This window comes from Lathyrus oleraceus, chromosome 4, assembly GCF_024323335.1.
Source record: "Lathyrus oleraceus cultivar Zhongwan6 chromosome 4, CAAS_Psat_ZW6_1.0, whole genome shotgun sequence".
In the NCBI taxonomy this organism is placed as follows: domain Eukaryota; kingdom Viridiplantae; phylum Streptophyta; class Magnoliopsida; order Fabales; family Fabaceae; genus Lathyrus; species Lathyrus oleraceus.
The window spans coordinates 137915908-137987996 of record NC_066582.1 but is presented as its reverse complement, the minus strand read 5'-3'; the positions used below and the strand labels follow the sequence as shown (position 1 = coordinate 137987996).

At 41.3% G+C, this 72089-nt stretch overlaps 1 pseudogene; it reads right to left on the bottom strand.

The window, feature by feature from the left end:
* Positions 1 to 20160: 20160 nt before the first annotated feature.
* LOC127136408 (uncharacterized) lies at positions 20161 to 71326 on the bottom strand (annotated as a pseudogene).
* Positions 71327 to 72089: the final 763 nt, after the last annotated feature.

Genomic DNA, 72089 nt, shown 5'->3' with positions numbered 1-72089 from the left:
GCTTGCTTCTTTCATGCAGTACTGGATTCTTGGCAAGACTTATAGAAGATTTGTAGTCAATCATCAGCTTCACAGGTTTGTTCACTTTGATCTTCAAATCCTGCAACAAATTCATGAGCCAAATAGCTTGACATGTAGACAAAGCACCTGCATTGTACTCAGCTTCACAGACTGATAACTCCACCACTGGTTGCTTCTTGGAGCACCAAGAGATAGGACATCCCAGATACGTGAAGAAATATCCAGAAGTACTTCTTTTGTCAACTCTGTCTCCACACCAATTAGAATCTAAATAGAAAATCATTTCTAATTCATACTTAACACTAGAAGGGAACAACATTCCATACTCCAGAGTCCCTTTAATGTACCTCAGAATCCTGACAGCGGCTTGGTAATGTGACCATTTTGGTTTGTTTATAAACCTACTCACCATTCCAACTGCATAACAGGTGTCAGATCTGGTGTTACAGAGATACCTCAATGAGCCAACCAACTATTTAAAAGTTGTAGCATCTACATCATCATCGTCAGTATCAGAATCCAACTTGTGACTTGTTTTAACATGTGTGATTGCAGTCTTTAATTTGTCATCTCGAATCCCTTCATAAGTTTAAGTTCATACTGTAGTTGATGCAAAATTATACCATTCTTAGAGTACAAAATCTCCATCCCTAGAAAATATACCATATTTTCCAGATTAGTCATCTCAAACTCATTCATCAGCACCTTCTTGAACTTCATTATCTCATTGAACAACATCTTGTCAACAATATGTCATCAACATAGAGACACACCAGAATCATATTTCCTTCAGAAGTGTGTTGAACATAAACACCATACTCCATCTAACACTTTCTGAATCCTTGGAGCTTGAAAAATGAATCCATTTTCAGATTCCAAGCTCTAGGAGCTTGTTTCACTCTATAAAATGTTTTATGTAACCTGTACACCATCCATTCCTGATTCTTTTTCATAAATCCCAAAGGTTGTGACACGTGTACCTCTTCTTACAATGGACCATTCAAAAATTCATATTTTACATCCAGATGCGTCATAGGCCAATTTCTATTTGCAGCTATAGAAATTACCAGTATGATTATTTCATGTCTAGTTACATGCACAAACACTTTAAAGTAATCTAATCCAGGTTTCTGTAGAAATCCTCTTGATACTAACCTTGCTTTGTGTTTGCCAATTGATCCATATGGCTTTAGTTTTCACCTTGAAAACCCATCTGACGCTGATGGCATTCTTCTTCTTTGAAAGCTCAGTCAACTCCCAAGTCTTGTCTCTTTCTATAACCTCAAGTTCTTCTTTCATGGCCTTTAGCCACATTTTCTTCTTGAGTGTTTTGTCAACAATAAATGGTTCATAGTCTACTAACATGGAACACTGAATGAATTCTCCCTCAGAGTCTACTTCAATATCTTGTAACATGTCAAACTCTGTAAATTTCCTTGGTATTTGTCTGATTCTTTGTGGCCTCTGAACTTGTTCAGAATATGATTCAAATGCTGGAAGATTTTTAAATGCTTGACCACCTCCAGAAGTTGGACCTTCAGAAGCTCCACCTTCATAAGTTTGACCTCCTCCAAAGTCTTGACCACTAGAGTCTGGATCATCATCATAATCTGGATAAGAGTCAGATTCACCTTCAGAGTCAGAATCGTCTTCACAGTCCCCTTCATAATCATCTTCTAATTCTGACTCATCTTTAAAACCTTCAGATTCTGAAGTATTTTCAGAAGTTAACTCAGGTGTTGGCACTACACCAGAGTTGGATTAAGACTTACTCCAATCCCTTGCTTCTGATTCCTTCACAATTCGGCTGACTCCAACCTTATTAGTTACTGGATAATAAAGCTTATATGAACCTGTATTGTGGTACCCACTTAACAACCTTACTTTGCTTCTATCATCCAGCTTCTTTCTAGTAGCACCTGGAACATTTTTGTAACAAACTGAACCAAATACCATGAAATGACTCACACATTACTTATCACCATTCCACTTATCAAAAGGAACAATTTCATTCATCTTCATTATTGGACACATGTTGATCATATATGCTGTAGTGGAAATAGCTTCTTCCCACGAAATGTGAGGCAGCTTCTTCTTCTTCAGCATGTTCCTTGTCATATCAAGCAAAACTCGATTTCTTCTTTCAATAACACCATTGTGTTGAGGAGTTTATGGAGCAGTCACCTGTAGGATCAAGCGCTTACCACTGCGCTAAAAGCAATTGCTGTTAGTGAGGGTGCAACTTTATTTCCTTATAGTATGAGCCCTCAGGGGCTGCACCTAAAGCGAGGTTTGTAAGCTCCCTCTAAGCGCCATGGGTTGGGATGTTAAGCCCATTCGAATCCCTAAGGGTGACGCTGGATTTATTTATCCAACAATCTCCCCCCCAGTGTCAGTCGGGGGGATTCGAACCCATGACCAAGCTCTGATACCACTTGTAGGATCAAGCGTTTACCACTGCGCTAAAAGCAATTGCTGTTAGTGAGGGTGCAACTTTATTTCCTTATAGTATGAGCCCTCAGGGGCTGCACCTAAAACGAGGTTTGTAAGCTCCCTCTAAGCGCCATGGGTTGGGATGTTAAGCCCATTCGAATCCCTAAGGGTGACGCTGGATTTATTTATCCAACATCACCTCATGCTCAATTCCATTCTCCACATAAAAATTTCTGAACTCTGTAGATTTATACTCACCTCCACCATCAGTTCTGAGAATTTTCAGCTTCTGACCACTCTATTTTTATGCCTTCACCTTGAACTTCTGATACTCAGCATGCACCTCATGCTTAAACTTGATGAGTGATACCCATGTAATTATTGTGAACTCATCCATAAACTACACAAAGTACTTTTTTTTCTCCAAGTGAAGGTACTTCAAATGGTCCACAAAAATCAAAATGTACTACTCCTATAACATGCTTTGCTCTTGGGGATACTTCTGATGCAAATGGAAATCTAGGTTGCTTTCCTTTCATGCATATCTCACATGACTTCTCAGACTTCACAATCTTGGGAATGCCATATACCAGCTTCTTAGAATTCAGATGTCATAAGCTTCTAAAATTAATATGCCGCAATCTCTTGTGCCACAACTCACTCTCACCTTCAATGCCTTCTGAACTAAGACATTTAGTTTCAGTTGTCTCCATATTCACCTTGAATTTTTTGTTGCTTCCCTGCTCAGATTACATAATCAACTTCTGATCAGAATCATACAACTTCAATAGATTTCTTCATAGTAACAGAGAAAGCTTTCTCAATAAGCTGACCTACACTCATCAGATTTCTCTAAATGCCATGAACATACCAAACATCCTTGATCGAAACAGTTTTACCATTCCTCACCTTGACTTTGTTGTTTCCCATACCTTCAATGTTGAGGTATTTATCATCAGCACATTAATCTTTGTCCTCTTTCTAGTGTCACAATCAACCAACCATTATTTGTTTCCAGTTATGTGATTTGTGCAGTCGGTGTCTATATACCCCCAGTCTACCAAATATGCATAATCAGATGCATAAGCCATCAATAGTATAGGTTCATCATCAGAATCTCCTTTGGCTATGTTTGCTTCTTCTAATTTACTTTCCTTGTTTGACCAATAGTCAGGAGCAAAGTGACCAAACTTCTTATAATAGTAGCATTGAAACTTCTTCTTGTCAAACTTCTCCTTTCCTTTCTGATGTTTCTTCTCATAAGAATCGGAGGTTTCTGACTTCTGAAAACCACCACCATGTTTCTTGTTTACTTCTGACCAAGACTACTTCTAACTCTTCTTCCTAGAAGACATCTTCAGAGCCTGCTTTACCTCTCTTTCAGAGGTTCTCTCAGTCATACATAACTCTTGTGCCTTTAGACTACTCTACATATCTTCAATCCTCATGGTGATGAGGTTTTTAGAATGTTCAATTGATATAACAATGTAATCAAATTAAGGAGTAAGAAATTTCAATACCTTCTCAATGATTACTTGTTCTGACAAAGTTTCTCCACAGGATTTCATCTCATTGGTCGTCAGAGTCACTCTAGAAATGTAATATGGTACCTTCTCATAGTCCTTCATGTTAAGATTCTCATACTGCTTACATAGAGACTGAAGCTCCATCTTATTTACTGATGCATCACCGTTGTAGCACCATACCAGTGGGTCCCATGCAACCTTCATCTTCGTCGAATCAACGATTTTCTCAAACCCGTTCGCATCTGTAAGACCCCAATTTTAACCCTAAGATTCCTCAGGCTATCTCATCATTTGCACTGGCTTTAGGATCACACCTTGGCATCCTCCTTACCCCTCATTCATTGAGTTTGCATTAGGGGAGATCACTAAGCACATTTGATTGTATCATACTTTATTTTTCTTTTATTTACTAACCAAAATACGAAAAATATGTCTATGTATAGCTTTGTTTCTTTTATAGGTAGTGTGTGCATCCCCCAATGCCTTATCAAGCTCACAACTAGGGTTTGAGACCCACAATGCAAGGATATTAATCAAGAGATCATTCACATTGGTTCTAGACATCATATATAAATCCCCATGATCTTCATTTATTATTTTTATCAAGAATTCATCAAGAGTTTGAAGTTTGTTTGTCTTAGAAACCCTAATTCATCTGGGTATCTCGTGTGACTTCCTCAGCAAGTTTCTTTAATATTTGATCAAATATTTCAAGGTATACTTCATATTACATGATCTTATACATATATTATCCTTCATGAGTCCCAAAGATCAAGAGAACTTCAAGTTTGCAAGTTGGTTCATGGTGGTTGACCAGAGAAAGTCAACTGGTCAAAACTGGGGTTCCTTAGACCCTATCGCCTACAATATTTTTCATATGAAAACTATTCCAAGATGAAAGTTACTCCTATGACACTCCAAACAACTTTCATGTTGAGTTCAAGAGCTAGTTTTTATTGGAAAGTCATTTTTTATGGTGAAAGATTATAGGTCATTTTGTCTGAATGCTAGTTAAGAGGTCAACTTCCAAGGACCATAACTTGCTCAATTTTTATGCGGTGAAGGACTTTAAAGTTTCATGATAAACTTAAAGAGGTCCTCTAAAACCTTTATTCTTTGAGGAACTTCAAAATCAACTTGCAAAGGCATGTTCCAAGAGGAAACATTATAGGTCATTTTGGGCCATTACCATTGAACAAGAGATTTTCCTTAACTTCTAAAATGCATAACTCCTTCATGCCAAATCCAAATGAGGTCAAATTTGTTACCAAATAGAATAGGTTTGAAAGAGATACAAATTTGGTGAAGGAACGTTATCCATTTGAAGCACATAGCAAAAGTTATTCAAGGTGGAAGAAGTGAACATTTGACTTGGGACTTAGAAAAATTCTAATTATGTTTGATTTCCCAAACTTCCACCTCAAACTTTATCATGATCCAAGATTCAAATTGAAAAGTGTTCAACATGAACGTTGTTCCCCTTGATCTCACCTTTCCAAAAAGTCCAAGATCACCTCATTTGGCCAAGAATTGAGGGACTTGCGCATGAGTTCTTCACAAGGTTCCATTTGGTAAGATTTATGTTCAACATTCATTTCCTTTATGCATGGCTATGTGATATCATTTCAGGTTGGATAACACTGGATTGTGGATAATTTGGAATCATTTGATGGGACTATCACACGCCCATGCATCCATGCAAGTGAGATTTCTATTTTTGGCATTTTGAATGAAGTGTGTGGAAAGCAAATGCATAGCCTATAAATAAGACCCCTCATGCTCAGAATTGGGGACACCTTGCCCAAGCTTTGAACCTGCAATCCTAACCCTCACCATTAGAGGATAAACTTGAAGGTTTTCAATTGAAAATCGAGTTTCAATTTCACTTCAGTTTTGAAGTTGAAACTCCAAGAATCCAAGCTCTTCCTTGATCCATTTCACTTCCTGCAAGCATCTGAAGTTAAGCCAAGGCCAATTGGAAGCAAGATTCAAGCTCCCTCGAAGGTGATTTTTCAAAAACTTCATCTCTTCGATTCTCTCTCAATCCTTCACCATTCTCTTTGATTTTTGGTTGGCTGAAGTCCTACCAATGTAGGCAACAAGATTGAGTTGCTTTGAGGTGAAATCGAAGCAATTCAGTTCATGATCCTCAAAATTCAAATCCCAGTATCTTTTTATATACTTGGAATTGAAGAAAATTGAGGCCAGATTCGAGCTCCTGAGAATTTTACATTTAAATCCATGTCCTTGTTTTTCATTTTGGTGGTGGTTAATGGTGGACCAGTCCGGTGAGATCCACCGGAGAAGAAGACCGGAGCCCTAGCTTTGGTGGTGTGTTGGCCGCTGCACATCCATCTGATCCTGGTCCAATGATCTAATCCTGACCTTTGGTTTGAATTACCACTCGCACATCACTTTGACTTGTGTCCATCATGGATAGCGCGCGTGTGGCCATCAGATCTGCCACCTCAATTAATGAGGGAGATCTGATGACCCTAGTTTTTTCTAATTTCTTATTATTTTCTGAATTTTCATTTAATCCTTTTATTTTGTTTAATTCATATTAATTTCATTTTTAATCCAAAAAATACGGGACTTTCACCAAAATTCTTTAAATATGTTTATCTTCCATATTCTGAATTAAAATTATTTTTTGGATTAATTTTGATATTTTTCATGAATTAAATGTTTTGTGCATATTTTTAATTGTTTAAAAATACTTCTGAATTTTGAAAAATAGTGAATTTTATTGGCTAAGGTCCTTTGACCTTGTCTGGCCTAGGATAAATCCTTGGCCCTATATTTCGTGTTTTGAAGGGATTTTAGGTTTTGACCAAATTAAAATGTATTTTAATTCACTTTTATTTGGATTTTTAATTGAATAAATGCTTAAAAAAATTTGTTGAGCCATTTTTATGGTCTTGTGATGTTTGACTTCCTGTTTGGGCCTTGGTCAAGGTTTATTTGACTTTTGTTGAATCAAAACCATTGCATTTAGGGGATTGATGAAATGTACATTCCATCTCCCAAAATGAATGAATGGTTTTGATTTGATGAAAGTCCCCCCTTGGTCAATTTGTGTTTCTATCTTCCCCTCCCTCTTCATCTTCATCCTTATTCTTTCCCATTCCCTCATTTGACCAATGAAATCTCTAATGTCTTAAGGCTAATTGGTTCATCAATGACCTTGTGTCAGATGAACCAATACAAGTATGACTGAGATAGGTCTCTCCCTCTAGATATTTTTCTTTTAGTGTGTGATATGTTTTAGGAGTTTGGTTCTTCATACCAAATCTCTAACATGCATTAACACCTAAATTCTTATTTCCCGACCTCAGATATATGTGACTTCTACATAAGTCCAATTATGATTCCTTAACATAGAGCTAAATTTGACCCTCAACGCATAACATTCTGAAGGAGAAGAGCGATCTAAAACGCAGCGGTGTAGCGGGGTATTCGTTACCTTTAGATTTATTGACTAAATCAAAAGTAAATCATACAATTCGAGTCGCCACTGCACTTCTATTTATCCAAAGGAAAGGTTAGAAAGCGAACAAAAACCGAGAAGTTTTATCAAATCAAAAACTAATAAAAATGTCAGAGATCTGGGTAAGGGGGTTGGTTATGCAATGGGAAGGTTTTAAGCACCCAAAACATCCTTAGTACTCTAAGGGAGCCCTTTTCACCAATGTTGTAAGGTAGGTTGGTATTTTCGAAAAATATTTGTGCAAGCATGATTGGGGAGATGAGAAAAAAAATACAAGTTATTTATAATTTTTGTGTTTGAATGGATGAACCCAATGCCTACGTACCATCTTAAAAAAGATTAGGATCAAAACCTCGTAGTTTGGGGTAAAAATCTCAAAAGAAGTTGGTGAATTGATTGGTCAAAAGCCTTAAGGTCTTTTGTTATCAAAGGGAGAAAACTCAACCTAAAACCACAAATCCACCATGTGAGGAGAGCTTCAACATGCTAGTGAGGGATCCACCCTATAATAAGCATGGAAGTCTTATAGTCCATTGATCGGGAAAATAGCAAGTGTACTATTTTGCCTTTTGTCGTAATAATGGGGAAATTTCCCGAATGTCGATCTCAAGGACTGCACGTTAGTATTGAGTTTAAATTATCATTCAATTAAACAAAAAATATTAATTTGGTTTTTGAGTGTAAAAAGAAAATAATAAAGAAATATGAAAATAAGGGTTTATAGAGAAAAAAGAACAATGCCAGGGAAGGTGTATGATTTATCCCTGTAACAACTCTGAGTTACTATTGCATCAACAAATATCAATTATTACCAGTTCTCAAGGGTATTTTCTCCCAAGTCCTTGGTGAGAAAACCTTTAATCAATCTACCCTAATTCCTATGTCCATAGCCAATTAGGGTGAAGTTAAGCTGTATAATATCAAGAATGCTCTGGTTCATACAGGGTATCCCTAGTCCTAGGTGATATCTACTGCAGAGTAACCTGATGAAAACCTTATCACTGGAGGTCCAGCCTAAGTGATAACCATAAATCAATCTCAATTGGTCCGAAAGAGAAAGCAATAAACACATCAAAAGGTTACCGTAAACAAAATATTATAAATGCAAATGTAAACTCAAATTCATTACAATTCGAAATCAGGGACACCCCCTAGCATTGGGGGGTTTAGCTACTCATATTGTTTAAAACAAATTCAAGATAAAAATTACACATTACAAGTACTTGGATGACTTTGATCTTCAATCGCTCCCGCTCATGAATCTCTTCAGCTCTCCAAATGCCTTGATCTCTGTAATACTTGATCGCTTCACAATACTGTGGTTTGCTGTATTCCAAGATGATTTTTCCTTTGGCAGAAGACGTATTTTTATAATGAAAGTTCCCAGTAGCAGTTGGACAGGTCCAGAGATGTCTCCACAAAGCCCGAAGAATGAAAAGCCCAAGAAAATTGGAAATATTGGGCTTGGGCTGACACGGCTGACACAGGTGGCCATGTCAGCCTACTGTTTCTCTTGACACGCCCATGGCAAGCCTAACACGGGGGATTTCTACATGACACGACCCGTGTCAGCTGACACGTGTGGCCGTGCCAGGCTACCGTTTTCCTTCTTCTGTTTCCCTTGCCCTGACACGGCCCGTGTCAGGTGACAGGGGTGGCCGTGTCAGGCCTCCTGTACCGGGGTTTTCTACTCTTTTGCGTGCCAGACTCTCGCATTGTCGTGTTCTGAGTTCTCTGGTTCTTCTGCCTGGATCTGTCGGACAAAAACACAGCTATCCCACGCATAAAATCAATATAAACAAAGTAAAACATAACAAAGATTAAAAATGCGTAAATAAAATAACGGAAGTAAAACTACTCGAATTGTACCTTAAATGCTTGCATAGTGTATCAAATGTCTCTATTTTGCGTCGGATCAGTAATGAAAACTTACTATAAATGGTGACTGATCACAACCCCAAACTTAGCTCATTGCTTGTCCCAAATAATGTTTCATTATCACTCCCCAGAATTCTTTATGCTTTCCACCACTGCTGAGATGATTCGCGAACGTCTTTCCTTTTCCTTCCACAAGTCCTACCGATCCTCGTAAGTTATCATTCACACTTCCACTTTAAATCACCGTTTCACCTGTCAGCTTATTTCACATTCTCACCAATTCTCTCGGGATTAGCTGTTTACACTCATAATTCGAAGTATGCAATATCACTCACAAGTTTGAATAGTCTCTCTTTTCTCATCACCTACACACAACACACACACTTTTTGAGGTCTTTCGGGTTGTAGCTTGGCTTGGGTTAGGGTATGGATTCAAAAAGGAAAACAAGGGGCTTTTGGTTCAGAGTCGATGTTATATCCTATGTTTGTTTCTTTTATTTCCTCGGTTTTCTTTTCTTGAATTTTTACCGACTGCCCTTTTTCGTGCTTTTTCTTTTGAATCATTGATTATTTATTTTTTATTTTTATTTATTTTTCTCGATTCATCAATTTCTCTTTTTCTTTCTTTTTGCACTTTCTAGGGCTTTGAGAGCTGTTGGGGTTTTTACCCCAAACTTAGCTTTTCAACACAGTTGGAATGTATTCTCATGACTCTGAACAGGGTGAGGAAGAGTTTTTGGCCAATGGTTACATTCATGGTGTTTTAAACAAAAAATGGATATAGGCTCAAAGGGGGTTACGAGGGATATAATGATTCGGGATGGCTAGAAAGGCTCGGGGTTAATTACAAACAACGTGCCTCAGTGTGTGTATCATGCAGTGACAGTCCCAGAGAGTCTGCGCAAATTTAGAGTGATAAAGACAAACCTGAATGACGCTCATGATGATTAATGTGTTTGGATTTCTCTGACTCACTTGGTTTGGTTCAGCTTTGACAGGATCCACAGTGCTCCTTAATTTGGTGCAATTGCTTTCTTACTTCGGAGTGTGCAGGATACTCGTGTCGGTTAAGCTGTGTACGTTGCACCCGATCTTTACTTTCAGCAGTGTCACTTTCTGGGGAGATCCTTCACAATAAGCCATGGTTTATGGTGTGATCTTTCATCCACTCTCAATTGTGATCATTACTTTTCCAACCTGTCAACACAGACTTGACACACACACTTGCAGCATAATGTATATTTAACAGACAAATTCAATCTAGAATACAAAATTAAAAAGTAAAAATAACACAAAATAACTTACAAATAAAAGACAAAATCTCCCCCACACCTGAACTCAACATTGTCCACAATGTTTGTGAACAAGCGCGGAGGAGGGAACTCACAGGGTCCTACTGAGGAGGTGGGTGCAGGAAATGCAACATGAACTGTCGCATCATGCTGCTCATCTCATCCAACATTGCTCCCTGACGGGCTTGCTCGATGTCCTGCCTTTGCTATTCAGTCCTCAAGTCACTTATCTCTGTTTGTACCCAACTCCATTGGTCAGTAGACCAAGATGATGAACCCGCCGCCTGCTGGGTGGGTTTCTGATGCTGTGGAATAAATTGCTCAAGAGGTGCTTGAGGATATTCTTCTTCTCTTCCTTCTTCCTGGTCATCTACAAAGTGCTCACCTGCATTAAAGTGGTCAGTTTCGTGGCCTTCATCCACATCGGGATCGGCACTCACATATAACCAATTCGCACAGTCAGTGATAGCCACTATGTCCGGATCCGGCAGAGCGATGATAAACCTTTTATGAATGAGGACGGAATAATAGGTAGGGGCAACCGCAATCATACCTTGGGAAATCAGAGCAGCCATGTCAATTTTTGTATTACTTGAAATTGGCGTGTCCTCGAGTAAAACAGCCTGATACCCGAAATGCAATGTAATTTGGGTGATCATACCTCCCACGGATATGCCTCTGGAGTTCGCTCGACCGACTCTCCCCAAGTAATCTGCTGCAAAGGAAGCTACATTGATGGTCTTGGTTTGAGCCATCGAGTACATGAAAAATAGCTCTCTCTGAGTAGCTACTCCAATGATGTCGCCTCTACCGAACAGGGTATAGGCTAAACCTTTTTGGGTGTACCTGAAACAGGGATTCTGGATGCCCGAGGCTTTTGCACCTTTTGAGGAGTAATCCGTCCTCCCAGTTATGGCGATCCAGAAATCCTTCGGAGAGAACCCGTCTGGGACCGCTCTGGGTCCGTTCAGAGGGAGTCGGAGTATTGCAGCTAACTCCTCAACAGATAATTCATGATAATTGTTAAACAACCGAAAACGTAAGGTACCGAAATAATACCTGGTTGTGTTAATCCACCGCTTTTCCAACTGGAACTCTAAGGTACTGAGGAACTCGAGAGTGATGCGCTCGTAGGTCTGCGCCTCCAAACTCATAAACTCGAGCATTCCCAAAATATGGAACATTCGGTCTACCTCAATTTTCAGCCCTAGAGAGGTCAGAGTATTTTCACACATATACCTGGTCGGCGTGAGCTTGCGCTTCCGGTGAATTTGGTAACGTCGCTCTTGCTCCGGAACTTCGCCATCTTTGCACGTTGTTGCTTTCCGGTAAGGATTCTGTTCGAGGACATTTTGGACCTACAAAAATAGCAAAATTCTGAACTTTTGAGTTAGAAAAATCTAAAACCGTGGTTGCGACCGAGACAGCGAGGTGAGAAATATTTGTGAAGGGTGTTTGGGCTATAGGTGAGTGGAACTTGGTTGCATGTAGGGTTTTGTGTGGTGAGGTGAGTGCGTTTTAATGGAGTTTGTGAGAGAGTGAGAGAAGAAGATGAAAAGGTATGAGAGAGAGTGATGATAAGTTTTGTAAAAATCTGATAATGATGAGTGATAAGGGAAAAAAGAGTGGTTAAGAATGGTTTAAGTGGGTGAGCCCCACAAAAATTTAAAATTTTCAAAAAAAATTCAAAAAATCCGCACGCCTGACACGGGTGGCCGTGTCAGGCTACTCTTTTACCATTTTCCACAACTTCTTTTACAGTGTTCCTGACACGGGCCGTGTCAGCTGACACGGCCGACCGTGTCAGCTGACACGGCCGACCGTGTCAGGCCACTGTTTTATCATCCTCAAAACCATCTTTATTATAGTGCCCTTGACACGGCCAGTGTCAGCTGACACGGGTGGCCGTGTCAGGCAACTGTTTTCAAGCATCCTTCCTATATTTTCCCTCTTCTGACACGACCCGTGTCAGCTGACACGGGTGGCCGTGTCAGGCTGTCCTTTTGGCCGTTTTTTTGTTTTCTTGTCAGGTCAACCGCTGGTTCCTCTGCCTCCTCCTTGTGGAACTCCTATATACCTACAGACAAACACAAATGCTTAGAAATAAAAAGCGTGGGTTGCCTCCCACGAAGCGCTTCATTTAACGTCGCATGGCTCGACTGTTCATACCCCTTATTATGGGGGGTATTTCAGGTTCAAAACCTTGTTGCACCTTTTGTCCACAACTAGGACGTTGTCTATTTTCTCAGTGTGGGCTCCTTTGTGCCACGATTCCTTTTTAACCTTCCTCTTGGTGTTTGGAATAGAGATGGGCATCTTTCCGTTTAGGGTGGCTACTGGCTGTGGTGAGATAGCATTCAATGTCCTGATTATGCCTACTTGATACTGAGATTCTGTATCTTCCTCCAGCTCCTGGTCTTCAATGGCATTCAATATTATTTCCTTGTCGTGAACTTTCAAGGTTAACGTGCACTGATCCATGTCAAGCTTGCATCGACTCGTCTGCATGAAAGGTCGGCCCAGAGTGATGGGTGCCTCATTATCTTCAGGTATGTCTAGGATTACAAAATCAACTGGAAAATTCAAGCCCGCTATTGTTACCAGCACATCTTCAGCTATACCATATGCATCTTTTCTTGAGTGATCCGTAAACTTCAGATTGGTCTTTATATCACTGATATTTTTAATACCCAACATGAGATAGATCGACAATGGTATTAGATTCACACTAGCTCTAGAATCTATTAGTGCCTTTTTGAAGGTTCTTTCTTTGATTGTGCATGGTACTGTGACAGTTCCTGGATCCTTTTGTTTGTTAGGAATGTTCTGCCCCAGTGAGTTTGCATCATACTGTTCCTTCTTGGATACCTGTTCTTCAGTGGTTGGTTTCTTTTCAGCCATTACCTCTTCCATGAATTTCTTGTATATGGGCATCTTTTCAAGTGCTTCAAACAAAGCCATATGACCTTCAATCCTTTTAGACATTGTCATGAATTTCTTCAAGTCTGACTCACTAGGTTTCTTCTTTGTCATTCTCTGAGGGTAGGGCAACTTAATCACTAGTTTAGTTCCTTTTGTAGTTTCTTCTTTAGTCGGCTCTCTCGGTGATATAATTTTTTTATTTTTAGCAGCCTTTTTCTCTGTCGTCGTGACAATATTAACATTCTTCTGACCTCTCAGATTTTGAATTGTTTGACTTGGTAGGGAACCTGGTGTTCGAGAACTTGCCAGGTGCTGTGCTATCTGCCCCAGCTGAACTTCGAGATTCTTTAGGGAGGCGGTGGTGTTTTTCTGATTGTTTCTAGTCTCTTCTTCAAATCGCCTATTTTGGGCTGCCAGGTTTTCAATGGCAATCTCCCAGTCAGCCTTTTTAGGTGCCTGTTGTTGCTGTTGTTGCTGTTGTTGATACTGAGTCTGATATTGCCCTGTACCTTGTTGTGGAACATTCCCTCTCTGATCTTTCCAGGAGAAGTTTGGATGATTCTTCCAACCCGGTGTAACACCTCAAAATTTGCCCTCCTCTCTTGGGACTAGCTTAGCATATTGCATTGCATTTTTAGGTCATTAGGCATTGCATCTCTGCATATCATATGGCAACATTGGGCAAGTCATCCTCCTAGGTCTTGATCAGAAGATAAAGAGGTTAAGATGCGAGCTGAGGGTTTCATTGGATTGATCACTAGCCATCTGAGGGTTGTGCATCAATTAGGGTTTCATGGTTCCTCAAAGAGGTTGAGCTTCATCTTGGTTGAGATGGTACATCATCATCATCATGGTTTTATCATCACCAAGAGATTCAGTATGCTTGATCAGATTCCTTGAGATTAGGGTTTTGACCTCTGGTCAACCATAATCATCTGAATTGTGCCAATCAGGGCTTGTCAAAGGGATGAGGTCTTCATTGAGATGGGGGATCATCACATGGTTGTATTGAGCTTATGGAAGCTAGGGTTTCACTTTGGAGCCATTTCATCAGGAGTTTGAAGCTCAAGTTCATCAGTGCATAGCCAATTCATCTATCAGTCAACAAAAGTCAACCACAAGTCAACTGATGGATTTGAAGGTGGGAGAGGGTTAGAGACACTTCATTCATGTCCAAACAAGTTTAATTTGACATTTCAAACATCAACAATGAAGAAAATAAAGTCAGATGAAAACTTTCCAAAAATAGAAAGTGACTTGTAATTCAAAATTGCCAAAAATGGAAAGGTTTTCTCCTCATAATTACATGTCCAAAAATGCTTCAAATGAAATTTTGTCCAACATGAAAGTTGTAGATCTTGCTCTCACCTTTCCAAAAAGTCCAAGAACATGAATTTCTCATGTGTGGTTGGCAAGTTATGATCAAATCATTGTCCAAAAAAGTTGAATTTCAAAAGTGCATAACTTTTGATTCAAATGGCCAAATGGAGTGAGACTTTTTGGAGAAATTTTCTTTTGATGTCCTCTATCCAAAACAAGCATTACATGTCATGAAAACTCATCACATAAAGAGTGCATTTTTCACTTGACTTAATTTGAATTTTGGAGGGAAAAAAGGCATTTTGAGAAATATGCATTGTTTTCACATGATTCCACTTGCCTTGGCTTGAAAACAACATTCCTGAAGTGAATTGAAACAGAACTTACACTGTTACATTGGATTCATGCATGTGCAAGGCCATTTGCTAATGTGCACCAAAATTTGCATTTTCACTAATCATGTGCATTTTGGCTAATTGGGATTAGCAACATCATTAACATCACATATATAAACTTAATTCTAACTGTTTTTGTGATTAACACTTCATAATTCAGAAATCTAGATCTAGATCTCAAGAACTCTTCATTTTTTCTCTCAACTTTTCTTCATTTTTCTTCACAAGCCGTGCCAAGATCTTCATCAATCCATGATCCATGAGCATGATTGAAGACTTTGGAAGCTAGATCCATGAACTGTTGAGCTGATTTTGGAACTGTAGCAAGAAGCATCCTCCCATGGCAGTTGAAGATTTCCACATTATCCAACACAATTGAGCTTCGATTCTCCATTCATTCACTCACATAGACCTTGGAGAGCATCTGTTTCCATGTTACAAAGCCAGAAAACAACAAATCCATCACTATGCTTCAATTAAGGTTAGTTTTCGAATGTGATGATTCATGAAATTGATGCATGCTTTAGATAGATCTTTGGATGTGGAGTAATATGCGCTTTGTTCCATTGAATTTCGTTGAGAAACAAGAAAGTTATGTGGATTTTAAGATTGATGCACAAATATGTTTTAGATCGAATCTTTTGATTTAGGAAGAATTAGCTAAATTGATTTGAGTTTCATGATGTACATTAGAAGACCTTTCCAATGATGTGCGGTTTGTTGATTTTGGTGATGGTTTGTTCTTGAGCCATGAATTTGTGAAGAACATGTTAGAACCCTTGAATTTTTCCAGAAAACGCGTGTGGATCTTTCTTTTCGCTCGCTGCATGGCTTTTGTTGTTATAAGCTCATGTACTGGACCACGTGTCCAGGTACATGCTCAAGCGCGCGCTGGTTTCAAAAGCGCTCTCCCTTCGATCCTTGGCGAAGGCAATTCCACTTTTGCCTTTTCCATTTTTTCTTCATATATGCTATACATATTTCACCATGCCATTTCATTTTTTTATTTTTTTCTTCCATTCAAAATTCCATAACTCCTAAACCATTAATCCAATTGACATGAGATTTTTTGTTCCATGATCCTTGTAATCTCTACTATTTTTTGATTATTTTTGCAAAAATTGTGCACGTGTGGTTTTTAACATGGCCTAGGGTTTGTTCACATGTGTTCTTTCATGCACCTTGCTTGATGTTTTGATCACGAAATGATGATGCTTAATCCAAAATTCTTGAAATTTTACATGTGTAATCGAGACACTTTGATGAACATTTTGGTATAGAGTTTGTGATTTTTGCTTTCCTGGTTGATGAGATATGAGCTGTTGAATCTAGGTGTGACAATTTGTGTCACACCATTTCTTGTCTAACTTCCAGATTTTTTTGCCATGCCATATGAACTTGAAATGAGCTGAATTTTTGCATAATGATGCTTAGGGATGTTAAGTTCACTTGTGAATTTTTATGGAATTTTTGGATGCATTTCCAATTTGTTTGAGAATTTCCTTTCTGTTGGACCAATTGTGGACTTTGTGTGAGTCATGATCTTAAATGATTTATGAAATTCTTAATATGTATTGGATGGACTTAAAATTTTGTGGAGTGATGCTAGACACTTTAAAGTTTGACATGGCTTTGGTTTGGTGCATTTATCATGTTCCTACTCTGTTTTATGCTTGCTTGAAGTTGATGCATATTTTTGTGCCTTGTATGAGCTTGTTTGAACATGCTTTGACTGAGAGATTTTATTTGACATGCTTTCACTTGCCTAAATGACTTGAAATTTGGTGTGATGATCATGTTATGAATTCTGTTTAGCCATGATTTTTCTTGGGATTTATTGAGTTATTTTGGATTCGATTTGGATTGATTCATTCTGTTTGGGCCAATGAGCTTTGAAATTGCATGCTTTGCACTAAATGCTTCATGAAATGATCTTGGTGAGTGATATGAATGTGAGACCGCTTGGATTTGTTTCTAAATTGATTGAACTTGATTTTTGATAATTTTCATGTTCTGTTTTGGATTGTTGCTCCCTCTTTGACCCTAGGCTTTGTCCTAGGGGTTTGCTTCTCATGTTTGAGTTGTGTTTTCAGGACAAAGAGCACATGGCATTGAGGGAATTGGTTCACACTTGGCTTGAGTTGCTTATTTGATTGATGTTGATTAACATTAAGTTTGTTTTGTAGGTGGCTTCTAATTCATTTGTGTTGAGCATTGGCTTGTGCTTTGCTTGATGCATTGCTTGTGTACAGTTAATGTCATACCCCGATTTTGTCCCTGAAATTTTTTTCCCATCGATCAGTCATTTGCATTTCTCCTCATGACCATTTCACGTTTAAACTCTTCACTTCATATTGAAAGATCTTTCATTAATTCATGTTACAATCATTTCATTCATGCATGATTAAAATAAATTCCACATGTTCCTCTACACACATTCATATCCTCCATTCCATGTTCATATTTACTATTTCATATCTTTACACTTTTCACATTTTAAAATTTACATTCATATTTTCTTCATTTCACATTGAGATTTTCCATCCATTCATGTTTAAAGATTCGCCATAATCTTTCATATTCCAATCATTCATTCATGACCAAGGGCCTTCTCACACTGCTTCTATCTGACATTGAAGTAGTGCTTTCTAATGGTTTTTGTCCTTATTTAAGTAAGTCATGCAACTTTCTTGCATTGCTTCACTCAGTGGAAAGTCAAGAATATTCCCTCAATGTTTGGAAAAGATCATTAATTACTCTTACGTGGATTGAAATATTCCGCAATGCTTCAAGGTGCCAGGGCATAAGCCATAGTTTACAAGAATATCCAGTTCCTTACCAAGGACTCCTCTTCGTAAGGCACCTTGCTTGGAACTGAATCCAACTGCTACCAGCATTTGGCGGAGTATGTTTTCCGTGTAATAAGGGTGTCTCCTTTCAGGTATTATTGTGATATGATTTTTGAAGTCATGAGAAACGAGCAACCTTATGACAGCATCCCAAATTTTAGTGCAACAGATGCTTTAAGACTTGCAGGAATTGGGAGAAATGAATTTATTGATATAATGAACAAGTGCAGATCTAAGAAAATCATGTGGAAACTGAACAAATCAATTACAAAAGAATTCTTGCCTACACAACAGCTGTATGACAAACCGTAACACCCGCAGATTCCCTAATCATCCCTACCCGTTCCCGAAACAACATTTCAACAGAAACCTGTAACAGTAAAATAAAACAAAGTTGCCACCGTCCAATTCAACAAGCCATGCCAATTCTGCATTTCTTCTAACCGCTGCAGCAAATAAGCCGCCTTCTCATCCCACTTTCGCTGAGATGATAACTGAAGCAATCACAAACCTGAAAGAAAGAACCAGTTCATCCTTCAATAAAGCCAATTACAAGTCTTGCATGATTGTGAACCTGCAGAATAATAATTGACGGCATTAAAGAACTATGACAGATGCAAAAGCAGCAAAAGCAATTCTGTTACCGCAAGGAACATCTTCAATAGTCCAGCCAGTTATACAAAATGCTATGGACATATTCACATCATCCGGAACAGCTCAGGCAAGTTTTAATGTGATTCATCAAACAAGTTTTGGTGTGATTCATTAAACATATTTTGGTAATGGATGGTATTGGAAGAGAAGAGCTACTCTCATGTCATACACGCTTCATCAACATACATGAAAATCCAAAATGGTTTATGATAACAATGGTATTCTAAACGGTAATTAACTGATCAATCAAAGAATTCAGAGCCGGCTTTTCTTGCCAAGAGATTAGTACAATGCAATGCAAACAAAGTAAAGTCATACAAAATGCTGGGTGTTGCTGGACATGCTTGGCATTATTTTGTACTTGGAGGAGATTTTTCTGTTGTAGGGAAAGTGAAATTTGATATCGTTGTTGTGTCTCTGCTGCTTCCGCTTGAATAACCTGCAAAAATTAAACTACACATCAACACTTTCATTCATATTGCTATCTAACAACACTTACTGCCTTGTCTTGTATTGTGTCCCTCCTAACCGGCTCTCACCAAATTAACCTGAACCACCACCTGCACCTGCTGCCGGTACTCCTTCATCAACATGCTTGCAATCTCGTCCCCAACCTGCGATCCTTGTACAATAGCTTCACTTCTTCTCCTGGATTTCAAGTCAATTAAGCCAATTGGAATCACTCAAATTACCATAAGTGAATGTCGGCATTGTCATTACAGCAAACATAACCATAACCTGCAAGAAACACACCAAACCATAACCGTCAATTTAGAACCTTCTGGTTACAACTTGACGGCATCAAAGATTGTTTCCTTCATCCCACAGTTATGATGTTTCCCATGTGATCCATACTAGCTATCTGTTGATTGATACATCTGAAGTTGATTTTGAAGACAAAATCCAAATTATGCTGCTGACAAGATGAAGACCAAGAAAATATTAGCAGAGTGACAAAATCCAATAGCTTCATTTTCTAAATTGATTTGGCAGAGTGAAAATACTTCTCCACAGAAATCGCCAAAGAAATCAGCGGTGAAACCTCAGCCATTTGCTCGAGCTTCACCCCTGACATGTATAAAGGATCATCCTAGGAAAGGTGAAAAGCTTACCTCATCACCAAGTGGTACATTGGCTGCTATAACCGGTTCACTCGGTCGCATTTTGCTGCTAGATACTCAAGCACTTGTGGTGGTGCACCTTTGGAAGGGATATAGGGATGTCAGCTGTTTATTCATGGAGATGTTGCCATGACACTTGCTGTAGTTGCTCTATCACCAAGCCTCGTTTGAGCCAAAACCTGCAGTGGAAACGTGTTACAAAAGTATAACCAACCATACAACCAGTTTCACAGAAGAGCATAAAATTTTTTCAACATGTATTCAATTTCCTAAGCCTTTAGAGATGCTTTTGCCATTGCTAGAGCACCGTCATAACTTTGATTTCCTCCAATAAAACCACTCATGTGCACAAAAGTACAACCTGGGATTCCAGCAACCTCAGATAGCCTGTCATTTTCCAAACCCCTCCAAAGATATGGTAGTGGGTTTTCTGCTCTCAAATCTTGCCGGTGAAATTGCCACTGCCTGTAGTCTCCATTTCTCACTCCTATCATCCTGGTAAGGAACATATTTGATGGAAGGGTTGATTTTCATTTCCTCCTGGAGCTCATGTATGTGAAATTTCCAAGGACAAGATCGATTTAGCTTTATAATCTCCCCACTAGAGTCAACAGTTTCTCTTGCTGCAAGACACTCCATAACAATAGACCGCGCCGGCAACCATGATTTTGCATAATAATTCACATTCTCCAAAAATTCACCACCAGCCAGAGCCATTGCCCTATGAAAAGCCTCATTTTCTGCATCAGATGACTGCTGGATATAACTGGTGTACATGAGGATGATCTTCATCAAGACGAAGCACATTTGCAATTATTTCCAATCCAAAATGCTTATATACAAGTCCGGCGCTACTGAGCTTCGGAACCCCAGGTTGAGCAGACGAAGGCGTTAGAACCTAGAGACAAGGAAGAAGAACTAGTTTCATCATCGTCGATTTGCTTGGCTGAACCAAAGTCCCTCGTGTTTTCACCGGATTCACTGCAGTAAAAGCAATAAACAAGGCAGTCAAATTTCAAGAAAATCCCAATTGAGCATAAGGACAAAAGCGAAGAAGAAAGCTAAGTTCAGATTACCGTTTCCGGATTGTAGCATCAAAAAGGATAACTCGGTTCTGAACGCCAAAAAACACTTCTAGAAATTTTCTCTTTTGAGCTCCATATGCCATCATGAAAACCCTAATCTGTGAGGATAAAAGGAAGAGAGCGATTCAGAGAGAAAAAAAAGAAAAAAGACGGAAAAATTGAGAGAGGGAGGCGGCCAAACAGAAAACCCTAAATCAAAAAATCAATCAAAAACAAACCTTTTGAAGAGGCGAAGGGGAGAGGTTTGAATCTTCATCGTCTCCGTAGTTCTCTCCAAAGGTGAGCCTTTCTTCTTCTTGTTTCTCCTTAAACCTTGGACCCTTGCGTTATAGGGTGAGAGAAGGAGTGAGCGGCGATGAGTGAGAGAGGAGTGAGCGGCGATGAGTGAGAGAGGAGTGAGCGGCGATGAGTGAGCGGCGATGAGTGAGGTTAAACGATCGTGAGATTGAGAGAGACAGGTGAGAAAAATCGTGAGATGGTGAGAGCGACGGAGAGGACGAGATTGAGAGCTTTGAGAGAGGAAGAGTTCTGTCCAACTCGTTTCATTTTCTCTTTTTATTTATTATTCACTTTAAGTCTGGTTAAAAAAACCTTTTAATCCCATTTAGTGACTTTTGGTTGTAGATATTAATATCGGTAATTAACTATGATTCTTTTTTACCATTTCCAATTTATTCCTCATTGTAAACCCAACAGCCATGCGGCTGGGTTTAATTACTAGTAGACCAACAGTTTTTTTTATTTATTAGTTTTAATTCTTTTTCTAATTTATCTTAGTTTATATATTTAAGTTAGTATTAAGATAACAACTAATTATAAGTAGCCTAGTTGGGAGAGGGTAATTTTATAGTCTTTAGTGGAGTGGGTTCAATACTCATATGTAGCGTTTTTTAGTATTTTAGCATTTTATTTTCTTTTAGCATTTTGTTTCTTTTAATATTTTTTATGTCCATGTTTTTTTTAATAAATTCATCATGCATTCAAAACCATTTTTAAACTATAAAAATCATATTTTTCTCGATTTAATATCGAGCCCATTTCCACACCCTTGTAAGTCGATTGCTTTTAAGCATCGCCGTCAACCTCACGTAGCTTACTCTTGGGCTTTCTTACAATGAGCCGGTTCTCTTGCACTTACACTCATGCATTATTTGTTGTTTGGGCCCGATTTAATTATTTCATGATTTTTTAATCCCCATTTAACAAGATGTACCCCACTCCCCCGATGTGTAATAATTTGGTACTGTTCTTATTTCTTTATTACTTGACTGTTTAGTTAGATACTAACACAAGAGTAAAATCAACAATTTCAAAAAATACAAAAAAATATGACTCGATCCAACGTCGAGTATTTTCTCAATAAACAAATCAATTCATTTCTCCCTCCTATTCTATTCCATTTCTCTCAAACTTCATCAAATGCTTGATCCAACGTCAAGCCATTTTTTTTCTAATAAAAACTCAAAAAAAATATTAATTAATAGTTAAGACCTTTTCAATAAGATGGAAGTGGAACATGGTGTATACCATGCACTCCTGAGACTAGGATTCGAGATGTATATCTCGCCAATCCTAGTTCTCGCCATCATCCAATTTACCCACTTTGTTCTCTCAAACACTTATCCAAATTTCTCTTAAAACGTCCATCAATACTTGATCTAGGTCAAGTCATTTTCACAACAAAACTCAAAATACCTAATTCTTATTTAACACTTTCTCAATAAAGGTGGAAATGGAACATGGTGTATACCATGCACTCCTGAGGTTAAGATTCGAGACGTATGCCTCGCCAATCTTAACTCTCGCCATCGTCTAAAATTGTCAATGTGGTCTCGTCAAACCCTTTCTCAATCAAATCTAAGCTACCTAAATATTATTTAACACTTTTTCAATAAAGGTGGAAATGGAACATGGTGTATACCATGCACTCCTGAGGTTAAGATTCGAGACGTATGCCTCGCCAATCTTAACTCTCGCCATCGTCTAAAATTGTCAACGCGGTTTCTTCAAACCCTTTCTCAATCAAATTCCAAAAATACTTAATTCATATCTTAACTTTTTTTTAATAAAGATGGAAATGGAACATGGTGTATACCATGCACTCCCGAGGCTAGGATTCGAGATGTATATCTCGCTCATCCAAGTTCTCGCCATCCCTCAAAATACATTCAACCAATCAAATTTTTTCTCGCCGCCGTGCGATTAGCCAAAAACCTTTTTCATAAACGAATGGTATCTTGTCTTAAGTGATACAAAACAATGTTTCGGCCACGATTGTTGAGTAGAGATAATGACGCTTTTCCGAATGTAGATTTATAAATCCGTTCGATGTGTGGTATGCGTCCACTCCTCATCTGTTTTGGGTAAAACAATGTTTTCGTCGACTAATACAATATAGCTTTCGCTAAAATCGACCAACAAACAAACATTTTTCTACCCAGAACTACGTAAGCCTTGATTTCTCTTTTGAGATACGTAGGAGCAGGATTTATAAATCTTGTCAGGCCCATTAATAAAAAACTTAGGTTTAGTCCTTCGTCAAAAATCCAAAAACATTTCTTCTCTCTTATATTCATTCTTTCCCACCTAATAAACTGAAAAGCCTATCATTTCAAACTAACATTAACGCACACAACTGACCTAATGGTTCCCGTTGAGTACAACGGACGTGAGGGGTGCTAATACCTTCCCCTTGCGTAATCGACTCCCGAACCCTGATATTGGTTGCGATGACCATATCTTATCCTTTCTTTTGTCTTGGGTTTTATCGATATTTCCCCTTTCCTTTTTAGGAATAAATAAAGTTCGGTGGCGACTCTGTTCAGTCCATCATTGCGAGCGTGCGATCGCGCTTCGCTTTGAAGTCGTATCCCCACATTTTTCGAGGTGCGACAGTTAACTGTTGACTTTTAGCTTGTCTGTTTGACTGTTTGAGCTGTGTACTGATTATGTTAGATTGATTTCAGGTACATTAGTTGCTATAGTTCTTTTGAACTTGCTTTTGCTGTTGCTTGGTTGCTTAACCAATTGAGGTAGAACTCACTAACTCCATGTAGTCTGGAAGACCTGGCCTGTTACTTGGCCAGGCACCTGTCTGAAGTCCTCCTTAAGAGGCAATGCTTGTGCTTGTTTATCTTTGTCCCCAAGCAGGAAAAGACCTTGAATAAGGCAATTGGCAGACACAAGAGATGTGCAATCCATCTCCTGCTATTCAGTTGAGTCATCCCTTTGCTCACACAACTGGTGTTGATGCATTGTGGGTATTAACCCAAGATCCTTGTACATTTGTACAGTTGAGTCAGTGTCATAAGTGTAGAAGGGTTCCCACTTTCTGAACCCACACTTCTTTTGTCTAAAAGCTCTCCCTGGCCAGGGATAAGAGCTGTGAGGCACACCCCTCACTTCCTACTTCATCTACTTCACCCTAACTCTCAATGTTAGGGTTAAGAGCTAACATCACCCCGATACAGTTGGCTTGCTTTTGCAGCCTAACCCTTGTGTGAGCCCACTTTGTCTGTATATAGTGTGTGCTAATTGTGTATGTTTGCTTTGTTTTGATTGTGCTTGCATGCTTTGCTTTGCCTGTTTAGGATTAGCTTGCAGCCTGTGCAAGTAGATAGAAAACTCAACCTAGGACCATTGTGGAATACATGATAACTATTAGGCTCGAGTCAGTCTCCCTTCTAGTTGGTCATTTCCCAGTCTCTGGTTAGGAGAAAATTTCTCCCCTATTAAGGGGAACTACGTTGCCCTGATCCTCATACCAGATGAGGTACGTAGGCAGGAGGTCGCACGAGATCTCTCCGGGCACCCTTTTTTTTCTTTTTTGTGTGTGTTTGCTTGACAGTTTCTAGGCTCGAGTTCCCGACTCCTTAGTAACTTGTTGCTTGTTTCTTCTTGTGTGTGTTAGGAGATGGACATAAGCCCAACGATTGGCAGTCCGTATCCTATTGTTCTGTGCTTGGAGTCTGACGTAAGTCCAGCGATTGGCAGTCGGTTTCCAGTGTGGGTTTGTTTGGTTCGGAAGCTGATGTAAGTCCAGCGATTGGCGTTCGGGTTCCATGTTTGCCTTTTTGTGTTTTGTCTTGTTTCGGCGTGCGTGAGCCGAACTACGGTAGCTCTGATTCTCGTTCTAGACGAGATACGTAGGCATAGGATGCGATATCCTAACGAGCCCTCTCCCCTCTTCCTCCACCTGTGTTGTCTTCAGTGTGTGTGGTGTTTGTTTTAGCAACCTTTTTCTATCGTTTGAGCGTGGATCCCGTCGAGTACGACGGACGTGAGGGGTGCTAATACCTTCCCCTTGCGTAACCGACTCCCGATCCCATTCTCTTTGGTCGCGAGACCATGCTTTTCCCAGGTTTACTTCGAGCATTTCCTTTCCCTCTTTTCGGATAAATAACGCACGGTGGCGGCTCTGTGTTGTTTTGTTTCAGCCCGCCAGTTGTTTTTCGCGGATGCGACAGCTGGCGACTCCACTGGGGACATATAGAAGTTGACCTATTGTTGGTCCATCTTCCCTAAGCGAGTCTCTCCTAGCGTCCTAGGATAGTTTAGGTTGCTTGTGCTGCTATTTATTGCATTTATTATTCTGTTGTGTATATATTTGCATATATGTCTGCATGCATCATACTATCATTGTGCTGTCTTCTGTACAGGTGGTTTCTCTGTTTTGGGGTGGGTGTTCTGAGTGGGGCTAAAACCCAGGCCCGAGTACACACCTAGGATTAGTGTGGTCTCATGTTGCCTCCTTCATGTTAGGTCAACATGTGTTTGGCAACGTGATGTACCACAAGCCGGACGAGGTTCATTTGATAGTGCCCTTCCTTTGTGGAGTATCCACTTTGGTTATGTCACTTCATCTGAACTATTGACTTCGGTGACCGATCTTTCCCGGATCTTTGGTTTAGACGATCTCAGGAGAGCTACAATGGCACACCTGAAAGGGCAAACCCATTGAGTATCTTTGCCCGATTGTCGAGACTATTATCCGCCTTAGGATGACCTGATTAGAATTTACCTGTGAGGGGAGGGTGATTCTTACAGATGCATGTTCAGATGGTGACTCAGATGGTGACTATTGGTTCCGTTGATCAGAGTCATATTTATAAGTCGGATTTATGGACATTTATTGCCGAGACGTCGGAGTGCTGTCCGTGTTATTTATCAGTGGGGATCCGTTTATTTCGGGATTCCCCGGGCCGATTCAGAGATTGTTGTGGTTATCTGCTCAGAGATTGTCTGATGATGATGGTGAGGTATCTTCCAGTTCCGTTTATTTCGGAACCCTTGAGTGGGCTTTGTGGTTACATTTTCTTTCAGATGGTTGTGATCAGTTCAGAGGCCGTAACTCAGGGCAGTAAATGTTCAGATGACTTGGAGGATGGCACAGTGCATTGCATTCACGCATCAACATCATCCACATTTTGCATTCGTTGGCATCTAACTCATGTCTATCCATGCTCAGGGTACATTCTCGATTAAGATTCTGGTTGAGAGACATCCTGATGTCAGAATGTTATTGTTGAGTTTTTTATCTGTCTCGATGAAACCAGGGCCGAAAGACAGAAGCTTCCTCGTATGGATAGACGTTGCATTCATGCATATTAACTTGTTTGCTGTTTTACAGGTGTCGGGTTTTAACGTGCTTGATTGTTTCAGGAATCATTGCTCGAGCGCGCAGAGTTATACCCTTGCACACAACACGTCCTCACAGATACTTCACTAGGCAAAACACTCCAAGACTGATGGATCTACCAAGTGCAGACGTTCTCGAGCTAAAAGATAAAATGAACGAGCTGATCAACATCATGCAAGGTTTTGCAGTTGGTCAGAAAGCGTTGGCTGATAAAGTTGAGAAGCTCGAGCGGGCTTCAGCTGCTAACAGCGGTGTCAACCTGGATGGTGTCTCCAACCAGGGGCTTGGTGGTTCTAGGGAAGGCGGAAAAAGGACGACTGTGGGTGTGGTAAACAATGCTGGAGGTTTTGGTGCTGCTACAGGTGGTCAACCTGGCCCGATGGGCCATAATCTGAAGGATAGTCTGTTCCCTCCATTCTTTGGGGTTGATGATGACAGAGAGGAAGACCGAGAAGCTGATCAATGCTCCATGCATAATGAGCCGTTTGGTCAATACGGTGCCCAGCCGACGAACAAAGAGATTCAGTTGCTGGCAGAGAAAATCAGGGCTCTGGAAAGCCATGCCGCTCCCGGGGTTGTAAATATGTCAAACATGGGACTGGTAGAGGGGATTGTGATCCCTCAAAAGTTCAAAGCGCCTGCGTTTGATAAATATAATGGGAGTTCTTGTCCGGAAACTCATCTCCAGGCCTTTGTCCGGAAAATTTCTGCCTATACAACAGATCAGAAGCTCTGGATGTACTTCTTCCAAGACAGTCTGTCTGGGGGGTCTCTTGAATGGTATACCAAGTTGAAGTCTTCGGATATCAAAAGCTGGCAGGATCTCGGAGATGCATTATTTAAACAATACCAATTCAATGCTGACATGGCTCCTAGCCGTACCCAGCTGCAGGGTATGTCTCAGAAGCCGAGTGAAGGATTTAAAGAATACGCCCAGAGATGGAGGGAGTTGGCTGCCAGAGTTCAACCTCCGCTGGTGGATCGGGAGATGTCTGATCTGTTCATGGGTACCTTGCAGGGGGTTTTTGCTGAAAGGATGGTGGGTTGTCCCGTCACTGGCTTTGCAGACATAGTAGTGGCTGGTGAGAGAATTGAAAGCTGGCTGAGAATGGGGAAAATACAGGGAAATGCTCCGTCATCTGGAGTAAAGAAGCCATTTGGGAACGGTCAGCGCAAAAATGAGGGTGAATCGAGTGTTGTGTATGCCCAGAGAGGACACGGTAGGGATCGTTACTACCAGCACACTGCTGCGGTAACCACCCCTGCTGGTAGTCAGTCAGTACGACAACAACATCAGCCACCACAACAGAGAGCACCGAGAGCCGGGTACCAAGTGAGGGGAAAAGGGATTGATCGTCAGTTCGATAAGCCGCCCGTGACATATGCTGTGCTGTTCAAGAAGTTGATGGATCTTGGGTTGGTTCAGCCAAGGACGATGGTTCCGTTAAGATCAGATCAGAGGCCTCCTAACTATGATGAGAACGCCCAGTGTGAATTCCATTCTGGTACACCAGGGCATAACATTGAGGGTTGTAGAGCTTTTAAGCATGTTGTCCAGGATCTGGTAGACTCCAAGGCCATCAATTTTGCACCATCACCGAACGTTAATGCTAATCCCATGCCGGCGCATGGTCGGGCGATGGTGGGTGCAATTGCTGAAAATTCGGATCACGCCTTTGCGGTAGGTGAAGAGACTGACAGTGACTGCGAGTTTGATGGTTGGATAAAACCGTGTGCACCAGGGATGGAGATCCAGAACTGGAAGGCCTGAAAAGATCATCACGGTCACTCTGCTCGAAGAGTAATATTTTCCTGCTTTCAATTCTGTTTGCATGAAAGCCATACGTTTGCCCGAAACGTAATGGTCCATTGTAAGGGCCACCTCATGTTTAATTTTGCAACATTTTGCATCATTAATAAATGGATGTTTTTTAATTAAAAGCGGTGTTCCCTGTTTTTCATTTATTTTTGCAGTTTAAAATAAATAAAAATGGCAATGTTTGTTTTCATTTTCTTTCCTTTTGATTTGTCTCGTTCCGACTCCGAAAAATAATTCGCCGGATCTCATTGATAACAATTTGGTTACACCTCATATGACTTCGACAATCCGATCTATCATGCCGAAGAAGAAGGCGAAGAAGATTGTGATCTGCTGGAATTAGCCAGGTTGTTGAAACAAGAGGAGAAGGTGATTCAGCCGCATGAGGGGCGATTGAGATTGTGAATCTGGGTAATGCCGAGGTCAGAAAGGAAATGAAAGTTGGGGCCGCTTCAGAGGCGAGTCGAGAGCAGAATGGTAGCCCTGTTGAAAGGGCATGTGGATACCTTCGCCTGGTCGTGTCAGGGTATGCCAGGTCGAGTACCAATGTCGTTGTGCGCAAGCTACCATGGAGAGAAAACCGTCCTCTAGAGAAGCGGAACGCCGATGCCACGTATCAGAGTGACTTTGTTTCATGATATGATTCATCCTGAAATTGAATGCTATGTTAATGACATGATAGCAAAGTCCCAAACAGAAGAGGGGGCATCTGGTAGATCCGGCCAAGCTGAGTGGACCAGTTAAGACAATTCAAACTGAGGTTGAATTCATATAAGTGCACTTTCAGAGTGCGGTCCGGTAAGATGTGGGGGTTTATTGTAAGTAAGAGAGGAATCGAGGTTGATCCTGTTTTTTTTTTAAAAAAATAAATAAATAAATAAAGAAAACAAGAAGTGCCTGAACCGAGAACAGAGAAAAAGGTTCGTGGTCTATTAGGTAGATTGAACTACATGTCATGGTTCACATCTCCTCTAACAGCCACGTGGGAACCCATTCGAGAAAAGAGATCACACGGTCAGGTGAAATATTGATTGCCAAGGGGCATTGAAAAATAAAAGAATAAGTTGCAGGAACCTCTGATTCTGATGCCTCCCATGGAAGGAACAACTGTTGATCTGATACTTGACGGCCCTCGAGGGATCTATGGGGTGCGTACTGGGGCAGCATGACGAGTCTTGTCGAAAAGAGCATTCAATTTACCTTAGCAAAAAGTTTACCGACTGTGAAACAATACATTCACTGTTCGAGAAAACTTGATGTACTTTGGCATTGGCTGCTCGCCGACTGAGACAGTATATGCTGGTTCATACCACTTTGTAGATTCCAAGATGGATCCGATCAATTATGTATTTGGGAAGCCAATATTGAAAAGCCAGCAATGACCGGACGGGTTGCAAGAGGGCAAATGATTTTGATTGAATACGATATTCAGTATACCTCCCAGGAAGCAATCGAGGGGAGTGTATTGTCTGATTACCTCGCCCAGCAACCTATTGAGGATTATCAACTGAGGAAGTTTGAGTTCCCTGATGAGGACATTTCGAGGTGCTCAAATCGAAAGATTGTGAGGAACCGATCCCGGAGGAGGGGCCTGACCCTAAATCCGAATGAATTCTGATGTCTGATGGGGCCATTAACATGAATGGAAACGGAGTTGGTGCTGTTTTGGTTATGCCAAAGAGATCCCCACATTTCTTATGCTGCCTGACTAGAATTTGAATGCGCCGACAATGCGGCAAGTATGAAGCTTGTATCCTGGGTATTGTACCTCGGTGCATCTACTGGGGCAAAGCCTTTCTCACTCGTGTATGGAATGGAAGCGATGTTACCGGTTGAGATCCAAATTCCCTCTCTAAGAGTCCTGATGGACGTAAAATTGCAAGAGTCTGAATGGGTAAGGACCCGGTACGAAGAGCTGAGCCTGATTGAGGAAAAAAGGCTGGCGGCCATCTGTCATGGGCAGTTGTACCAGCAGCGGATGGAGCGTGCTTTTGACCGAAAGGTGCGACCCGGGTATATCATGTGGGTGATATGGTGCTGAAAAGGATCCTTCTTCCTCAAAACGATCGAAGGGGCAAGTGGACACCCAATTATGAAGGTCCATTCGTGGTCAAGAAGGTTTTCTCTAGCGGAGCCTTGTTGTTAACGACCATGGATGGCGAAGATTTTCCATCCCCTGTGAATGCGGACGCAGTTAAAAAATACTTCGTGTAAAGAGACCCGCTGGACGAAAAGAATAAAATAGTCCAGGCAAAATGGGCATCCCGGCGAACCGAAAAAAAAGAAGAAAGAGGTTCGGGCAAAAATTAGGGATAAAAGAAAAAAAAACTGTACACCCGGCAAGTCGAAAACCTGAAAAGGCGACTTGGGAAAAAAAGGGTATCCCGGTGGACTGAAAACCCGAAGGGGCGGTCCAGGCAAAAGAGAGATTGAAACGAACAACTGCGTTCAGCATGATCGTTTGCTTTGGTTAAGGCATCGTGGATAATACCCGGTAGGGAGCAGTCAGAAACGTCTTGTTCAGAAGGCAGAAAACACGGAGAGTCTGAGGACATAGGGGGTGTAACCGAGTTGGAACTTGATGAGATCACGGGTTTCACATTGCCATTAGGATAGATTTTTCCTTTTGTGCGCAATTACCTCTTTTCAGGAATTGCTTCCTTTGTAGTGCTCAATTTGAGCCATACTTTTTCAATCAATAAAATGCATATTCGGTCAAATAATTTTGTTTTTGTTTTTCATTACCGCTTTGATTACAAAAACATCCAGTTGTTTGTGATAAAGAATTTTGCATTTTAAGACATACAGGTCCCTTCCAATGCATGTTTATAAGATTGAAAACTTGAAATCTTATTCGGAAGGTTGAGTGACCCAAGTGTTGAAATCTTGACACACCTGGGGCACGGTTTTATCTAACGATCTATTTTGCAGGTGCTGTTAGATATTGTCACCCACTTGCAGGTTGCGATGTGGAAGCTTTTGACAAAAGATCCCCACGGAGTCCAATCAGGGACGAATGGATGGAAAAACAGTGAAAAGGACGGAGAAGGACGTACGACGACCCTTGAGATTAATCAAGAAGACTCTTCAAAGTCTGAAAATTGAAAAGTCTGTATAAATCCCAGGAGTTCGCTCTCCGTCGAGCACGGAGCAGTTGGGAATACAAGGTGATGAATCAGAAAAGTCCAGGCGAGTCTGGGAGTTCTCAAAATTGGAAAGCTGACATTGGAGTTGGATATGGGATGCCATGATTCGACGAGTCGGCGGGTGTTCAGTACCTGATTTTCCTCATCTCCAAGCAGAGTCGTGAGGACTAATTCCCCAGCAGATTCAAGGTCTGTGGATTCCCTAGCAGGGTCAGGATGGTTATCCCCAGCAGGTTTTAGATCGATGCTTCCCCAGTCGCCAGGCCTGAAGGTTGTTATTTCCCAGCGGAGGTATCTGTGGGTGATGGTTCTCCAAGCAGAGTTGGGATTGTTGTATCCCCAACAAGTCGAAGACCGTCGTGTCCCCACAGAGTGCGTTGTTGGTTCTTTCCCCAGCAAGGTCCTCAAGCGGATCGAGTGCAAAAGAGGTTATCCCCAGCAAGGGTTGCCTTTTTCCCAGCAGCAGTACTATTCCCCAGCAGGGTGGAGATTGGAGTGTTGGCGAGTGCCTCAGCAGAGTGCCTCGAGCTCCCCGGAAGAGTCCCCTGAGGGGGATACCTTTTATGCATGCATCATTTAGGAGATCATAGCATATTGCATAATAAATTGCGTAGCATTTCCATAATTATGGAGCATTGCGCTAAAAATCATCATGCATCATCATTGCAAGCATCAGCTAGTCTCGAGGCGTGGTTACCGTTTGAGATTTGGTTTCGCCAGTGGGTGAAGATGCTACTCAAGCCGTGGTTACCGTTTGAGAAGTGGTTTCACTAATTGGAAAATCATCAGCATTGCAAGTATCAGTTACTCGAGCCGTGGTTACTGCTTGAGGTTTGGTTTTGCCGGAAGGTGAAGATGTTACTCTGAGGAGTTTAGCATCATGACGTTAGGTCAGCAGTGTTCCCCGGTAGTGCGATACTGGAGGAGACTTTCCGTCGGACAAAGATGGAGAATGAAGATCGCGATCAGCGCGACTCGAGCCATGGTTACCGTTTGAGATTTGGTTTCGCCGGATGGTGAAGGTGTTACGCTGAGGAGTTCAGCGTCGTGATTTTGGGAGCAACAGTATTTCCCAGTTAGTCCCTGGCAAGCGTCTGACTGTTGTTGACATATGTGGATGTCATCCTTGTGATACCAGTAAGTGTCGTGTCGATCCCCGTAATGTCTCCTTTCTTTGGTGTCAGTAAACATCATTGCTCGATGTCCAGTAAACGTCGAGTTTCCTCCCAGTCATTGGTTAATGTCTGGTCGAGTTTTCTTTGGTGTCAGTAAACATCATTGTTCGATGTCAAGTAAACATCGAGTTCCCTCCCAGTCATTGGTCAATGTCTGGTCGAGTTTTCTTTGGTGTCAAGTAAACATCATTGTTCGATGTCCAGTAAACGTCGAGTTCCCTCCCAGTCATCAGTATATGTCTGGTCGAGTATTCTTTGGTGTCAAGTAAACATCATTGTTCGATGTCCAGTAAACGTCGAGTTTCTTCCCAGTCATCAGTCAATGTCTGGTCGAGTGACCTCTGATATGTCGCCATCAGAGTGGTGTTCTGGTGTTTATTTCCGACATTGCCAGCGGAATTATCACAAGAAAAGGAGAACGGGGTCCAAATGGAGAAAGGAAGACACGGGGTGTTTTCTGGAGAACGGGGTTCACAATGGCGATCACAAGTTATCGTCAGGCGACTGGGGTTCAAATGGAGAGCGGGGTTCATTATTTGGCAAACAAGACTACTATGAAGTTGTCGGGGTTCAACTGCGGTGATCAGGGATCATCTGCGCGAAAGAAAATACTTGTTCGGGGTTAAAGAAAAGCAAAAGAAAAGAAGATTATCAATCAGAAAGTTCCGGGGTTCAAGAAAAAGTAAAAAATAATAATAATCCCCAGCGGATAAGTGGTGATCAGGCCATGGTTATTCCTGTGTTACCATTTATTTTGGTATCCAGGTCGACATTCTGTTTCGGTGATCAGGCCGGCTTTCTCCGTACCAGACGGATTCTTCTTTCAAGATTGCTTCTTTGCCGATCCTGACAGGCATTGTTAATTATTTCCCATCAGAGTGCAAATTGTTCGTCTGTTCTTGGTATTCAATCACTCTTCATCCTGATCATCTGAAAGCCGAGGCTATTTCATATCGACAGGTTCACAGTGGATTGAATAGGGGCAGCTGTAACACCTCAAAATTTGCCCTCCTCTCTTGGGACTAGCTTAGCATATTGCGTTGCATTTTTAGGTCATTAGGCATTGCATCTCTGCATATCATATGGCAACATTGGGCAAGTCATCCTCCTAGGTCTTGATCAAAAGATAAAGAGGTTAAGATGCGAGCTGAGGGTTTCATTGGATTGATCACTAGCCATCTGAGGGTTGTGCATCAATTAGGGTTTCATGGTTCCTCAAGGAGGTTGAGCTTCATCTTGGTTGAGATGGTACATCATCATCATCATGGTTTTATCATCACCAAGAGATTCAGTATGCTTGATCAGATTCCTTGAGATTAGGGTTTTGACCTCTGGTCAACCCTAATCATCTGAATTGTGCCAATCAGGGCTTGTCAAAGGGATGAGGTCTTCATTGAGATGGGGGATCATCACATGGTTTTATTGAGCTTATGGAAGCTAGGGTTTCACTTTGGAGCCATTTCATCAGGAGTTTGAAGCTCAAGTTCATCAGTGCATAGCCAATTCATCTATCAGTCAACAAAAGTCAACCACAAGTCAACTGATGGATTTGGAGGTGGGAGAGGGTTAGAGACACTTCATTCATGTCCAAACAAGTTTAATTTGACATTTCAAACATCAACAATGAAGAAAATAAAGTCAGATGAAAACTTTCCAAAAATAGAAAGTGACTTGTAATTCAAAATTGCCAAAAATGGAAAGGTTTTCTCCTCAAAATTACATGTCCAAAAATGCTTCAAATGAAATTTTGTCCAACATGAAAGTTGTATATCTTGCTCTCACCTTTCCAAAAAGTCCAAGAACATGAATTTCTCATGTGTGGTTGGCAAGTTATGATCAAATCATTGTCCAAAAAAGTTGAATTTCAAAAGTGCATAACTTTTGATTCAAATGGCCAAATGGAGTGAGACTTTTTGGAGCAATTTTCTTTTGATGTCCTCTATCCAAAACAAGAATTACATGTCATGAAAACTCATCACATAAAGAGTGCATTTTTCACTTGACTTAATTTGAATTTTGGAGGGAAAAAAGGCATTTTGAGAAATATGCATTGTTTTCACATAATTCCACTTGCCTTGGCTTGAAAACAACATTCCTGAAGTGAATTGAAACAGAACTTACACTGTTACATTGGATTCATGCATGTGCAAGGCCATTTGCTAATGTGCACCAAAATTTGCATTTTCACTAATCATGTGCATTTTGGCTAATTGGGATTAGCAACATCATTAACATCACATATATAAACTTAATTCTAACTGTTTTTGTGATTAACACTTCATAATTCAGAAATCTAGATCTAGATCTCAAGAACTCTTCATTTTTTCTCTCAACTTTTCTTCATTTTTCTTCACAAGCCGTGCCAAGATCTTCATCAATCCATGATCCATGAGCATGATTGAAGACTTTGGAAGCTAGATCCATGAACTGTTGAGCTGATTTTGGAATTGTAGCAAGAAGCATCCTCTCATGGTAGTTGAAGATTTCCACATTATCCAACACAATTGAGCTTCGATTCTCCATTCATTCACTCACATAGACCTTGGAGAGCATCTGTTTCCATGTTACAAAGCCAGAAAACAACAAATCCATCACTGTGCTTCAATTAAGGTTAGTTTTCGAATGTGATGATTCATGAAATTGATGCATGCTTTAGATAGATCTTTGGATGTGGAGTAATCTGCGCTTTGTTCCATTGAATTTCGTTGAGAAACGAGAAAGTTATGTGGATTTTAAGATTGATGCACAAATATGTTTTGGATCGAATCTTTTGATTTAGGAAGAATTAGCTAAATTGATTTGAGATTCATGATGTACATTAGAAGACCTTTCCAATGATGTGCGGTTTGTTGATTTTGGTGATGGTTTGTTCTTGAGCCATGAATTTGTGAAGAACATGTTAGAACCCTAGAATTTTTCCAGAAAACGCGTGTGGATCTTTCTTTTCGCTCGCTGCATGGCTTTTGTTGTTATAAGCTCATGTACTGGACCACGTGTCCAGGTACATGCTCAAGCGCGTGCTGGTTTCAAAAGCGCTCTCCCTTCGATCCTTGGCGAAGGCAATTCCACTTTTGCCTTTTCCATTTTTTCTTCATATATGCTATACATATTTCACCATGCCATTTCATTTTTTTTATTTTTTTTCTTCCATTCAAAATTCCATAACTCCTAAACCATTAATCCAATTGACATGATATTTTTTGTGCCATGATCCTTCTAATCTCTACTATTTTTTGATCATTTTTGCAAAAATTGTGCACGTGTGGTTTTTAACATGGCCTAGGGTTTGTTCACATGTGTTCTTTCATGCACCTTGCTTGATGTTTTGATCACGAAATGATGATGCTTAATCCAAAATTCTTGAAATTTTACATGTGTAATCGAGACACTTTGATGAACATTTTGGTATAGAGTTTGTGATTTTTGCTTTCCTGGTTGATGAGATATGAGCTGTTGAATCTAGGTGTGACAATTTGTGTCACACCATTTCTTGTCTAACTTCCTGATTTGTTTTCCATGCCATATGAACTTGAAATGAGCTGAATTTTTGCATGAGGATGCTTAGGGATGTTAAGTTCACTTGTGAATTTTTATGGAATTTTTGGATGCATTTCCAATTTGTTTGAGAATTTCCTTTCTGTTGGACCAATTGTGGACTTTGTGTGAGTCATGATCTTAAATGATTTGTGAAATTCTTAATATGTATTGGATGGACTTGAAAATTTGTGGAGTGATGCTAGACACCTTAAAGTTTGCCATGACTTTAGTTTGGTGCATTTATCATGTTCCTACTCTGTTTTATGCTTGCTTGAAGTTGATGCATGATTTTGTTCCTTGTATGAGCTTGTTTGAACATGCTTTGACTTAGGGATTTTATTTGACATGCTTTGACTTGCCTAAATGACTTGAAATTTGGTGTGATGATCATGTTATGAATGCTGTTTAGCCATGATTTTTCTTGGGATTTATTGAGTTATTTTGGATTCGATTTGGATTGATTCATTCTGTTTGGTCCAATGAGCTTTGAAATTGCATGCTTTGCACTAAATGCTTCATGAAATGATCTTGGTGAGTGATATGAATGTGAGACCACTTGGATTTGTTTATAAATTGATTGAACTTGATTTTTGATAATTTTCATGTTCTGTTTTGGATTGTTGCTCCCTCTTTGACCCTAGGCTTTGTCCAAGGGGTTTGCTTCTCATGTTTGAGTTGTGTTTTTAGGATAAAGAGCACATGGCATTGAGGGAATTGGTTCACACTTGGCTTGAGTTGCTTATTTGATTGATGTTGATTAACATTAAGTTTGTTTTGTAGGTGGCTTCTAATTCATTTGTGTTGAGCATTGGCTTGTGCTTTGCTTGATGCATTGCTTGTGTACAGTTAACTGTTGACTTTTAGCTTGTCTGTTTGACTGTTTGAGCTGTGTACTGATTATGTTAGATTGATTTCAGGTACATTAGTTGCTATAGTTCTTTTGAACTTGCTTTTGCTGTTGCTTGGTTGCTTAACCAATTGAGGTAGAACTCACTAACTCCATGTAGTCTGGAAGACCTGGCCTGTTACTTGGCCAGGCACCTGTCTGAAGTCCTCCTTAAGAGGCAATGCTTGTGCTTGTTTATCTTTGTCCCCAAGCAGGAAAAGACCTTGAATAAGGCAATTGGCAGACACAAGAGATGTGCAATCCATCTCCTGCTATTCAGTTGAGTCATCCCTTTGCTCACACAACTGGTGTTGATGCATTGTGGGTATTAACCCAAGATCCTTGTACATTTGTACAGTTGAGTCAGTGTCATAAGTGTAGAAGGGTTCCCACTTTCTGAACCCACACTTCTTTTGTCTAAAAGCTCTCCCTGGCCAGGGATAAGAGCTGTGAGGCACACCCCTCACTTCCTACTTCATCTACTTCACCCTAACTCTCAATGTTAGGGTTAAGAGCTAACATCACCCCGATACAGTTGGCTTGCTTTTGCAGCCTAACCCTTGTGTGAGCCCACTTTGTCTGTATATAGTGTGTGCTAATTGTGTATGTTTGCTTTGTTTTGATTGTGCTTGCATGCTTTGCTTTGCCTGTTTAGGATTAGCTTGCAGCCTGTGCAAGTAGATAGAAAACTCAACCTAGGACCATTGTGGAATACATGATAACTATTTGGCTCGAGTCAGTCTCCCTTCTAGTTGGTCATTTCCCAGTCTCTGGTTAGGAGAAAATTTCTCCCCTATTAAGGGGAACTACGTTGCCCTGATCCTCATACCAGATGAGGTACGTAGGCAGGAGGTCGCACGAGATCTCTCCGGGCACCCTTTTTTTTCTTTTTTGTGTGTGTTTGCTTGACAGTTTCTAGGCTCGAGTTCCCGACTCCTTAGTAACTTGTTGCTTGTTTCTTCTTGTGTGTGTTAGGAGATGGACATAAGCCCAACGATTGGCAGTCCGTATCCTATTGTTCTGTGCTTGGAGTCTGACGTAAGTCCAGCGATTGGCAGTCGGTTTCCAGTGTGGGTTTGTTTGGTTCGGAAGCTGATGTAAGTCCAGCGATTGGCGTTCGGGTTCCATGTTTGCCTTTTTGTGTTTTGTCTTGTTTCGGCGTGCGTGAGCCGAACTACGGTAGCTCTGATTCTCGTTCTAGACGAGATACGTAGGCATAGGATGCGATATCCTAACGAGCCCTCTCCCCTCTTCCTCCACCTGTGTTGTCTTCAGTGTGTGTGGTGTTTGTTTTAGCAACCTTTTTCTATCGTTTGAGCGTGGATCCCGTCGAGTACGACGGACGTGAGGGGTGCTAATACCTTCCCCTTGCGTAACCGACTCCCGATCCCATTCTCTTTGGTCGCGAGACCATGCTTTTCCCAGGTTTACTTCGAGCATTTCCTTTCCCTCTTTTCGGATAAATAACGCACGGTGGCGGCTCTGTGTTGTTTTGTTTCAGCCCGCCAGTTGTTTTTCGCGGATGCGACAGCTGGCGACTCCACTGGGGACATATAGAAGTTGACCTATTGTTGGTCCATCTTCCCTAAGCGAATCTCTCCTAGCGTCCTAGGATAGTTTAGGTTGCTTGTGCTGCTATTTATTGCATTTATTATTCTGTTGTGTATATATTTGCATATATGTCTGCATGCATCATACTATCATTGTGCTGTCTTCTGTACAGGTGGTTTCTCTGTTTTGGGGTGGGTGTTCTGAGTGGGGCTAAAACCCAGGCCCGAGTACACACCTAGGATTAGTGTGGTCTCATGTTGCCTCCTTCATGTTAGGTCAACATGTGTTTGGCAACGTGATGTACCACAAGCCGGACGAGGTTCATTTGATAGTGCCCTTCCTTTGTGGAGTATCCACTTTGGTTATGTCACTTCATCTGAACTATTGACTTCGGTGACCGATCTTTCCCGGATCTTTGGTTTAGACGATCTCAGGAGAGCTACAATGGCACACCTGAAAGGGCAAACCCATTGAGTATCTTTGCCCGATTGTCGAGACTATTATCCGCCTTAGGATGACCTGATTAGAATTTACCTGTGAGGGGAGGGTGATTCTTACAGATGCATGTTCAGATGGTGACTCAGATGGTGACTATTGGTTCCGTTGATCAGAGTCATATTTATAAGTCGGATTTATGGACATTTATTGCCGAGACGTCGGAGTGCTGTCCGTGTTATTTATCAGTGGGGATCCGTTTATTTCGGGATTCCCCGGGCCGATTCAGAGATTGTTGTGGTTATCTGCTCAGAGATTGTCTGATGATGATGGTGAGGTATCTTCCAGTTCCGTTTATTTCGGAACCCTTGAGTGGGCTTTGTGGTTACATTTTCTTTCAGATGGTTGTGATCAGTTCAGAGGCCGTAACTCAGGGCAGTAAATGTTCAGATGACTTGGAGGATGGCACAGTGCATTGCATTCACGCATCAACATCATCCACATTTTGCATTCGTTGGCATCTAACTCATGTCTATCCATGCTCAGGGTACATTCTCGATTAAGATTCTGGTTGAGAGACATCCTGATGTCAGAATGTTATTGTTGAGTTTTTTATCTGTCTCGATGAAACCAGGGCCGAAAGACAGAAGCTTCCTCGTATGGATAGACGTTGCATTCATGCATATTAACTTGTTTGCTGTTTTACAGGTGTCGGGTTTTAACGTGCTTGATTGTTTCAGGAATCATTGCTCGAGCGCGCAGAGTTATACCCTTGCACACAACACGTCCTCACAGATACTTCACTAGGCAAAACACTCCAAGACTGATGGATCTACCAAGTGCAGACGTTCTCGAGCTAAAAGATAAAATGAACGAGCTGATCAACATCATGCAAGGTTTTGCAGTTGGTCAGAAAGCGTTGGCTGATAAAGTTGAGAAGCTCGAGCGGGCTTCAGCTGCTAACAGCGGTGTCAACCTGGATGGTGTCTCCAACCAGGGGCTTGGTGGTTCTAGGGAAGGCGGAAAAAGGACGACTGTGGGTGTGGTAAACAATGCTGGAGGTTTTGGTGCTGCTACAGGTGGTCAACCTGGCCCGATGGGCCATAATCTGAAGGATAGTCTGTTCCCTCCATTCTTTGGGGTTGATGATGACAGAGAGGAAGACCGAGAAGCTGATCAATGCTCCATGCATAATGAGCCGTTTGGTCAATACGGTGCCCAGCCGACGAACAAAGAGATTCAGTTGCTGGCAGAGAAAATCAGGGCTCTGGAAAGCCATGCCGCTCCCGGGGTTGTAAATATGTCAAACATGGGACTGGTAGAGGGGATTGTGATCCCTCAAAAGTTCAAAGCGCCTGCGTTTGATAAATATAATGGGAGTTCTTGTCCGGAAACTCATCTCCAGGCCTTTGTCCGGAAAATTTCTGCCTATACAACAGATCAGAAGCTCTGGATGTACTTCTTCCAAGACAGTCTGTCTGGGGGGTCTCTTGAATGGTATACCAAGTTGAAGTCTTCGGATATCAAAAGCTGGCAGGATCTCGGAGATGCATTATTTAAACAATACCAATTCAATGCTGACATGGCTCCTAGCCGTACCCAGCTGCAGGGTATGTCTCAGAAGCCGAGTGAAGGATTTAAAGAATACGCCCAGAGATGGAGGGAGTTGGCTGCCAGAGTTCAACCTCCGCTGGTGGATCGGGAGATGTCTGATCTGTTCATGGGTACCTTGCAGGGGGTTTTTGCTGAAAGGATGGTGGGTTGTCCCGTCACTGGCTTTGCAGACATAGTAGTGGCTGGTGAGAGAATTGAAAGCTGGCTGAGAATGGGGAAAATACAGGGAAATGCTCCGTCATCTGGAGTAAAGAAGCCATTTGGGAACGGTCAGCGCAAAAATGAGGGTGAATCGAGTGTTGTGTATGCCCAGAGAGGACACGGTAGGGATCGTTACTACCAGCACACTGCTGCGGTAACCACCCCTGCTGGTAGTCAGTCAGTACGACAACAACATCAGCCACCACAACAGAGAGCACCGAGAGCCGGGTACCAAGTGAGGGGAAAAGGGATTGATCGTCAGTTCGATAAGCCGCCCGTGACATATGCTGTGCTGTTCAAGAAGTTGATGGATCTTGGGTTGGTTCAGCCAAGGACGATGGTTCCGTTAAGATCAGATCAGAGGCCTCCTAACTATGATGAGAACGCCCAGTGTGAATTCCATTCTGGTACACCAGGGCATAACATTGAGGGTTGTAGAGCTTTTAAGCATGTTGTCCAGGATCTGGTAGACTCCAAGGCCATCAATTTTGCACCATCACCGAACGTTAATGCTAATCCCATGCCGGCGCATGGTCGGGCGATGGTGGGTGCAATTGCTGAAAATTCGGATCACGCCTTTGCGGTAGGTGAAGAGACTGACAGTGACTGCGAGTTTGATGGTTGGATAAAACCGTGTGCACCAGGGATGGAGATCCAGAACTGGAAGGCCTGAAAAGATCATCACGGTCACTCTGCTCGAAGAGTAATATTTTCCTGCTTTCAATTCTGTTTGCATGAAAGCCATACGTTTGCCCGAAACGTAATGGTCCATTGTAAGGGCCACCTCATGTTTAATTTTGCAACATTTTGCATCATTAATAAATGGATGTTTTTTAATTAAAAGCGGTGTTCCCTGTTTTTCATTTATTTTTGCAGTTTAAAATAAATAAAAATGGCAATGTTTGTTTTCATTTTCTTTCCTTTTGATTTGTCTCGTTCCGACTCCGAAAAATAATTCGCCGGATCTCATTGATAACAATTTGGTTACACCTCATATGACTTCGACAATCCGATCTATCATGCCGAAGAAGAAGGCGAAGAAGATTGTGATCTGCTGGAATTAGCCAGGTTGTTGAAACAAGAGGAGAAGGTGATTCAGCCGCATGAGGGGCGATTGAGATTGTGAATCTGGGTAATGCCGAGGTCAGAAAGGAAATGAAAGTTGGGGCCGCTTCAGAGGCGAGTCGAGAGCAGAATGGTAGCCCTGTTGAAAGGGCATGTGGATACCTTCGCCTGGTCGTGTCAGGGTATGCCAGGTCGAGTACCAATGTCGTTGTGCGCAAGCTACCATGGAGAGAAAACCGTCCTCTAGAGAAGCGGAACGCCGATGCCACGTATCAGAGTGACTTTGTTTCATGATATGATTCATCCTGAAATTGAATGCTATGTTAATGACATGATAGCAAAGTCCCAAACAGAAGAGGGGGCATCTGGTAGATCCGGCCAAGCTGAGTGGACCAGTTAAGACAATTCAAACTGAGGTTGAATTCATATAAGTGCACTTTCAGAGTGCGGTCCGGTAAGATGTGGGGGTTTATTGTAAGTAAGAGAGGAATCGAGGTTGATCCTGTTTTTTTTTTAAAAAAATAAATAAATAAATAAAGAAAACAAGAAGTGCCTGAACCGAGAACAGAGAAAAAGGTTCGTGGTCTATTAGGTAGATTGAACTACATGTCATGGTTCACATCTCCTCTAACAGCCACGTGGGAACCCATTCGAGAAAAGAGATCACACGGTCAGGTGAAATATTGATTGCCAAGGGGCATTGAAAAATAAAAGAATAAGTTGCAGGAACCTCTGATTCTGATGCCTCCCATGGAAGGAACAACTGTTGATCTGATACTTGACGGCCCTCGAGGGATCTATGGGGTGCGTACTGGGGCAGCATGACGAGTCTTGTCGAAAAGAGCATTCAATTTACCTTAGCAAAAAGTTTACCGACTGTGAAACAATACATTCACTGTTCGAGAAAACTTGATGTACTTTGGCATTGGCTGCTCGCCGACTGAGACAGTATATGCTGGTTCATACCACTTTGTAGATTCCAAGATGGATCCGATCAGTTATGTATTTGGGAAGCCAATATTGAAAAGCCAGCAATGACCGGACGGGTTGCAAGAGGGCAAATGATTTTGATTGAATACGATATTCAGTATACCTCCCAGGAAGCAATCGAGGGGAGTGTATTGTCTGATTACCTCGCCCAGCAACCTATTGAGGATTATCAACTGAGGAAGTTTGAGTTCCCTGATGAGGACATTTCGAGGTGCTCAAATCGAAAGATTGTGAGGAACCGATCCCGGAGGAGGGGCCTGACCCTAAATCCGAATGAATTCTGATGTCTGATGGGGCCATTAACATGAATGGAAACGGAGTTGGTGCTGTTTTGGTTATGCCAAAGAGATCCCCACATTTCTTATGCTGCCTGACTAGAATTTGAATGCGCCGACAATGCGGCAAGTATGAAGCTTGTATCCTGGGTATTGTACCTCGGTGCATCTACTGGGGCAAAGCCTTTCTCACTCGTGTATGGAATGGAAGCGATGTTACCGGTTGAGATCCAAATTCCCTCTCTAAGAGTCCTGATGGACGTAAAATTGCAAGAGTCTGAATGGGTAAGGACCCGGTACGAAGAGCTGAGCCTGATTGAGGAAAAAAGGCTGGCGGCCATCTGTCATGGGCAGTTGTACCAGCAGCGGATGGAGCGTGCTTTTGACCGAAAGGTGCGACCCTGGGTATATCATGTGGGTGATATGGTGCTGAAAAGGATCCTTCTTCCTCAAAACGATCGAAGGGGCAAGTGGACACCCAATTATGAAGGTCCATTCGTGGTCAAGAAGGTTTTCTCTAGCGGAGCCTTGTTGTTAACGACCATGGATGGCGAAGATTTTCCATCCCCTGTGAATGCGGACGCAGTTAAAAAATACTTCGTGTAAAGAGACCCGCTGGACGAAAAGAATAAAATAGTCCAGGCAAAAATGGGCATCCCGGCGAACCGAAAAAAAAGAAGAAAGAGGTTCGGGCAAAAATTAGGGATAAAAGAAAAAAAAACTGTACACCCGGCAAGTCGAAAACCTGAAAAGGCGACTTGGGAAAAAAAGGGTATCCCGGTGGACTGAAAACCCGAAGGGGCGGTCCAGGCAAAAGAGAGATTGAAACGAACAACTGCGTTCAGCATGATCGTTTGCTTTGGTTAAGGCATCGTGGATAATACCCGGTAGGGAGCAGTCAGAAACGTCTTGTTCAGAAGGCAGAAAACACGGAGAGTCTGAGGACATAGGGGGTGTAACCGAGTTGGAACTTGATGAGATCACGGGTTTCACATTGCCATTAGGATAGATTTTTCCTTTTGTGCGCAATTACCTCTTTTCAGGAATTGCTTCCTTTGTAGTGCTCAATTTGAGCCATACTTTTTCAATCAATAAAATGCATATTCGGTCAAATAATTTTGTTTTTGTTTTTCATTACCGCTTTGATTACAAAAACATCCAGTTGTTTGTGATAAAGAATTTTGCATTTTAAGACATACAGGTCCCTTCCAATGCATGTTTATAAGATTGAAAACTTGAAATCTTATTCGGAAGGTTGAGTGACCCAAGTGTTGAAATCTTGACACACCTGGGGCACGGTTTTATCTAACGATCTATTTTGCAGGTGCTGTTAGATATTGTCACCCACTTGCAGGTTGCGATGTGGAAGCTTTTGACAAAAGATCCCCACGGAGTCCAATCAGGGACGAATGGATGGAAAAACAGTGAAAAGGACGGAGAAGGACGTACGACGACCCTTGAGATTAATCAAGAAGACTCTTCAAAGTCTGAAAATTGAAAAGTCTGTATAAATCCCAGGAGTTCGCTCTCCGTCGAGCACGGAGCAGTTGGGAATACAAGGTGATGAATCAGAAAAGTCCAGGCGAGTCTGGGAGTTCTCAAAATTGGAAAGCTGACATTGGAGTTGGATATGGGATGCCATGATTCGACGAGTCGGCGGGTGTTCAGTACCTGATTTTCCTCATCTCCAAGCAGAGTCGTGAGGACTAATTCCCCAGCAGATTCAAGGTCTGTGGATTCCCTAGCAGGGTCAGGATGGTTATCCCCAGCAGGTTTTAGATCGATGCTTCCCCAGTCGCCAGGCCTGAAGGTTGTTATTTCCCAGCGGAGGTATCTGTGGGTGATGGTTCTCCAAGCAGAGTTGGGATTGTTGTATCCCCAACAAGTCGAAGACCGTCGTGTCCCCACAGAGTGCGTTGTTGGTTCTTTCCCCAGCAAGGTCCTCAAGCGGATCGAGTGCAAAAGAGGTTATCCCCAGCAAGGGTTGCCTTTTTCCCAGCAGCAGTACTATTCCCCAGCAGGGTGGAGATTGGAGTGTTGGCGAGTGCCTCAGCAGAGTGCCTCGAGCTCCCCGGAAGAGTCCCCTGAGGGGGATACCTTTTATGCATGCATCATTTAGGAGATCATAGCATATTGCATAATAAATTGCGTAGCATTTCCATAATTATGGAGCATTGCGCTAAAAATCATCATGCATCATCATTGCAAGCATCAGCTAGTCTCGAGGCGTGGTTACCGTTTGAGATTTGGTTTCGCCAGTGGGTGAAGATGCTACTCAAGCCGTGGTTACCGTTTGAGAAGTGGTTTCACTAATTGGAAAATCATCAGCATTGCAAGTATCAGTTACTCGAGCCGTGGTTACTGCTTGAGGTTTGGTTTTGCCGGAAGGTGAAGATGTTACTCTGAGGAGTTTAGCATCATGACGTTAGGTCAGCAGTGTTCCCCGGTAGTGCGATACTGGAGGAGACTTTCCGTCGGACAAAGATGGAGAATGAAGATCGCGATCAGCGCGACTCGAGCCATGGTTACCGTTTGAGATTTGGTTTCGCCGGATGGTGAAGGTGTTACGCTGAGGAGTTCAGCGTCGTGATTTTGGGAGCAACAGTATTTCCCAGTTAGTCCCTGGCAAGCGTCTGACTGTTGTTGACATATGTGGATGTCATCCTTGTGATACCAGTAAGTGTCGTGTCGATCCCCGTAATGTCTCCTTTCTTTGGTGTCAGTAAACATCATTGCTCGATGTCCAGTAAACGTCGAGTTTCCTCCCAGTCATTGGTTAATGTCTGGTCGAGTTTTCTTTGGTGTCAGTAAACATCATTGTTCGATGTCAAGTAAACATCGAGTTCCCTCCCAGTCATTGGTCAATGTCTGGTCGAGTTTTCTTTGGTGTCAAGTAAACATCATTGTTCGATGTCCAGTAAACGTCGAGTTCCCTCCCAGTCATCAGTATATGTCTGGTCGAGTATTCTTTGGTGTCAAGTAAACATCATTGTTCGATGTCCAGTAAACGTCGAGTTTCTTCCCAGTCATCAGTCAATGTCTGGTCGAGTGACCTCTGATATGTCGCCATCAGAGTGGTGTTCTGGTGTTTATTTCCGACATTGCCAGCGGAATTATCACAAGAAAAGGAGAACGGGGTCCAAATGGAGAAAGGAAGACACGGGGTGTTTTCTGGAGAACGGGGTTCACAATGGCGATCACAAGTTATCGTCAGGCGACTGGGGTTCAAATGGAGAGCGGGGTTCATTATTTGGCAAACAAGACTACTATGAAGTTGTCGGGGTTCAACTGCGGTGATCAGGGATCATCTGCGCGAAAGAAAATACTTGTTCGGGGTTAAAGAAAAGCAAAAGAAAAGAAGATTATCAATCAGAAAGTTCCGGGGTTCAAGAAAAAGTAAAAAATAATAATAATCCCCAGCGGATAAGTGGTGATCAGGCCATGGTTATTCCTGTGTTACCATTTATTTTGGTATCCAGGTCGACATTCTGTTTCGGTGATCAGGCCGGCTTTCTCCGTACCAGACGGATTCTTCTTTCAAGATTGCTTCTTTGCCGATCCTGACAGGCATTGTTAATTATTTCCCATCAGAGTGCAAATTGTTCGTCTGTTCTTGGTATTCAATCACTCTTCATCCTGATCATCTGAAAGCCGAGGCTATTTCATATCGACAGGTTCACAGTGGATTGAATAGGGGCAGCTGTAACACCTCAAAATTTGCCCTCCTCTCTTGGGACTAGCTTAGCATATTGCGTTGCATTTTTAGGTCATTAGGCATTGCATCTCTGCATATCATATGGCAACATTGGGCAAGTCATCCTCCTAGGTCTTGATCAAAAGATAAAGAGGTTAAGATGCGAGCTGAGGGTTTCATTGGATTGATCACTAGCCATCTGAGGGTTGTGCATCAATTAGGGTTTCATGGTTCCTCAAGGAGGTTGAGCTTCATCTTGGTTGAGATGGTACATCATCATCATCATGGTTTTATCATCACCAAGAGATTCAGTATGCTTGATCAGATTCCTTGAGATTAGGGTTTTGACCTCTGGTCAACCCTAATCATCTGAATTGTGCCAATCAGGGCTTGTCAAAGGGATGAGGTCTTCATTGAGATGGGGGATCATCACATGGTTTTATTGAGCTTATGGAAGCTAGGGTTTCACTTTGGAGCCATTTCATCAGGAGTTTGAAGCTCAAGTTCATCAGTGCATAGCCAATTCATCTATCAGTCAACAAAAGTCAACCACAAGTCAACTGATGGATTTGGAGGTGGGAGAGGGTTAGAGACACTTCATTCATGTCCAAACAAGTTTAATTTGACATTTCAAACATCAACAATGAAGAAAATAAAGTCAGATGAAAACTTTCCAAAAATAGAAAGTGACTTGTAATTCAAAATTGCCAAAAATGGAAAGGTTTTCTCCTCAAAATTACATGTCCAAAAATGCTTCAAATGAAATTTTGTCCAACATGAAAGTTGTATATCTTGCTCTCACCTTTCCAAAAAGTCCAAGAACATGAATTTCTCATGTGTGGTTGGCAAGTTATGATCAAATCATTGTCCAAAAAAGTTGAATTTCAAAAGTGCATAACTTTTGATTCAAATGGCCAAATGGAGTGAGACTTTTTGGAGCAATTTTCTTTTGATGTCCTCTATCCAAAACAAGAATTACATGTCATGAAAACTCATCACATAAAGAGTGCATTTTTCACTTGACTTAATTTGAATTTTGGAGGGAAAAAAGGCATTTTGAGAAATATGCATTGTTTTCACATAATTCCACTTGCCTTGGCTTGAAAACAACATTCCTGAAGTGAATTGAAACAGAACTTACACTGTTACATTGGATTCATGCATGTGCAAGGCCATTTGCTAATGTGCACCAAAATTTGCATTTTCACTAATCATGTGCATTTTGGCTAATTGGGATTAGCAACATCATTAACATCACATATATAAACTTAATTCTAACTGTTTTTGTGATTAACACTTCATAATTCAGAAATCTAGATCTAGATCTCAAGAACTCTTCATTTTTTCTCTCAACTTTTCTTCATTTTTCTTCACAAGCCGTGCCAAGATCTTCATCAATCCATGATCCATGAGCATGATTGAAGACTTTGGAAGCTAGATCCATGAACTGTTGAGCTGATTTTGGAATTGTAGCAAGAAGCATCCTCTCATGGTAGTTGAAGATTTCCACATTATCCAACACAATTGAGCTTCGATTCTCCATTCATTCACTCACATAGACCTTGGAGAGCATCTGTTTCCATGTTACAAAGCCAGAAAACAACAAATCCATCACTGTGCTTCAATTAAGGTTAGTTTTCGAATGTGATGATTCATGAAATTGATGCATGCTTTAGATAGATCTTTGGATGTGGAGTAATCTGCGCTTTGTTCCATTGAATTTCATTGAGAAACGAGAAAGTTATGTGGATTTTAAGATTGATGCACAAATATGTTTTGGATCGAATGTTTTGGATGTGGAGTAATCTGCGCTTTGTGTTGAGCATTGGCTTGTGCTTTGCTTGATGCATTGCTTGTGTACAGTTAACTGTTGACTTTTAGCTTGTCTGTTTGACTGTTTGAGCTGTGTACTGATTATGTTAGATTGATTTCAGGTACATTAGTTGCTATAGTTCTTTTGAACTTGCTTTTGCTGTTGCTTGGTTGCTTAACCAATTGAGGTAGAACTCACTAACTCCATGTAGTCTGGAAGACCTGGCCTGTTACTTGGCCAGGCACCTGTCTGAAGTCCTCCTTAAGAGGCAATGCTTGTGCTTGTTTATCTTTGTCCCCAAGCAGGAAAAGACCTTGAATAAGGCAATTGGCAGACACAAGAGATGTGCAATCCATCTCCTGCTATTCAGTTGAGTCATCCCTTTGCTCACACAACTGGTGTTGATGCATTGTGGGTATTAACCCAAGATCCTTGTACATTTGTACAGTTGAGTCAGTGTCATAAGTGTAGAAGGGTTCCCACTTTCTGAACCCACACTTCTTTTGTCTAAAAGCTCTCCCTGGCCAGGGATAAGAGCTGTGAGGCACACCCCTCACTTCCTACTTCATCTGCTTCACCCTAACTCTCAATGTTAGGGTTAAGAGCTAACATCACCCGGATACAGTTGGCTTGCTTTTGCAGCCTAACCCTTGTGTGAGCCCACTTTGTCTGTATATAGTGTGTGCTAATTGTGTATGTTTGCTTTGTTTTGATTGTGCTTGCATGCTTTGCTTTGCCTGTTTAGGATTAGCTTGCAGCCTGTGCAAGTAGATAGAAAACTCAACCTAGGACCATTGTGGAATACATGATAATTATTAGGCTCGAGTCAGTCTCCCTTCTAGTTGGTCATTTCCCAGTCTCTGGTTAGGAGAAAGTTTCTCCCCTATTAAGGGGAACTACGTTGCCCTGATCCTCATACCAGATGAGGTACGTAGGCAGGAGGTCGCACGAGATCTCTCCGGGCACCCTTTTTTTTCTTTTTTGTGTGTGTTTGCTTGACAGTTGCTAGGCTCGAGTTCCCGACTCCTTAGTAACTTGTTGCTTGTTTCTTCTTGTGTGTGTTAGGAGATGGACATAAGCCCAGCGATTGGCAGTCCGTATCCTATTGTTGTGTGCTTGGAGTCTGACGTAAGTCCAGCGATTGGCAGTCGGTTTCCAGTGTGGGTTTGTTTGGTTCGGAAGCTGATGTAAGTCCAGCGATTGGCGTTCGGGTTCCATGTTTGCCTTTTTGTGTTTTGTCTTGTTTCGGCGTGCGTGAGCCGAACTACGGTAGCTCTGATTCTCGTTCCAGACGAGATACGTAGGCATAGGATGCAATATCCTAACGAGCCCTCTCCCCTCTTCCTCCACCTGTGTTGTCTTCAGTGTGTGTGGTGTTTGTTTTAGCAACCTTTTTCTATCGTTTGAGCGTGGATCCCGTCGAGTACGACGGACGTGAGGGGTGCTAATACCTTCCCCTTGCGTAACCGACTCCCGATCCCATTCTCTTTGGTCGCGAGACCATGCTTTTCCCAGGTTTACTTCGAGCGTTTCCTTTCCCTCTTTTGGGATAAATAACGAACGGTGGCGGCTCTGTGTTGTTTTGTTTCAGCCCGCCGGTTGTTTTTCGCGGATGCGACACCTGGGTTGTAAGTATTAGAGTAGGGATTATTCTGCTTCAAGAATTTGATCTCTTCAATTTGTTGGGGAGTCGCAAAGCAATAGACTGTGTGATGAGGTCCATTACAGATTTCACAAGTACTCGTATGAGCTGGCTGAACCTATGCTATCTGTTGAGTACCTATATTCATATCTTTCAACTTTGTGTCTACTTCGGCAGCAACAATGTCTTCAAGACGGATTTTATTTGTTTCTAATTTAAGATTAATTACCCCGTCTGGCTGACTGGTACACCTGTCATATAGCTCTAGATGCTCATTGGCAGCTATTGCTTCAATAATCCTCTTGATACCAGTGGCTGTTGAGAAATTTGTTGAGCCACTAGATGGTGTATCAATCAACTGTTTCGTCTTTATTTTCAGCCCATTAACGAACATCTGCATTTGTTCTGTCTGATCCATATTATGAGTGGGACATGCGACTAAGATCCTTTTGAATCTTTTGTAGGTGTCTCCCAATGATTCACCATCCTTCTGTTTGAAATTCAGAATTTCATACCTTTTTCTCAGGAATACTGATGCGGGAAAATACTCATTTAAGAATGCAGTTTCCATCTCCTCCCAGGAAGTGATACTACCCACAGGGAGAGAATAGAACCATTCTTCCGCGTCTTCAGCTAAAGTGAACGAGAACATTCTTAATTTTTTTGCTTCATCAGTGTGACCATCAATTTTCAAGGTGGTGCTCATGGTCAAAAATCTCTGCAGGTGTTTGTTGGCATCTTCATTAACCTTTTCGGTGAAAGGTTTTCTTTCCAATTGATTGATTGTGCTAGGATGCAGTTGAAAATTTTTCACATTCACCGGTTGGTTAACAATGGTCAGTCGACCACCCGGTGCGTTTGCACCTCCATAGTCACCTAGGAGTCTTTCCGGAGGTGGAGGAGGTGGAATTGGAGGAACTTCAGCCATTGGTTCCTTGACTTCTGGTTGATCCGAGGTACTTTCTTCTCTAGAATCCACTCTTTGTTCTCTGCATCTTCTATGAAGGGTTCTCTCGATCTCTGCGTCAAAAAGAATTTCAGTTGAGGGTTTTCCTCGCATACAGTGGTTAGTAAAATGACAGAAAAATAATTTTATTGTAGAGCAACAAAATTTTAATTGAAATAAAATTAAACTCTATATTTTTGGCAGTCCCCGGCAAGGGCGCCAAAAACTTGATCGGGAAAATAGTAAGTGTACTATTTTGCCTTTTATAGTAATAATGGGGAAATTCCCCGAATGTCGATCTCAAGGACTGCACGTTAGTATTGAGTTTAAATTATCATTCAATTAAACAAAAAATATTAATTTGGTTTTTGAATGTAAAAATAAAATAATAAAGAAATATGAAAATAAGGGTTTATAGAGAAAAAAGAACAATGCCAGAGAAGGTGTTTGATTTATCCCTGTAACAACTCTGAGTTACTATTGCATCAACAAATATCAATTACTACCAGTTCTCAAGGGTATTTTCTCCCAAGTCCTTGGTGAGAAAACCTTTAATCAATCTACCCTAATTCCTACGTCCATAGCCAATTAGGGTGAAGTTAAGCTGTATACAGGGTATCCCTAGTCCTAGGTGATATCTACTGCAGAGTAACCTGATGAAAACCTTATCACTGGCGGTCCAACCTAAGTGATAACCATAAATAAATCTCAATTGGTCCGAAAGAGAAAGCAATAAACACATCAATAGGTTACCGAAAACAAAATATTATAAATGCAAATGTAAACTCAAATTCATTACAATTCGAAATCAGGGACACCCCCTAGCATTGGGGGGTTTAGCTACTCATATTGTTTAAAACAAATTCAAGATAAAAATTACACATTACAAGTACTTGGATGACTTTGATCTTCAATCGCTCCCGCTCATGAATCTCTTCAGCTCTCCAAATACCTTGATCTCTGTAATACTTGATCGCTTCACAATATTGTGGTTTGCTGTATTCCAAGATGATTTTTCCTTTGGCAGAAGACCTCTTTTTATAATGAAAGTTCCCAGCAGCAGTTGGACATGTCCAAAGATGTCTCCACAAAGCCCAAAGAAAGAAAAGCCCGAGAAAATTGGAAATAATGGGCTTGGGCTGACACGGCCCGTGTCAGCTGACACGGGTGGCCGTGTCAGCCTACTGTTTCTCCTGACACGCCCATGGCAAGCCTAACACGGGGGGTTTCTGCCTGACACGACCTGTGTCAGCTGACACGGGTGGCCGTGTCAGGCTATTGTTTTCCTTCTTCTGCTTCCCTTGCCCTGGCACGGCCCGTGTCAGGTGACACGGGTGACCTTGTCAGGCCTCCTGTACCGGGGTTTTCTGCTCTTTTGCGTGCCGGACTCTCGCACTGTCGTGTTTTGAGTTCTCCGGTTCTTCTGCCTGGATCTGTCGGACAAAAACACAGCTATCCCACGCATAAAATCAAGATAAACAAAGTAAAACATAACAAAGATTAAAAATGCGTAAATAAAATAACGGAAGTAAAACTACTCAAATTGTACCTTAAATGCTTGCACAATGTATCAAATGTCTCTATTTTGCGTCAGATCAGTAATGAAAACTTACTATAAATGGTGACTGATCATCCATCACTAAGGATTCAGGTGAGTATTATATCAACCTCTAGGATAACTCAAACCTAATAGCTAATGTCTATGAAAAGCTTTGGCAAAAGTGGCCATTGAAACCACAAAACAATTGAGTGAGTTGTATTTACAAATGAAGAGTATTCACAATGTAAGGTCAAAGTTGAATTAAAGATTCAATTCAAAATAAGTGTTATGAAAAGAGTTTGGAAAATCAAAAGCATAATGCTTAGGTTTCTAATTTTGAAAACAATTTTAATGTTTGCACAAAAGTTTGGCTTGGGTTAGAGTGGGGAGAAGAAGAGAATGGCTAGGTCCTAAACATGCAAAGATGAAGGAAGAGGAATAAAACCACATGGAGTTCCCTTCTTGAGATCATAAAGATGATCCAAGTTGCTCCCATCCTTTGGAATTAGCAAGCAAATAGCAAATAACTCAAGCAATCAAGCACATAACAATCAAGCTCATAGGAATCTTCCAATGGCTCTTGTATCTCTCACTTTGGATGCCCATGACAATGGTTCTTCTAATTGGCAAGTTTGGATCTCTAGCACACAAGAACACACAAATCAAAAAGTTCCACAATACAAATAAAGAATGGACAAGAGTGAGTTTAGAATTAGGATCCTTTCAAGTTCATCTTCAAGATTAAGCATTCTAAAGGCATGAGGCCTAGTTGCTCTTTGACAATTTAAGCACTCTAAAGGCATGAGGCCTAGTTTCTCTTCAAACTCCATTAGCATAGGTAAGATCCTAAAATCTAAGTCCTTTCTCCATTTGCATTGGGTTCACACAAGTAAAACAAAACAAGCACAATAATATATACACAATAATGTGCTCAAGTGAGAAAAAGGCAAATTGCATTAACATAAACATGAGCTCAAGTGAGCAAAGGGTCAATGACAAATGAATTAATGAGCAAGAAATTAAATTGCATTAAAGTAAATTGCAAGAATTAAAGACTTGAATTAAAAGTTAAGGATTAGTAGTTAGTGTTAATGTGCCATAAGGCAATTTAGCGCTATGTTAAGCAATCGTAAGTGGACTAATATAGTAGTCACACCTATCTGAGGCCGGTCAATAAAACTATAGGCAACAAACACAAGTTAGAGACCATGACTAGTAAGCCAAGCTCCTATAATTTGCCAGGCCAAAAGAAAAGAAGAATGATCTTGTATGGATTTAGGTTTTTTGTTTGATCAAGAAGCAACCTATCTCTAATGTAAAGCCATTCACTTGATCTTTGATCAAGATGAATTAGATTTGAATCAAAGAAAGTTAAGCCCCTCATATGTCAAGGCTAACCACCAATCATTAACTCATTGATCAAAAAGAAAAAGAAGAAGAAGGAGAAGAATAAGAATGTATATAAATGGAATTCAAATGACAAAAGCAAAATAGATTGACCAAAGATGAATGGAATCAAAGTCAATCAATCGTAAACAGAAGTGAGATGAAACTTAGAAGTCAAGAAACAAATAAAATATTTTTGGTATTTTTGAGAATTAAAATAATACTTGAATTAAAATAATCAAATAAAGGTCAAACCTCAAATCCATTTCAAATCAACTTGGAAAAGTCCAAATGGATCATCCTAAGTTCAACAAGGTCAAACAAAGTTTGACAAAAAATTTCATCATTTTTGGAAACCAAAAACTATTTTTAAACAATTAAAAATGAATAAAAAATAACATAATTGAACTTAAATCTCAAATAAATCTCAAATCAATTAAGAAATTGATGAGAATATTTTTCATAGATTCATCATCATTCAAAGATGTTAAGAAAATATTTTTGCATTTTTTGAATATTGGAAACTATTTAAAATGAATTAAAAATAACCAGAAAAGAGAAAAATCACAAAAAATATTAAATGACATCATAAAAAATATTAAAAATCATTTTTAGAAACTAGAATCAAAAATAAAAATTATGCAAATGGTCCCATATTTTTTGGATTAAAAATGAAAGAGTTATGAATTTTTGAAATAAAATGAAATAAAGAAAATAAAATGAAATAATCAGAAAATGAGAAAAAGCTTGGCACGTTGGATCTGATTTCATTAAATGAGGTGGCACACCGAAAGGTCCTTATGCGCGCGCTCATAGTGATCCAGAGTCAAAGGCGCAACATGCAGCATTATTAAAAGTCATAACATTGGATGACATAGATTCAATCTGGAAATAACAACCAACGATCCAGATGCAATCTGGCATGGTGGACGGTGGTGTACACCACCGTCTTCTCCGGCAAGCATGCCCGCTCCGGTGACATTTGCAGGTTATGAAAACTTAATGAAAATGCGCGATCCTTATATCATTGGAAAGCTGGGGTGATGTACATCACCCCTGTGCCATTGGTTTCCTCTCAAGATTACTACATGAAGAGAAATCTGAGACGAAAGTTTATGGTGTTCATTCTGAACTTGATGAATTCTTGAAATAAAATGCAGCAATCAATTGCCTCTTATGAGAGGACTTCAGAGGAACCAACAAACACAAGAAATGAGCAAGATCCAAGGAGATTCAAATGGAAAAAGTTTGAACAACAACCTTTGAAGTGAAGCTTTCAATGGCAAGATCTCCTCCAATTCTTTGATGCAGCTTGGTCTTGAGATGGAAATGAAGCTAGGCTAAGGAATTAGAGTTCAATAATCAACCAAGGAAGTTGAAAATTGAAACTGAAAAATTCAAGAGAAAATGCAAAATTCCTTAAGGTGAAGAATGAGATTCCAATTCTGCAGAGTATTAGGCGCCTTCAGGTTGGAAATGAATGAAGCTAAGCATCTCTATTTATAGCAAATGATGAGGCAAACAATGCAAAGTTCATGTGCATGTGGAATGAGGGCCTCCATGCATGGGCCTGTACAGGCGCATGGGAGGCCCAAATGAAATTGGTTTAGCATGCTGAAGTGTAATTGATCAGGTTTGGACGTGCAACTTTGATGGAATTGGCTAGTGCAATAAGTTTTGATATGGTTTCCATAAATGCACCCAAACTTTCACCTCTTCGAAAATGCACTTTGCCAAATTGAAACATGGCCTTGTGGGTAATGGTTGGAAAGGTCTTGACATGAGGAACAATTGTTATGTTGAACAAAAATCCATTTGGAGTTGGGAAATTTATGAAAACTGATCATGAAGTTCAAGGTGCAAAACATGTGTATGTGAATTTTGCCAAAATGGACCAACTTCAAACCCTTCTATTTCAATGATGAAAGCCCCAAATGACAAAACCTTCAATACAAAAGTTGTATATCTTTTCAACACAATAAATTTGGACTTAAATTTTGCGTCATTTGGATTTTTGATGAGAAAGTTATGGGCACTTGAAGTTGGACTTTTTCACATTTTAATGACTTTGGTCCAAAGTGACCTATAATGTTTTGTATTATCACATGTGTTTATTTTAGGATTATGAAATTTTGTCCAACATAAACAATGAAGTATACATATTATAATTTCCGATGCATTTGATCCCACATAAAAATCATGAAAAATGAAGGAGTTAGGTCCTTGGGAAGTTGACCCAAAATTAGGGTGTCAGTCAAAATGACCTATAATGTTTTGAAATGGATGATGACCTTCCAAGCTTCAAATAAATTTTTTATGAACATGAAAGTTGTTCATATGGTTCTTAAGAACATTTGTGCTCTTGGGGTCATCTTCATTTTACAAACACATCAAAAGTTAGGTCTCAGTGGATTTCAAAATAGTTAGATGAATTGACTGATCAACTTCTCAAGTCCAAACTTCAAATCTTGATGAATTGATGATTGAGGACACTCACATAGGCTCACATACGCATGAAATGATGAATGAAAGAACTTCCCTCGATTGTATTTGATCATAGGTTGAGGTTGCTTTATGAGCAAGACATAGTCAATGCACAGTTGAATTAGGGTTTCCTTGGGAAACAAGCCTCAAACCCTTTGGTTTATCTTGATCAAATTGACAAATTGAGATACTTGGGAGGCATATATGATGATTGAGAGCTTTTTGAACCATTGTCATGCTTGCTTTCAACTTCATCTGGCCATTCTTTGAGCATAGGGGCCTCCTAGGAGCCTTGGATCTTATGATTGCTCAAGCTACAAAACAAACAAAGTTAGTGACATATTTTTGTGCTTTTGGTTAGTAAACAAAATAAGAAAATAAATAATATACAATTCAAGCATGCTTGGTGGTCTCAAACCAACTCACACAAGTCCCACCCTAGGGCTAAGGAGCCAAGATGCTACGATCCTCGAGGCAAATGCAATGTGCAATGATATGATGACATGAGGGATCTTAGGGTCAAAATTAGGGTCTTACAGATGCCCCTATTTAAGGTCATTCTATCCGGAGATATGAAGGTTAAAATCTTCGTCTCGACGAGGTAGAATGGGCTTAAATAATAACAAAGAGACGAATTTTGGTCCCTAAGAGACCTCATGATGCAAATGCATGTATGCAAAAGTTAATACTCTGTGGGGATATATGTCCACAAAGGAAAAGAAATCAGGAGAGACTGAAAATCCATATGAGTAATACACTCATAAATGGGACAGAGACTCCGGGGACTTAACTGGGGAATAAAAGGGGTAAAATGCGTGAGCAGGTCACGACTTAGAACTTGCTGAAAGACACGAAGGGATTCCATAAATCAATGGAAAGACTCGAGCTGACGCAAAGATGCATGTATTGGGGAATATTCCAATACAGCAAAACTATCCACAAAGGATACATCGGATAAAAATCCGAACTCAGGTGGGGAAAATCCACTAAGGGACTCAGGCTGGGAAAATCCACAAAGGACTCAGTTGAGGAAACAACAAATGAGGTATTACCGGTTACTGAGTAATAAGCTCAAGGAGACATGTGATCAAAACACTGGTATAAGGGTGAGAGAACAACACGCTCGGGGAGAATGAATATCTAAGACCGGTATAAGGGTGAGAGATATCAATCATCCAAAAACATCTGAGGAAGACCTAAAAAGGTAAATTTCAACTCAGGAAAATCTGACTCCACAGGGGACAAAAGTCATAATAGGGAGCAGAAGGAAGGGATACCAGGGATACTGGTTACTGGGCATATAATAGGTGACCAACCAAGGCGTGAATTGGGGAATATTTCCAAAACACTCATCATCCAAAATGAGGGCTGAAAAAAGCAAACTCGATTACAGGATGGACATTCGATTCCATAAGGAAATACGAATCTTACTCGACTGGGGAAGAAAAAGACTTCGACTGAAGAGCGCATGAGATATATCATCTATTACCGTCAGAACATAGATAACATACTCGCACGGAAGATTATCCACAACCGGTTACTGGGTTAATAAAGGATAAATCGACCGAAAAGAAAGGACATCAGGATACCGGCTACTGGGTATAAAATGATGACCAATCCATGGGGGAGAAATAATCATTACCAAACAAGGGTAAATGAAACATGACTCGCTGGGGATAAATTGCTTTATCAGAGCAATTATCCAAGAGACATATCACTAGTTACTGGGTGGTATACTCAAAACGAAGGAGTATCAATACCGAATATTGGATAAAGATAACCAACAAAGAGGGGATTACATCTACCGGTTATTGGGTAGAAAACCACAGAAATAGGACTTACAACTACCGGTTACCGGGTAGAAGGCCATGGAAGAGAGTAACCGTCATCGGTTAGGATGAACAACATCAAAGGGTTAACTCTGCAAGGGGATAAAATGGGGTTTACAACTACCGGTTACTGGGTAGAAAACCACAGAAATAGGACTTACAACTACCAATTACTGGGTAGAAGGCCATAAAAATCCGTCGGGGATAAGATGGACAATTACTGGTTACTGAGCAATCATTCATCTGAACTACGGGGAAATGCATGGGAAATAACAAGAGTAGTCAATCTAGGAACAAACTAGAGAGACACAAAGAAACAAGACTCAACCCAATGAGGATATAACTCAGGGGAGTAATTCCATCCCAATACATATTCTGGGAGGAAACTGAAATAATAATCATCCACGAGGACATAACTCAGTGGGGAATATGGAAGAAAGGGTAGACACTTTCTGCCTAAGGGGCTGACTCTATATGGAGAGATCAAACACAAACATCTGCTTGGGGAAGATATGTATCACCCAAATAGCAGGAGATAACAAACAAAGATATATAGAAAAGAATGCAACATGAATATCTGAATATTAATTATGCATGTATATGTGTGGTTTATGTATGATAATGCTGACAAACAGTCATATCTAACACGAACAGGTCCAGGAATCAATGGACAGACATCTGGTACTACATCTCAAAAGAGAAAGCCAGGCCCACATGAGAAAATCCAAACTGGTGGGGGCAACCAATACCAGGAAACACCAATCTCTGCATGGGATAAAAACCAATGCTGAGAATCGGGCGAAGTCGCTGCCAGGGACAAAGATCACTGCTAGGGGAACAAGCAGGATCACCGGGAATCAAAGACTACTGTTGGGAATAAGCCAAGGGATCACAATCACCAAAGCTGGGGATCTTCCAACAGTACGCAGAGACAAGGATAAGATCATTCAGAGAATAAATCTACTGAGGATCTTATCAAGGGGGGTGATGTGGAATTCTGCGGGGAGCAACCACCAAACAGAAGCACGTCAAACAAATCATCCACTTCTAGCCATGGAAGAATATTTCTGCTGCGGAGAAGGAGAACCAGTTACTCCGCTGGGGAAGGAAAGAAAAATCTTCCTCAGAAGTTCCAACGCCAAAAACAGGATCAGACAAAGCCTCAGCTAGGGGAACTATACGGATGAGATTCCTTCGTAGAAGACACTCTACTAAGGGATCTACCGAGACAAGATAGGAGACTATGTGGGGAACTACCACCAAACAGAAGTTTCAACACAAATCCTCATAACGCTGGAGAAATGAACTCTGCCGAGGTGAAACAACGCTCCACTGGGGACAGAAAATAAACATTTTCATCGCCCGCTCTGCTAGGAGGGAAAACCATCCGAGAAGGAGGAAGCATCAACAATAAGGCTCCGATCAGGCAACTCTCCTGGGGAAGACTGTTGGTGATCAAACCGAGGATAACCTGAAGGCGATCAACTGGAGATAACCTGCTGGCGACCAAATTGGGGAAGTCTAAAGTGAACGACCCTGCTGAGGATGGATGGGAAGCAAACCTGCTGGAGATCACAGTATGCAAATCTGCTGAGGATAAGCTACAAACCAACTTTGCTGAGAATTCCATTCATGCTGGGATTTCTTGCTCACTCTGCGGGAGAATTCCAATATGAATAAGGGAATACCAACTTCCTCGAAAAGATAGCATATCAATTTATCAATCTAGAAGGGATTTTAGGTCAATCCACACAAGGGATGACAACCATATCATTGATAACACAAATGCTAGATCCAGACTCAACTGGGGAGTTAGAAGACCGAGGCCAAACTCCGGACTCTCTTAGGGGATTTGATGGAGTTAGAGATATACTTCTCCAAACAAATCAGGACCAAAGCTCCAGACTCTTTGGGAAATTTGGTGATGCTTAACCCTCTTCTGCGCTCGCGGAAGAGACAACCTGAAAGATAATGAAGAGGATACAAGTATGCTAGGAATAATGAACAAATGTCTTACCCTTTTGGAGATCATACTATCCTTGGGAGAGCACTGAAGATGTCCCAATTATCCTTTTTTGTCATTGTAAATGTTCACTTTGTTTAAAAACAGTTTATAAAAACTTTATTTATTTAAAACAATGATATTTATCAATTAAAACATGTAAACATTTGTTAAACAGAAACAAATAAGAGTGCAAAGAATTGGATAAAGGCTCAAATTTATTTGATGGAATGGTAGTCTGTAAATGGCAAGACTATATGGATCTTTACAAATTTGAAATTGGTGATATATATCGGAAAAGGACTACATTGAACATAATGACCATTTCTCCACCAACTCTGAATCCAATGTATTTGAAGCTTCAGTTGACGATGACTGAGCGAGAATCTCTGACAGAAGACAGCTGTAGAACAAAGTCTTGTCAGGATGCAGTTACTTGCCAAATCCCTAATTTTTGCCTAGATTGCCCCAAGGTGAGGTACTCAATCTGGCGGGATATATATATTCATTTTTTTTATGTCTCTAACTTTTGCCTGGACCGCCCTTTCGGGTTTTCAATCCACCGAGACGCTCATTTTTGCATAAGCCGTCCTTTCGTGTTTTCAACTTAGCAAGCTATTCTGTTTTTATTCTAGGCGAAGTATTTCTTGACTGCATCTGAATTCACAGGACGAGTGAAATCCTCCCCATCCATAGTTGTAAGTATCAAAGTACCGCCTGAAAAGGCTCTCTTAACAACATATGGACCTTCATAGTTTGGAGTCCACTTGCCCCTAGAATCGGGCGCGAAAGACAAAACTTTCTTGAGCACAAGGTCACCTTCTCGGAACACACGAGGCTTGACCTTCTTACCAAAGGCTTTCTTCATCCTTTGTTGATACAACTGGCCATGACACATGGCAGTTAATCTCTTCTCTTCAATTAATTTCAGTTGATCATAACGACTCTGAACCCATTCAGCCTCAGTCAACTTGGCTTCCATCAAGACTCTCATTGATGGGATCTCAACCTCCACAGGGAGCACAACCTCCATGCCATATACAAGGGAGAAAGGGGTTGCCCCTGTTGAAGTGCGGACAAATGTACGATAACCATGCAAATCAAAAGGCAGCATCTCATGCCAATCTTTATACGTAACAACCATCTTCTGGATAATCTTCTTGATATTCTTATTAGCAGCTTCAACAGCCCCATTCATCTTGGGTCTATAAGGAGAAGAATTATGATGTGCAATCTTGAACTCGCTACACAACTCTTTCTTCATTTTGTTGTTCAAGTTAGATCCATTATCAGTGATGATCTTATCTGGCACACCATAACGGCATATGAGTTGATTCTTGATAAACTTCACAACCACCTTCCTGGTCACGTTTGCATATGACGCCGCTTCAACCCACTTGGTGAAGTTATCAATTGCTACGAGAATAAACCTGTGACCGTTGGACGCCTTTGGCTCTATCATGCCAATCATGTCAATTCCCCACATAGAGAAAGGCCATGAGGAGGAAATAACATTCAGAAGTGTCGGGGGAATATGAATCTTATCCGCATAAATCTGACACTTATGGCATTTCTTCACATATTTGCAGCAGTCATACTCCATTGTCAGCCAATAGTAGCCTGCTCTCAACATCTTCTTTGCCATGGCATGTCCATTGGAATGAGTACCAAATGAACCCTCATTGACTTCAGTCATCAACAGGTCTGCTTCGTGTATATCCACGCATCTGAGCAGAAGCATGTCAAAATTTCTCTTATAAAGCACATCGCCATTGAGGTAGAAACTGCCAAATAATCTTCTCAAAGTCTTCTTATCTTTAACAGATGCCCTAGGCGGGTAAATCTGACTCTGAAGAAAACACTTGATATCATAATACCATGGCTTATCATCTTTCACTTCTTCGACTGCAAATACATGAGCTGGTCTATCCAAGCGCATCACAATGATATTGGGGACTTCATTCCAGAATTTCACCACAATCATAGAAGCAAGCGTAGCAAGTGCATCTGCCATCCGATTCTCATCTCGAGGAATATGATGGAAGTCAACCTCAGTAAAGAATGTTGAAATCCTCCTCGCATAATCTTTGTATGGGATGAGGCCAGGATGATTCGTCTCTCATTCACCCTTAATCTGATTAACAACAAGGGCCGAATCGCCATAAACGTCAAGATGCTTGATCCTAAGATCAATACATTATTCTAATCCCATAATACAGGCCTCATACTCCGCAATATTATTCGTGCATTTGAAAGTTAGCCTTGCTGTAAAAGGAAAATGTGTGCCCTAAGGAGTAATAATCACTGCCCCAATACCATTTCCATACTGATTTACAGCGCCATCAAACACCATGCTCCATCGGGAACCAGGCTCTGGCCCTTCATCGAGCGTAGGCTCATCGTAATCTTTCATTTTCAAATACAGAATCTCCTCATCAGGGAAGTCATACTGAACTGACTGATAATCCTCAATTGATTGATGTGCCAAGTGGTCGGCCAAGATACTACCTTTAATAGCTTTCTGAGCCCGATACTCAATATCATACTCAGACAACAACATCTGCCAACGGGCAATCCTCCTAGTTAAAGTAGGCTTCTCAAAGATATACTTGATCGGATCCTTCTTGGATATCAACCAAGTCGTATGATTCAACATATAGTGGCGTAAGCGCTTAGCAGCCCAAGCCAAAGCACAACATGTCTTCTCAAGCGTTGAGTACCGAGACTCACAATCAGTGAACTTCTTACTCAGATAGTAGATAGCATACTCTTTCTTCCCTGATTCATCTTGCTGACCTAATACACAACCCATAGAGTCTTCAAGAACAGTCAGATACATAATCAAGGGTCTCCCTTCCACAAGCAGAGACAGAATCGGAGGCTCGGACAGATACTCTTTGATACTATCAAAGGCCTTCTGGCAATCCTCGGTCCAATCATGACGCTGATCTTTCTGGAGGAGCTTGAATATTGGCGCACATGTGGCAGTCATGTGAGATATAAATCTGGAAATATAATTCAAGCGGCCAAGAAAACCTCGGACTTGCTTCTCAGTTTTGGGCGTAGGCATCTCTTGTATTGCTTTGACCTTGGCAGGATCAACTTCAATACCTCTTTCGCTGACAATAAATCCCAATAACTTGCCGGAACGGACTCCAAATGTACACTTGTTTGGATTCAGATGAAGTTTATACTTCCTCAAACGCTGAAAAAGCTTCAACAAGTGCTCTACATGTTTAACTTCCGTTCTTGACTTCGCAATCATATCATCAACATATACCTCGATCTCCTTGTGCATCATATCATGAAACAAGGTAGTCATAGCGCGTTGATACGTGGCTCCGGCGTTCTTCAAACTGAAGGGTATCACTCGATAACAGAATGTTCCCCAAGGTGTGATGAATGTTGTCTTCTCCATATCCTCGGGTGCCATTTTAATCTGATTATAATCGGAAAATCCGTCCATAAATGAGAAAACATTAAATTTAGCTGTATTATCTACCAACATATCAATATGTGGTAAAGGAAAATCATCTTTCGGACTAGCTTTATTCAAGTCTCTATAGTCCACACACATTCGGACTTTTCCATCTTTCTTAGGCACGGGCACAATATTGGCCACCCATTGAGGATATGTAGAAGTCACCAGAAACCCCGCATCAATTTGCTTCTGAACTTCTTCTTTGATCTTCATTGCCATATCAGGATGAGTTCTTCTGAGCTTCTGCTTCACAGGCACACACTCAGGCTTCAAAGGCAGGAAATGTTGCACGATATCAGTATCCAGACCAGGCATGTCTTCAAATGACCAGGAAAAGACGTCGACATATTCTCGTAGTAACTCAATCAACCCCTTCTTCACAGATTCTTCAAGGAGTGCCCCAATCTTTACCTCACGAACATAATCTTCAGACCCCAAGTTAACTGTTTCCAGATTCTCAAGATGTGGCTGAATGACCTTCTCTTCGTGCTCAAGTAGACGGGTGATCTCATCAGGAATCTCTTCAACATCATCTTCTTCGACCTCAAATACAGGGAACTTAAAGTTGGGAGATGGTGTTGGATCATTATGTTCAATGGGTTTGATCAACTTGCATAATGATTTTGGATATAAAAGAGATTTTGCATAATCATTATGCAGATGAAAAGATTAATTTTATTCTCTTTTTTAGGGTTTTATGTGATCACCAATTTCATGCAAAAAGAAAAAAGTGAAAATAATTTGGAAAAACAAACATTTAACATGAATTTATTGAATGAATATCATTGTATTTATGGGCCAACAATGTCATCACTTCTCCTTTTGGCATGGGAGAAGGGTTTTTAAACAAAAATGAACATTTACGTGGACTTATGGACAACTATTGGAACATCAACAGCGACCCAATTATTGCAGACCCCTCAAGGGATGACAAAGTTGCTAGAATCTTCCTCTACATCCTCTTCTACAACAGCAACAGCTTCCTGGTCTTCAACCGCGTGAATGAAACCACCACTCTGAAACATCCCATGCTTGTTGAAAGTTCCTGAAGAATACCCTATGCCAGCCCGAGATTTATTGTCTTCCAGCTTAATCATTTTTCCTAAACCAGTAGTTGTGCCATGCTCAATGGCCAACTTCGTATTATTGTAGGACGCAAATGAAGAAGTTCCTTTCTCAGAAGGATCAGCAATAGACAAAGCTTGGAACGGCGTCCCAACCTCGTCCTCAGCATCAATATAAGAAAAGGAAGACATATGGCTTACCAAGAGAGCCCTCTCTCCCCCTACCACCACCAACCTTTTGTTCTTAACGAACTTCAACTTTTGGTGTAGGGTGGATGTCACGGCGCCTGCCTCGTGAATCCATGGTCTTCCCAACAAACAACTATATGATGGGTGGATATCCATGACCTGAAAAGTGATCTGGAAATCACTAGGTCCTATCTTGATTGGGAGCTCAACCTCTCCAATCACAGTCTTGCGGGATCCATCAAAAGCTTTCACGACCACTCCACTCTGCCTCATGGGAGGCCCCTGGTATGAAAGTTTGGCTAGAGTGGATTTTGGCAACACATTCAGAGATGATCCTGTGTCTACCAGCATATTAGACAAGGTATCATCCTTGTAGTTCATGGAGATGTGAAGTTCCAAATTGTGGTTCTTTCCCTCCTCGGGGAGATCAGCATCACAGAAGCTCAAGTTGTTACAAGCAGTAATGTTTGCAACAATGCTATCAAATTGTTCTATGGTGACATCATGATCTACGTACGCCACGTCCAACACCTTCTGCAAAGCTTCTCGGTGTGGATCAGAATTCATCAACAAAGACAACACAGATATCTTTGAAGGTGTTTGTAGAAGCTGATCTACAACATTGTACTCACTCCTCTTGATGAGCCTCAACATCTCATCACAGTCCTCTTTAATCATGCCATTTTGGCCAGCAGGGACAGGAGTTCTAGCAGCATCGGCAGGTCTATTAACAGCAAGTGTCGGATTCGGAGAAACTGAAGAATTCCCCAAAGGACGAGTAACACTATCAGCAGTATCAACTCTTCTGGTGTCAGTCTGGGGTTTCGGCAGCGCCGAGAAAACACGACCACTACGGGTCAAACCACTGACGTCAACAATATTCACAATAGAAGTGGAGGGCAGGGGCACCTCCTTCCCATCTTCTAATGCAACAATATTGTAACGATAGGGAACAGCTTTGTCGGAAGAGTATGGCACAGGGCCGACTGGCTTAATTATGAGAGTAGGAGAAGCCTTCTGCTTGCTGCCATCGTATCTAACGACAACAGGCTCAGGTATCTTGAATACATGTGATATCACATTAACTTCATCATCCTCATCACGATTCTGAAGTATCTCTAATACACCCTGATCTAGCATTTCTTGGATGTCTTTTCTGACTTGACGACATCCTCTCTCATTGACAGTGCAAACACGACAATTGTCATGGTCATGCTCGTAGTGACTGTATCCATACAACAGTCTATGCATCTCGACCAAAGATTGTCTGATATGGCCGACATATCGGACCTTATATTTACCAGGGCAACCCTGAACCATATTAACAACAGATTTCCCATGCTCGGGCAATGGGTTCTTCTTGACATTAGGACCTACGTCCTCGAAAAACAATATTCCGCTTCTAACAAGGTCTTGAACCTTGGTCTTCAATAGGTAGCAGTTCTCATGTCCGGGAGCACTGGAATGATAAACACAGTGAAGCTCAGGCTTATACCACCACTGAGGGTTGGTAGGTATAGTAAGTGGGTCACATGGAGTGATCAGCTTCCTTTCAATTAAAGAAGGATATAGCTATGCGTAAGTCATGGGAATATGATCAAAACTGACCCTCTTCCTATCATAGCTTGTGCTGGTTTGATTGTTATTTCGAGTCTGGTAGGCCTGCTGTTGAGGGTGGTGCTGTTGTTGTTGATATTGTTGATGTTGCTGTTGCTGGTTCTGATTATGATGCTGATATTGCTGATTTTCTCTGAAAATAGGTGCTATATGAGCCACCTGGTGTTGGTTACTGGAAGGACGCATAGTCTTCCTCTTCACAGAGGGTCTTCTAGATTTAATATGGGAGGTCACAACATGTGCCTCGCCATCTTTCTTCTTCACAAATGCCCCATACCGTTTGGCAGAAGAGCCTTCTTCTCTGGTCAGGCGCCCTTCCCTGACTCCTTCTTCTAAATGCATCCCCATGTTCACTATCTCGGGGAAGTCAAAAGGAGCGCTAGCAATCATCCGCTCATAATAGAATGAACTCAAGGTCTTCAGAAAGATCTTGGTCATTTCCTTCTCTTCTAGCGGAGGCACAATCTGTGCAGCCAATTCTCGCCACCTCTGGGCGTACTCCTTAAAAGTTTACTTATCCTTCTGGGACATGGCCCTCAGTTGGTCCCTATTGGGAGCCATATCAACGTTGTATTTGTATTGCTTGACGAAGGCTTCGCCAAGGTCGTTGAAGGAGCGGAAGTTTGCGCTGTCCAAACCCATGTACCATCTCAATGTGGCACCGGACAGGCTATCCTGGAAATAATGGATCAGGAGTTGATCATTATCGGTCTGAGTCGACATCTTGCGTGCATACATCACAAGATGGCTGAGCGGACAAGTGTTTCCTTTGTACTTTTCAATGTCAGGCACTTTGAATTTGACAGGAATCTTGACATTAGGTACAAGGCAGAGCTCAGCAGCAGATTTGCCAAAGAGGTCCTTCCCTCTGAGAGTTTTGAGTTCCTTGTGCAGCTCAAGGAATTGATCATTCATAGCATCCATTTTCTCATACACGCCTGAGCCCTCAGATGGCTCAGAGTGGTAAATGGTGTCATCTACTCTCGGCAAAGTATGCACGACTGGAGGTGGCACAGCAAGGACCGGGCTAGATGTCGGCAAAGAAGCAAAAGTAGGGGCGAGACCCTCTGGAAAAAAGTTGGGAGGCATCCCCCAGGGGAACCCGGCTGGCATGGCAGTAGGCGCGAAGTGAGCACTGGCAGCAGACACGGTAGAAGAGGCAATCTCAGAAATGACTGTCCTCTGGGGAGGAGTTGAAGGCGTTGGAGAAGACTGGCTTTGGGCGGCCAAGAATGACTCCATCAGGGCAGTCAATCTTGCCACTTCCTCCTTCAATTCACTGTTCTCTTGCTCAAGGTGATCCATTAGCTTTGATGAGTTGGCTCTGGTGTAGTACCGGTGCGTCAGCTTGTCTTCAAAATAAATGAAGAACACAGAGTTAGACCACTGAACAAGAAGCCCTGGAACAAAACCTGCTTATGCACATGATGCATGCAATGCTTGTGCATATGATTTGTTTTTTTATCAGATGAACTTTTAGAGTTCTATTTGCAATATTGGAAATATTAATCATTTAGACATATATGGAATAATCATATCAATAATATCTGGAAAATATTTTTACCCCAAAGAAGTACAGTCTTGGTAACCAAATACAACACAAGAGAGAAGGAAAATGAACATCCTATGGAACCCTAGAAACAATCGTCCGAAGCTCTCGAGACCTGAAGATAAGCTGCACGGAGCCTCTTCACTTCTCTTTCATAGGCTGCCTCCATATCCGCCTTCTCCTTGGCGAGTTGATCGTACTTCCTCTTCCAAAACCTGGAATACTGAGGAAGAAGAGAAGTAACCACATCATCAGTCTCGTCGATAACCTGATGCTCCAGAAACTCTATCAATGCATCCTTATCTCTAAGCTTCTGAAGTATCTCCTCTCGCTCACGGACCCAAGCACGCGGACGGTCTTCATCTCTCAACTCCTCTACTCCTTGGTCAGGGAGGGTTGAAGGCCCAGCCATAACCATAGGTGTAGGTCTCGGGTAATCATAGGGCATGCGGTACTCAGAAGCTCTCCTCCTAACCCGTGTCAGGCAACATGACAGGCCGTGTTAGGCTTCTGATGAAAAAGCCTTGACACGCCCCTCTAGGGAGGCCGACATGGGCCGTGTCAGCTCTCATGGGAACCTGTGTCATCTCCATGTTTTCTTCTTCCAAGTGTCCTCTCCTAACACGGCCCGTGTTGGGCAACACGGGTGGCCGTGTCAAGACTACTGTGTTACCCAATTTTCTCTTCCGACAGGCCCAGAACGTACGGTTTTCTTGTCTATCCCTCTGGTACTCTTGCTTACACTTGAAACCAATAGAACTACCATAAAGAGACATAAAATGGAGTATAATGATGCAAACCAAATGTAATCAACAACTGGAAACAACAATGCAAAACATCTAATTTACTAAACAGAACAATAAAATAAGTAGACTAATGTGTTACCGACTTCGTGAAAAGGTGTCGGATGAGTGTCAAAAAACAAGTAGAATTGGAGACTGATCACAACCCCAAACTTATCTCATTGCTTGTCCTCAAGTGATGCTCGATACACCAGGACGGTCACCCCCAAATTTTGCATCCACAATGCTACTGTGATCTTTCGTGATCTCCTATTCACTTTTCATTCATTGTTTTACTCTTTCTCGACTTCCGACTTCAACCACACTTTCACCTTGATGCATCTTTTATCCTGTAGCTTTTCACACTCTCACCAAATCTCTCGGGATCAAAGTGTTTGCACTCAAGAAAAACAGAGTATGCAAAGTCAACTCTTAGGTTTGAAACACAGATACCTTCATAACAAGAAACGCACAACACACACTATTCGAGGGCTTTTTGGGTTGTAGAGGGGCTAAGGTGTATGGTGGGGAATCAAAACAAAAAGGTAAATACTAGGGGTTCAGACTCAGAGTTCGTGTTGTTACCCTCGTAACTGTTGTTCAATCTAATAATCAGGGGGTATTTCTTTTGGGCACCGTTCTTGTTGCGATTCATTGGCTCATATATATTTTTTCTTTTTATTGCTCTTTTGAGAACGCTTTTTACCAACCTTAATACTTCTAGATAAGTGCTTCATGATACTTCTCATAATATTTTTTTTTCATTTTCTATTTTTTCTTTGAATTTTCTCATCTTTCTGCACTTATCTACTTTTCATCGGTGTCCCAAATTTTTTATGAAACCCCAAACTTAGGCATTTCCATAGATTCAGGGTAAACAACACTTATCTAAGGTGTGGTAGTGTATGGGCTTATGGTTATATACAGCGGTTAAATAACAAACAAAAGGAAATATGGCTCAAATTGGATGAACGAAGGGTAATAATGGCGGGTTGGCTGGAAAGGCTCAGGGTTAAAATAAAAACAATGCCTCAGTGTGTACAAGTGTGTTCTGAAATTCCAGCATCTGTAATGCAAACCCAGAGAGATAGAGACATACCTGGAAAGCTCTCATGATGACAAGTGTTTGGCTTTTTATAGTCCTCACCATGTTTGGTATAGCTTGTAGGCTTCCAAGATACCTCTCAGAGTGATGTAGCTTCGTCTTCGCTTTGGTTACAGAGTATCCCTAAGAAGTCTAGTGACAGAGAGTGGCATCCGATTGTTTGGGCCAGTAGCATCAACTTTCGGGAGTTTCTAGAAGAGCAGGTAGAGGGGGTGTCCTCTACTGTAACACACAAAATACCACACAACTAATTATTTTAAAAACACATAATAAAATGCTGAAAAATACTAAGAATAAAAACAACAAATAATCAACCCCCCCCCCCCCCGCCACATACACACACTTGAACTAAACATTGTCCGCAATGTTTAATCCAAGATAGAGAGGGACTCACACAGGTTCACTACGGTGGCAGAAATTGCAACATTAGTTGTTGCATCATCGCGTGCATCTCCTCCATAAGAGTCCCTTAACGGACTTGCTCTAGGCCTTGGCGTGTTTGCTCCGCTCGGAGATCACCAATTTTTGTTTGCATCCACGACCATTGGTCCGACGTCACATATGACGACCCGACACCTAGGTGCGTGGTGTCCACTGGCGGAGCAACAAACTGCTCATGTTCCTGCATCTCTTCCTGCACTTCTTCCTCTTGTGGGTCACCTGCAGCAAATGTGTCAGCATTGTGCTCGTCCATCTCATCTTGGACGACACTCTCATATAGCCAATTGGCCGTGTTGGAAATGCTAATTCGTGCAGGGTCAAGAAGAGCCATAATAAACTGACCAGAACTCATTAAAGCATAATAATCAGAAATTTATGATATCATACCTTGCAAAATTAATGCGTTCATGTCCAGTTTATGCTTACCTGCCACCGGTGTCTCATTAAGTGCAGCAGGGTCATATCCGAAATGGTGGGAAATCTATGTGATGATGCCCCCTATGGAAATTCCCCCTTGGGCTGCTCTCTCCACTCGACCCAGGTAATTTGCTGCAAATGCTGCAACGCTCACAGCTACCCGGTTTACCATGGCAAATAAAAAGAAGAGCTCCCTCTAGGTAGCTACACTTGTGCTATCACCCCTACCAAAAAGCGTGAAAGCCAACACCTTTTGAGCATACCTGAAACAAAGGTTCTGAACGCCAGATGCTTTCGCCCCTTTAACCACATAATCTGACCGTCCCGTAATGGCCAACCAGAAAGTCTTAGTATCAAAACTATCTGGTACTGCTCCGAAGCCATATAAGGGTAGACGGAGAATTTCACCCAGCTGCTCCACTGTGAACTCGTGGTCGACATTGTATAACCTAAAAGTCATCGTTCCTCCAAAGTACATTATTGTACCTGTCCTACCTTTTTTCAACTTGAACTCAATGGTGCTCAAGAATTCTAAAGTGGTGCACTCATAGGTTGGAGCTTCACAATGCACAAATTCAAGCATTCCAAGGACATGGAACATCCTATCCAATTCTTTCGACAAACCCAATTGAAATAAAGTATCAGAGCATAGATACCTTGTCGGAGTTATCTTCCGTTTGACGTGAGAGGAGTACCTCCGTTCATGCTCAGGGTTATCAAAGATGATATCATGTGAATTCGGATGATGGATGGTCCGCTTCCGAGGGCGGGATGATTTCGCTTTTGTTTG